The sequence below is a fragment of the Rutidosis leptorrhynchoides genome, chromosome 7 (genome assembly GCF_046630445.1).
Source record: "Rutidosis leptorrhynchoides isolate AG116_Rl617_1_P2 chromosome 7, CSIRO_AGI_Rlap_v1, whole genome shotgun sequence".
NCBI lineage: Eukaryota > Viridiplantae > Streptophyta > Magnoliopsida > Asterales > Asteraceae > Rutidosis > Rutidosis leptorrhynchoides.
Genome location: NC_092339.1, coordinates 25,613,036 through 25,685,124, shown reverse-complemented (window position 1 = coordinate 25,685,124; position 72,089 = coordinate 25,613,036). Strand labels below are relative to the sequence as shown.

The window sequence follows — 72,089 nt, the reverse complement described above, 5'->3', positions numbered from 1 at the left end:
GGGATATGGACGATGCGGTGACTGGCCACGAGCTAGTGGAGGCAGACTTGTCAAAGCTTCGCACCTCCCTTCCCGTCATCGCGCAGAAGGTAATGGACTCGGGGACCATCACCGAAAAGTTCAAAGCCTACGTCAATGCGGTGAAAGAGCATGAAAATAACAAGGTCATGTTTGAGGTGATCAAAGGCTGCAACCTACCGTACCCTGAAGTTGTGCGAAAATATTTGAAAGAGGGTACAGCTGATGTGCTCCTAGAAGCGGAGCAGGCCATCAAGTCCATCCCGATCCCCCTAATAGACGCATTCGCTGCGGATCCCAATATGCCAATTGATGGGTTTCTCAAGGAGGATTTTTAGATTTAGCTTGTAATCGTTCGCGCCGTAAGTCCTATGCTTAGGCAGGCAATTTGTAGAAACAATTTTTAGGCCCTAAGTCCCGTGTTGGGCAGGCGTTTGAAACAATTGTCATATGTAATAACTTAATTTTATGTATATATGATCGTGTTATCCATGTATAGCGTATTAGTTTGTTTATATATCGCGAATCAAAACAAAGGATGAACCGCATGCCCATGCGCATAGTTAACCAAAATTCATGCGTATGCGCAGGTACTGCGTAAAATAAACCAACAATTTAGACTCAAAAGCTACTGCGTTATCGCTTTGTCATGTACTAGAGGTGCACTTTAGCTGTATGGTAAGCAACGCAGCTAAAAACAAACCAATGCTTTTATGCTTAAGAGTTCCTCAAGCAAACCAATGCGAGAGTAATTACGCACAAGCAAACCAATGCTTGTATTTTTAAGTCGACTTGGCAGTCATCTAGTCTGCGTGGCGCTTGGCTAGGGGAAAACTAATTCCCTTCGCCTGCCGTTGATGTCTAGCCTTGTAACCAAACAGGCTTCTGCCGCACGGGGGCTATAGGACACCCCTTAAGTAGGCAGGAACCGCATACAAAAAAGTAAACAATAAACAACAAAAGTATGCGCGAGTAAATATTTAATTGGCATTAATCATGATTACAACCGCGACACATTCAAACGGACGAAAAATGCATAGAAAAAATAATGTGCTAAAATAAATAGGAGTGATCAGGTCTATCCAGCTACATATAACATTTTTTCAACAATGTCGCGTGCCAAGTGCGTTTCACAGGTTTTTCATCTAATGTCTCGAGATGGTATACCCCGGTGTTGCTTGCTTTTGCTACCCTGTATGGATCTTCCCAACGGGGGCCCAATTTCCCAGTATTCTTCGCATGACTTGCGTCATTCTGATGCCAAACTAAGTCCCCGCACTTATAAGAGTGCGAACGCACACGCTGATTATAGTACTTTGCGATTTTCTGTTTATTATTGGCTTCGTTTATCGCCGCAGAGAGTCTGCGTTCTTCTAGGAAGTTAAGATTTTCCTGCAAAGCTTCTGAGTTATTGTGATGCCCCGTACAAATCCATCGTGTACGAATCATCAACAACAGGATCATTACAAGGTCAAATACTATATGTTGTTTCAAAAGAGTTTGCATTCATGATAAAAGGTGACGTTTTAACCAACGTCAAATGTTAAACAACCAAAAGTATGCTTCTACGAATAGCAAGCAATAATAGTACGTGACCCATAGGTCGTTACAAATACATCGTTTCAAAAGTAATATTGTTTGAATGCAAATTAAACGTTTCTTGCGGTGACATCTCTAAGAAGCGTAGCGGGTGTCTACAAAGCATGACTAGTACAGCGGAAGCAAGCAACCTTAAGCACATGAGAAAAACATGCTTGAAAACGTCAACACAAAGGTTGGTGAGCTATAGTTTAAGTATAACAGTAATGTAAGGTAGGCTACAAGATTTCAGTGCTTCAACAGCGTTTCAAAACAGTATGTAAAGTATATGTTTAACCGTGGGCACTTGGTAACTAACTTAACATTTATAACCCCCTGAAAGTACACTTGGCGAGTGCGTATGTTTACGAAGTATTAAACACCAGTTAAATGCTAGCGCTACTAGCCTGAGTGGGGATGTCAAACCCTATGGATTCATATCTAAGATTCGCGTTCACCGGTTCAAAGACCGATGACTAAACGTTACCGAGCTAAGGGGAAAGTTTATGCCGTTGTATAACCCACACATATATAAAGTTTAAGTACTCGTGCCTAGTATGTAAAACGTAAAATGTGCATGTATTCTCAGTTCCCAAAATCGTTAAAGTAAAAAGGGATGCTATAACTCACAGTGGTTAAGTAGTAGTAAAGTTGACACGGGAAAGATAAGCAAGTATGTTTGTCCAAAAAAGGTCCTCAACCTAAGTCAAAAGTTACTAAGTTAGAAAATCGTCCCAATAGGTTTATAAGTATGTAAATTAGGTCTTAAGTATCATCATCATTCATCATCAAACAAAAAGTATAAAGTGAGTTTCATTCTAGAAAAGAGTTTAAAACAAAGGCTTACTTCGATCAGTCACCACGGCCTCTGTACAAACTTAATTGAGGTGAGACCAGTGGCCATGGCTCCGTATATAAGTCCTTTAGTTGCTATAAAATTTCCAGAACCAAACTCGTCTTCGTTTGACCGTGGAGACAGTTTAAGTGCGAGTAGGTCAGAATTTTCAGCACAACGTTAAAAGGACATAGTGACGTTCGGAGGGCCATAGATCCTAAACCGTAACTCGGATTAAGACGAGTCTTAAACGAAAAATTATCTACTCGAACAGAGATAACTGAAAATAAACTTTACAGTAGCCCAAGTATTCTGATCAGACCCAAAAAACAGTAGTTTTAGTGTTTCCGGTGGGTTCTTGGTGCTCGATGCTCATCACGGTTCTCATCCTTGATGCATATAGCTTCAAGTGTACAACTCGTTGATGTGTTTGCATCATCTTTACCAAGTTTTGACCATCATAACACAAGTGTAAGTCTAAGATAAGTAGCACAACTCAATTAAGTATTGCAAGTAGTTTGATGAACCAAAGTTACATCAAGATCTTAGATCCGACACATACATGAACTCTAAAAGTAATATTAAGCTACAAACTTGAAAGTAAACTAAATAATCAAGATCTTAAGTTGTAGAACATTGTTCTTAGTTAGATCTTGAAGATCCAAGATCTAAAAGTCTAGATCTAAAGTTACTTAGGAAAATCCTAAGTCATAACACTTGAATCTTTACTTTAATGAAACCATAAGTTATGAAACTTAGATTCTCATCTTGTAAAGTGTATGTAAGCTCATAAGCTCTTGTTTACAACAAAATTAGAAGACCATAAGCTATAGAAACTTAGATCCAATACAAGTGTATGAAGTTATAATTAGAAAGTTATACTTCCATGTTCTTGAATTTACAAAGTTAACTTTGGTTCAAGAAAAATGAGATCAAGATTAACTAGTAATACTTGACCAATTTAACAACATCACAACTTTAAATGTGATGCCCCGTACAAAACCATCGTGTACAAATCATAAACAACAGGATCATTACAATTATTTTGCTCGTCAAAATTCTGTATGCAGAACGTTGGTACCCCAATTTCTGCGTGCACAACAGCTTCTGACCCGTAGACCAAACTGAACGGAGTCTCACTAGTGCTTGCTTTTGGTGTTGTTCTATGCGCCATAAAACCTTTGGCAATTCGTCCACCCAACCAACCCTACTATGGCCCAATCTAGCTTTGATTCCAGCCACTATGTACCAGTTGGTGACTTCACACTGGCCATTCGCCTGTGGATGCGCGACAGATGTAAAAGTTTGCTTAATATTAAGCTCTGCGCACCAACTACGAAAAGGATCCCCCGCAAACTGCGTACCGTTATCACTGACGATTTTATTTGGTATGCCGAATCAACAGACAATGTCTTCCCATACAAAATTTCGCACCCTTTTTCCTGAAATTGTTGCCAGCGGTCTTGCTTCAACCCACTTCGTGAAATAGTCGATTAGAACAATTAAGAATTTGATATTTCCTGCATGCGCAGAGTATGCGTAAGATACTGATGTAAACATCATATGGTATAAAATAAATGATAATATTACCTCGGCCTTTTGGAAATGGTCCGACTATGTCAATTGCCCATTTGCAGAATGGCCATGGTGAGGAGACTGGTATCATTGGATGCTCAGGTGCCCTGCTGATAGGTGCATGTATTTGGCAAGATTCGCATTGTTTAACTATTTACGCGGTATCTGCGTACATAGTGGGCCAATAATCTAGCCACATAATTTTTGACACAATAGACCTGTGCCCCGAATGAAGAGTGCATGCACCTTCATGCACCTCGCGTATAACCTCCTCTGCCTCTTTCGGACCAATACACCTTAGGTGCGGCCCTAAATAATTTTTTCAATATAGGACGTCACCCTCAAGGGCGTACAGTGGTGCCTTAGTGCGGACTTTCTTTGCATCAACGGAATCTGCAGGTGAGGTACCGTCCCGCAGGAAAGCAATAATAGGTGTCATCCATGTTGAGCTGGATTCCTCAACGGGTGCCACTAACAGCATCATAACAATGGATTTCGCATGCAGTTCTTCTATAAGAACTTTCTTCCCTAGATGATCAAAGGCCAAAGCAGCCAATTTGCTAAGCGCATCCGCCTTCTTATTTTGCCCTCGCATGACGTGGGAGATTTGAAAAGCCTCAAACTGGTCAGCGAGGTTATGAACAAGCGATAAATACTGCTGCATAGCTATGTCATGCGCTTCGAAGTCTCCGCTGACTTGACTGCATACCAACTTTGAATCCACATAAGCGTGCAGAATTTTAACATTTAATTTATGCGCAATCCGCATACCTGCTAACAAAGCCTCGTATTCTGCTTCGTTGTTCGTAACAGCAAAATTAAACCGCAGCACATATGTATGCTCTTCGCCATCTGGGCCAGTTAAAATTACTCCTGCACCCGCACCAGCTGCGCTTCAGGCAGCATCGGTGTATAATTCCCATGTTGACAAAGATGGCACAGGCGTATCCTGATGCTCTGCCGATGCCTCAACATCCGCAGGTAACTCTGCTAGGTAATCCGCAAGTATTTGACCCTTAACCGCGCTTCGCGAAGAAAAATTTATTTCATGTTCTCCAAACTCAGCTGCCCATTTAGCCATTCGGCCAGAAATCTCAGGCTTGTATAATACCTGAAAGAAAAATGATTGCGTTAGTCAATGCGGTAGCCCTGGACATTGCCGCAAATTAGGCATTTACCAACCTGCTTGATCGGTTGATCAGTTAGAACCACAATTTGATGTGCTTGAAAGTATCGGCGCAAACGCCGCGCCGTGTGGACTAGCGCATATACTAGCTTTTCTATTGGTGAATAGTTTACTTTTCTTGATGTCAGCGTCTTGCTTACGAAGTAGACCGGCATTTGCGTCTGAGAAAACCTCAGCGTTAAATTTCTGCGAAATAAACAATGTATATAAATAAAAGTAGATTACCTTTCCGCGATCTACGATAAGAACTGAGCTGATAGCCTCTTTCGATGCCGCAAGGTACAGCGTAAGCGTTTATCCTGATACTGGCGCGGTGAGTGTTGGTAATTCAGCGAGCACCTTCTTCATCTCCTAAAAGGCTGATTTTGGTTCTTGAGTCCATACGAAGTCTTTTTTCTTTAAACAATTCTTCAAAGTATTGAAGAATGGCAATTGTCGCTCTGCGGCCTTCGACAAGAACCGCGTGATCGCCGCAAGCTTCCCGGTTAGACTCTGCACGTCTTTCTTTGTCTTCGGAGATGGCAAACTATCAATGGCTTCAATCTATTTGGGATTTGCCTTGATTCCCCGCGCTGTCACCACATGACCTAGAAACTTGCCTTCCTCTTCCCCAAAACTACATTTGAGTGAGTTAAGCTTCATGTTAATCCTGCATAGAGACGCAAACGTTTCTAGGATGTTTACAAGCATTTCTTCTTCGGTGTTACTTTTAATCACCAACTCTTCGACATATGCTTCAAGATTTCTGCCAATTTGGTGCTTGAAGGCTGCGTCGATTACACGCTGATAGGTTGCGCCTGCGTTCTTTAATCCAAAGGGCATCTTCGTATAACAATAGATACCCTGTGGTGTATGAAAAGCAGTTTTGTCTTCATCTTCCGCAGCCATTAAGATTTGGTGATAACCCTTGTATGCATCTAGAAAACACTTGTACCGAAAACCTGATAATGATTCCACCTTTCAGTCTATCTCCGGGAGAGGGTAGTTGTTCTTAGGACACGCTTTATTAATGTGTTTAAAATCAACGCACATCCGCCAATTACCGTCAGCCTTTTTGACTAACACAGGATTAGCAACCCATGTCTGATACCGCACTTCCCGCAGAATGTTTGCTTTGACAAGGTTATCTACTTCTGCGCACAACCAATCACTGCGCTCAAGAGCCATATGCCGCTTCTTTTGTCTAACGGGCGTGAGTGACAGATTAACATTCAATTTATGTTCTGCAATATCTCGCGGAACCCCAGTCATGCAATTTGGCCTTTGTGGATAATATTCCATGCAATTTGGCCTTTGTTTCGGCTGACAAGCTTGCGCCGATTTTAATTCGCTTATCCGGGTGTAAACGGTTTGCTATGACCGTACTGCTTACGAGTTGTTCTCCCATGCTGGGAATGTTTACAAGCACAACTTGAAATGTCCCGTTCTTATTGATTAAAAACGTTCCATATTAATTGATTTCGTTGCGAGGTTTTGACCTCTATATGAGACGTTTTTCAAAGACTGCATTCATTTTTAAAACAAACCATAACCTTTATTTCATAAATAAAGGTTTAAAAAACTTTACGTAGATTATCAAATAATGATAATCTAAAATATCCTGTTTACACACGACCATTACATAATGGTTTACAATACAAATATGTTACATCAAAATCAGTTTCTTGAATGCAGTTTTTACACAATATCATACAAACATGGACTCCAAATCTTGTCCTTATTTTAGTATGCAACAGCGGAAGCTCTTAGTATTCACCTGAGAATAAACATGCTTTAAACGTCAACAAAAATGTTGGTGAGTTATAGGTTTAACCTATATATATCAAATCGTAACAATAGACCACAAGATTTCATATTTCAATACACATCCCATACATAGAGATAAAAATCATTCATATGGTGAACACCTGGTAACCGACATTAACAAGATGCATATATAAGAATATCCCCATCATTCCGGGACACCCTTCGGATATGATATAAATTTCGAAGTACTAAAGCATCCGGTACTTTGGATGGGGCTTGTTAGGCCCAATAGATCTATCTTTAGGATTCGCGTCAATTAGGGTGTCTGTTCCCTAATTCTTAGATTACCAGACTTAATAAAAAGGGGCATATTCGATTTCGATAATTTAACCATAGAATGTAGTTTCACGTACTTGTGTCTATTTTGTAAATCATTTATAAAACCTGCATGTATTCTCATCCCAAAAATATTAGATTTTAAAAGTGGGACTATAACTCACTTTCACAGATTTTTACTTCGTCGGGAAGTAAGACTTGGCCACTGGTTGATTCACGAACCTATAACAATATATACATATATATTAAAGTATGTTCAAAATATATTTACAACACTTTTAATATATTTTGATGTTTTAAGTTTATTAAGTCAGCTGTCCTCGTTAGTAACCTACAACTAGTTGTCCACAGTTAGATGTACAGAAATATATCGATAAATATTATCTTGAATCAATCCACGACCCAGTGTATACGTATCTCAGTATTGATCACAACTCAAACTATATATATTTTAGAATCAACCTCAACCCTGTATAGCTAACTCCAACATTCACATATAGAGTGTCTATGGTTGTTCCGAAATATATATAGATGTGTCGACATGATAGGTCGAAACATTGTATACGTGTCTATGGTATCTCAAGATTACATAATATACAATACAAGTTGATTAAGTTATGGTTGGAATAGATTTTTTACCAATTTTCACGTAGCTAAAATGAGAAAAATTATCCAATCTTGTTTTACCCATAACTTCTTCATTTTAAATCCGTTTTGAGTGAATCAAATTGCTATGGTTTCATATTGAACTCTATTTTATGAATCTAAATAGAAAAAGTATAGGTTTATAGTCAGAAAAATAATTTACAAGTTATTTTTGTAAAGGTAGTCATTTCAGTCGAAAGAACGACGTCTAAATGACCATTTTAGAAAACATACTTCCACTTTGAGTTTAACCATAATTTTTGGATATAGTTTCATGTTAATAATAAAAATCATTTTCCCAAAATAACAACTTTTAAATCAAAGTTTATCATAGTTTTTAATTAACTAACCCAAAACAGCCCGCGGTGTTACTACGACGGCGTAAATCCGGTTTTACGGTGTTTTTTGTGTTTCCAGGTTTTAAATAATTAAGTTAGCATATCATATAGATATATAACATGTATTTAGTTGATTTTAAAAGTCAAGTTAGAAGGATTAACTTTTGTTTGCGAACAAGTTTAGAATTAACTAAACTATGTTCTAGTGATTACAAGTTTAAACCTTCGAATAAGATAGCTTTATATGTATGAATCGAATGATGTTATGAACATCATTACTACCTTAAGTTCCTTGGATAACCCTACTGAAAAAGAGAAAAATGGATCTAGCTTCAACGGATCCTTGGATGGCTCGAAGTTCTTGAAGCAGAATCATGACACGAAAACAAGTTCAAGTAAGATCATCACTTGAAATAAGATTGTTATAGTTATAGAAATTAAACCAAAGTTTGAATATGATTATTACCTTGTATTAGAATGATAACCTACTGTAAGAAACAAAGATTTCTTGAGGTTGGATGATCACCTTACAAGATTGGAAGTGAACTAGCAAACTTGAAAGTATTCTTGATTTTATGTAACTAGAACTTGTAGAATTTATGAAGAACACTTAGAACTTGAAGATAGAACTTGAGAGAGATCAATTAGATGAATAAAATTGAAGAATGAAAGTGTTTGTAGGTGTTTTTGGTCGTTGGTGTATGGATTAGATATAAAGGATATGTAATTTTGTTTTCATGTAAATAAGTCATGAATGATTACTCATATTTTTGTAATTTTATGAGATATTTCATGCTAGTTGCCAATTGATGGTTCCCACATGTGTTAGGTGACTCAAATGGGCTGCTAAGAGCTGATCATTGGAGTGTATATACCAATAGTACATACATCTAAAAGCTGTGTATTGTACGAGTACGAATACGGGTGCATACGAGTAGAATTGTTGATGAAACTGAACGAGGATGTAATTGTAAGCATTTTTGTTAAGTAGAAGTATTTTGATAAGTGTATTGAAGTCTTTCAAAAGTGTATAAATACATATTAAAACACTACATGTATATATATTTTAACTGAGTCGTTAAGTCATCGTTAGTCGTTACATGTAAGTGTTGTTTTGAAACCTTTAGGTTAACGATCTTGTTAAATGTTGTTAACCCAATGTTTATAATATCAAATGAGATTTTAAATTATTATATTATCATGATATTATCATGTATGAATATCTCTTAATATGATATATATACATTAAATGTCTTTACAACGATAATCGTTACATATATGTCTCGTTTAAAAATCATTAAGTTAGTAGTCTTGTTTTTACATATGTAGTTCATTGTTAATATACTTAATGATATGTTTACTTATCATAGTATCATGTTAACTATATATATATATATCTATATATATGTCATCATATAGTTTTTACAAGTTTTAACGTTCGTGAATCACCGGTCAACTTGGGTGGTCAATTGTCTATATGAAACATATTTCAATTAATCAAGTCTTAACAAGTTTGATTGCTTAACATGTTGGAAACATTTAATCATGTAAATATCAATCTCAATTAATATATATAAACATGGAAAAGTTCGGGTCACTACAGTACCTACCCGTTAAATAAATTTCGTCCCGAAATTTTAAGCTGTTGAAGGTGTTGACGAATCTTCTGGAAATAGATGCGGGTATTTCTTCTTCATCTGATCTTCACGCTCCCAGGTGAACTCGGGTCCTCTACGAGCATTTCATCGAACCTTAACAATTGGTATCTTGTTTTGCTTAAGTCTTTTAACCTCACGATCCATTATTTCGACGGGTTCTTCGATGAATTGGAGTTTTTCGTTGATTTGGATTTCATCTAACGGAATAGTGAGATCTTCTTTGGCAAAACATTTCTTCAAATTCGAGACGTGGAAAGTGTTATGTACAGCTGCGAGTTGTTGAGGTAACTCAAGTCGGTAAGCTACTGGTCCGACACGATCAATAATCTTGAATGGTCCAATATACCTTGGATTTAATTTCCCTCGTTTACCAAATCGAACAACGCCTTTCCAAGGTGCAACTTTAATCATGACCATCTCTCCAATTTCAAATTCTATATCTTTTCTTTTAATGTCAGCGTAGCTCTTTTGTCGACTTTGGGCGGTTTTCAACCGTTGTTGAATTTGGATGATCTTCTCGGTAGTTTCTTGTATAATCTCCGGACCCGTAATCTGTCTATCCCCCACTTCACTCCAACAAATCGGAGACCTGCACTTTCTACCATAAAGTGCTTCAAACGGTGCCATCTCAATGCTTGAATGGTAGCTGTTGTTGTAGGAAAATTCTGCTAATGGTAGATGTCGATCCCAACTGTTTCCGAAATCAATAACACATGCTCGTAGCATGTCTTCAAGCATTTGTATCGTCCTTTCGCTCTGCCCATCAGTTTGTGGATGATAGGCAATACTCATGTCTAGACGAGTTCCTAATGCTTGCTGTAATGTCTGCCAGAATCTTGAAATAAATCTGCCATCCCTATCAGAGATAATAGAGATTGGTATTCCATGTCTGGAGACGACTTCCTTCAAATACAGTCGTGCTAACTTCTCCATATTATCATCTTCTCTTATTGGCAGGAAATGTGCTGATTTGGTGAGACGATCAACTATTACCCAAATAGTATCAAAACCACTTGCAGTCCTTGGCAATTTAGTGATGAAATCCATGGTAATGTTTTCCCATTTCCATTCCGGGATTTCGGGTTGTTGAAGTAGACCTGATGGTTTCTGATGCTCAGCTTTGACCTTAGAACACGTCAAACATTCTCCTACGTATTTAGCAACATCGGCTTTCATACCCGGCCACCAAAAATGTTTCTTGAGATCCTTGTACATCTTCCCCGTTCCAGGATGTATTGAGTATCTGGTTTTATGAGCTTCTCTAAGTACCATTTCTCTCATATCTCCAAATTTTGGTACCCAAATCCTTTCAGCCCTATACCGGGTTCCGTCTTCTCGAATATTAAGATGCTTCTCTGATCCTTTGGGTATTTCATCCTTTAAATTTCCCTCTTTTAAAACTCCTTGTTGCGCCTCCTTTATTTGAGTAGTAAGGTTATTATGAATCATTATATTCATAGATTTTACTCGAATGGGTTCTCTGTCCTTCCTGCTCAAGGCATCGGCTACCACATTTGCCTTCCCCGGGTGGTAACGAATCTCAAAGTCATAATCATTCATCAATTCAATCCACCTACGCTGCCTCATTTTCAGTTGTTTCTGATTAAATATGTGTTGAAGACTTTTGTGGTCAGTATATATAATACTTTTGACCCCATATAAGTAGTGCCTCCAAGTCTTTAATGCAAAAACAACCGCGCCTAATTTCAAATCATGCGTCGTATAATTTTGTTCGTGAATCTTCAATTGTCTAGACGCATAAGCAATCACCTTCGTTCGTTGCATTAATACACAACCGAGACCTTGCTTTGATGCGTCACAATAAATCACAAAATCATCATTCCCTTCAGGCAATGACAATATAGGTGCCGTAGTTAGCTTTTTCTTCAATAACCGAAACGCTTTCTCTTGTTCATCATTCCATTCAAATTTTTTTCCTTTATGCGTTAATGCAGTCAAGGGTTTTGCTATTCTGGAAAAGTCTTGGATGAACCTTCTGTAGTAACCAGCTAGTCCTAAAAACTGGCGTATGTGTTTTGGAGTTTTCGGGGTTTCCCACTTTTCAACAGTTTCTATCTTTGCCGGATCCACCTTAATACCTTCTTTGTTCACTATGTGACCGAGGAATTGAACTTCTTCCAACCAAAATGCACACTTTGAAAACTTAACGTACAATTCTTCCTTCCTCAATACTTCTAACACCTTTCTCAAATGTTCACCGTGTTCTTGGTCATTCTTTGAGTAAATAAGTATGTCATCAATGAAAATAATGACAAACTTGTCAAGGTATGGTCCACACACTCGGTTCATAAGGTCCATGAACACAGCTGGTGCATTAGTTAAACCAAACGGCATGACCATAAACTCGTAATGACCGTAAAGTGTTCTGAAAGCAGTCTTTGGAATATCATCTTCTTTCACCCGCATTTGATGATACCCGGAACATAAGTCAATCTTTGAATAAACAGACGAGCCTTGTAGTTGATCAAATAAGTCGTCGATTCTCGGTAGTAGGTAGCGGTTCTTGATGGTAAGTTTGTTCAACTCTCGGTAGTCGATACACAACCTGAATGTACCATCTTTCTTCTTGACAAACAAAAAGGAGCTCCCCACGGTGATGTGCTTGGTCGAATGAAACCACGCTCTAAAAGTTCTTGTAATTGGCTTTGCAGTTCTTTCATCTCGCTGGGTGCGAGTCTGTAAGGAGCACGAGCTATTGGTGCAGCTCCCGGTACAAGATCTATTTGAAATTCAACGGATCGATGTGGGGGTAATCCCGGTAATTCTTTCGGAAATACATCGGTAAATTCTTTTGCAATGGGAACATCATTGATGCTCTTTTCTTCAGTTTGTACTTTCTCGACGTGTGCTAGAACAGCATAGCAACCTTTTCTTATTAGTTTTTGTGCCTTCAAATTACTAATAAGATGTAGCTTCGTGTTGCCCTTTTCTCCGTACACCATTAAGGGTTTTCCTTTTTCTCGTATAATGCGAATTGCATTTTTGTAACAAATGATCTCTGCTTTCACTTCTTTCAACCAGTCCATACCGATTATCACATCAAAACTCCCTAACTCTACTAGTATCAAATCAATCTTAAATGTTTCGCTACCCAGTTTAATTTCTCGATTCCGGCATATATTATCTGCTGAAATTAATTTACCGTTTGCTAATTCGAGTAAAAATTTACTATCCAACGGCGTCAATGGACAACTTAATTTAGCACAAAAATCTCTACTCATATAGCTTCTATCCGCACCCGAATCAAATAAAACGTAAGCAGATTTATTGTCAATAAGAAACGTACCGTAACTAGCTCCGGGTCTTCCTATACCTCTGCCGCATTAATATTGAAAACTCTTCCGCGGCCTTGTCCATTCGTGTTCTCCTGGTTCGGGCAATTTCTAATAATGTGGCCCTGTTTTCCACATTTATAACAAACTACATTGGCATAACTTGCTCCGACACTACTTGCTCCGACACTACTTGCTCCGCCATTACTCATTCCGACACCATTTGTTCCTTTCGTTCTGTTAACCCCTGATCCGTAGACCTCACACTTCGCCGCGCTATGACCATTTCTTTTACACTTGTTGCAAAATTTGGTGCAGAACCCCGAGTGATACTTTTCACACCTTTGGCATAGCTGCTTCTGATTGTTGTTGTTGTTGCGGTTATTATTGTTATTGGGATGATTGTTGTAGTTGCTGTTGTTGTTGTTGTTGTTGTTGTTGTTGTTGTTGGGCCGTTTGTTGTAGTTGCGATTGATGTTGCGATTGTTGGGATAATTGTTGCGATTATTGTTGTAATTGCTGTTGTTGTTGTATTGGTGATAAGTATCACCGTTTTCCTCCCACTTTCTTTTGACTTGCTTCACATTGGCCTCTTCAGCAGTCTGTTCTTTAATTCTTTCTTCAATCTGGTTCACTAGTTTGTGAGCCATTCTACATGCCTGTTGTATGGAGGCGGGGTCGTGTGAACTTATATCTTCTTGGATTCTTTCTGGTAATCCTTTCACAAACGCGTCGATCTTCTCTTCCTCATCTTCGAATGCTCCCGGACACAATAGGCACAATTCTGTGAATCGTCTTTCATACGTGGTAATATCAAATCCTTGGGTTCGTAACCCTCTAAGTTATGTCTTGAGCTTATTGACCTCGGTTCTGGGATGGTACTTCTCATTCATCAAGTGCTTGAATGCTGACCACGGTAGTGCGTACGCATCGTCTTGTCCCACTTGCTCTAGATAGGTATTCCACCATGTTAACGCAGAACCTGTGAAGGTATGCGTAGCGTACTTCACTTTGTCCTCTTCAGTACACTTACTTATGGCAAACACCGATTCGATCTTCTCGGCCCACCGTTTCAATCCGATCGGTCCTTCGGTTCCATCAAATTCCAAAGGTTTGCAGGCAGTGAATTCTTTGTAGGTACATCCTACACGATTTTCTGTACTGCTAGATCCAAGGTTATTGTTGGTATGTAGCGCAGCCTATACTGCAGCTTTGTTTGAAGCTAGAAAAGTACGGAATTCCTCTTCATTCATATTCACGGTGTGTCGAGTAGTCGGTGCCATTTCCTTCAAAATAGTCAAATGGAACAAGTTAATCATACAGAATATTAAGAGTAGTTAATAGTATTTCGTAGCATAATATGAACTCATTTATAAAAGCTTTTTCTTCATATTAGCGTTTTATAAGTTTAAATTCGGGTAGTACCTACCCGTTAAGTTCATACTTAGTAGCTAATATACAATTCAACTACTACAATTCTATATGAAAAACTGATTATAATAATATTTTGCGTTCAAACTTTTACACAATATTTTACAAACCTACAATACTGCTTATTTTACATATAGCATGAAATATAGCACACAATAAATTTGATACAAGATGGTTGTGAAGATAATTCTAGCTAGTACACAAGTCGTTCAGCAAAGGCAATAAAGACACGTAATTCATACGTCCAGAAACAAGTCATGCATTCTGGTTTTACTAGGATTACTTCCCATCCTTGGTCTTGTGGAACATAACCGTTATGGCCGTTGATAAGACAGCGTGTTGTAACGTCGTCAAAGGGACGAGGGTTACGTAATGTCCAATAGTCCTGTAACAATCTAAAAACCTCATTTCTTACCCCAATTACCGACTCCGTCACTTGTGGGAACGTTTTGTTTAATAGTTGTAGCCCGATGTTCTTGTTCTCACTTTGGTGAGAAGCGAACATTACTAATCCGTAAGCATAACATGCTTCTTTATGTTGCATGTTAGCCGCTTTTTCTAAATCACGAAGTCCAATATTCGGATATATTGAGTCAAAATAATTTCTTAACCCATTGCGTAAAATAGCATTTGGGTTCCCCGCAATATATGCGTCAAAGTAAACACATCGTAACTTATGGATTTCCCAATGTGATATCCCCCATCTTTCGAACGAAATCCTTTTATAAACCAAGGCATTCTTGGAACGTTCTTCGAATGTCTTACAAACTGATCTCGCCTTAAATAGTTGTGCCGAAGAATTCTGACCGACTCTAGACAAGATATCATCAATCATGTCTCCGGGTAGGTCTCTTAAAATATTGGGTTGTCTATCCATTTTGTGTTTTTATACTGTAAAATAGACAAGAGTTAGATTTATAAAAAAAAAAATACTTATTAATACAAGCAATTTTTACATATATCATAAAGCATAAACACACTATATTACATATATTACACCACACGAATACAACTATCTTATTCCGACTCGCTTGTTTCTTCTTCTTCGGTTTTGGTTCGTTTTGCCAATTTTCTAGGGTTATATGATGTTCCCCTAATACGAGCCGTCGTTTTCCACATTGGTTTAGAAAAACCTGGTGGTTTAGAGGTTCCCGGGTCATTGTTACAACTTATGGACTTCGGGGGTTGAAGATACATATAAAGTTCATCGGGGTTGGAATTAGATTTCTCTATTTTTATGCCCTTTCCCTTATTATTTTCTTTTGCCTTTTTATATTCAGTTGGGGTAATTTCTATAACATCATCCGAATTCTCGTCGGAATCCGATTCATCGGAGAATTGGTAATCCTCCTAATATTTTGCTTCCTTGGCGGAAACACCATTGACCATAATTAACCTTGGTCGGTTGGTTGAGGATTTTCTTTTACTTAACTGTTTTATTATTTCCCCCACCGGTTCTATTTCTTCATCCGGTTTCGATTCTTCTTCCGGTTCCGATTCTTCTTCCGGTTCTAACTCTTCTTCCGGTTCCTCTTCGGGAACTTGTGAATCAGTCCACGAATCATTCCAATTTACATTTGACTCTTCATTATTATTAGGTGAGTCAATGGGACTTGTTCTAGAGGTAGGCATCTATCACATAATATCAAACGCGTTAAGAGATTAATATATCACATAATATTCACATGTTAAAAATATATAGTTTCCAACAAAATTTGTTAAGCAATCATTTTTCAAGTAAACACGGTCGAAGTCCAGACTCACTAATGCATCCTAACAAACTCGATAAGACACACTAATGCAAAATTCTGGTTCTCTAAGACCAACGCTCGGATACCAACTGAAATGTCCCGTTCTTATTGATTAAAAACGTTCCATATTAATTGATTTCGTTGCGAGGTTTTGACCTCTATATGAGACGTTTTTCAAAGACTGCATTCATTTTTAAAACAAACCATAACCTTTATTTCATAAATAAAGGTTTAAAAAACTTTACGTAGATTATCAAATAATGATAATCTAAAATATCCTGTTTACACATGACCATTACATAATGGTTTACAATACAAATATGTTACATCAAAATCAGTTTCTTGAATGCAGTTTTTACACAATATCATACAAACATGGACTCCAAATCTTGTCCTTATTTTAGTATGCAACAGCGGAAGCTCTTAGTATTCACCTGAGAATAAACATGCTTTAAACGTCAACAAAAATGTTGGTGAGTTATAGGTTTAACCTATATATATCAAATCGTAACAATAGACCACAAGATTTCATATTTCAATACACATCCCATACATAGAGATAAAAATCATTCATATGGTGAACACCTGGTAACCGACATTAACAAGATGCATATATAAGAATATCCCCATCATTCCGGGACACCCTTCGGATATGATATAAATTTCGAAGTACTAAAGCATCCGGTACTTTGGATGGGGCTTGTTAGGCCCAATAGATCTATCTTTAGGATTCGCGTCAATTAGGGTGTCTGTTCCCTAATTCTTAGATTACCAGACTTAATAAAAAGGGGCATATTCGATTTCGATAATTCAACCATAGAATGTAGTTTCACGTACTTGTGTCTATTTTGTAAATCATTTATAAAACCTGCATGTATTCTCATCCCAAAAATATTAGATTTTAAAAGTGGGACTATAACTCACTTTCACATATTTTTACTTCGTCGGAAAGTAAGACTTGGCCACTGGTTGATTCACGAACCTATAACAATATATACATATATATCAAAGTATGTTCAAAATATATTTACAACACTTTTAATATATTTTGATGTTTTAAGTTTATTAAGTCAGCTGTCCTCGTTAGTAACCTACAACTAGTTGTCCACAATTAGATGTACAGAAATAAATCGATAAATATTATCTTGAATCAATCCACGACCCAGTGTATACGTATCTCAGTATTGATCACAACTCAAACTATATATATTTTAGAATCAACCTCAACCCTGTATAGCTAACTCCAACATTCACATATAGAGTGTCTATGGTTGTTCCGAAATATATATAGATGTGTCGACATGATAGGTCGAAACATTGTATACGTGTCTATGGTATCTCAAGATTACATAATATACAATACAAGTTGATTAAGTTATGGTTGGAATAGATTTGTTACCAATTTTCACGTAGCTAAAATGAGAAAAATTATCCAATCTTGTTTTACCCATAACTTCTTCATTTTAAATCCGTTTTGAGTGAATAAAATTGCTATGGTTTCATATTGAACTCTATTTTATGAATCTAAATAGAAAAAGTATAGGTTTATAGTCGGAAAAATAAGTTACAAGTCAGTTTTGTAAAGGTAGTCATTTCAGTCGAAAGAACGACGTCTAGATGACCATTTTAGAAAACATACTTCCACTTTGAGTTTAACCATAATTTTTGGATATAGTTTCATGTTAATAATAAAAATCATTTTCCCAGAATAACAACTTTTAAATCAAAGTTTATCATAGTTTTTAGTTAACTAACCCAAAACAGCCCGCGGTGTTACTACGACGGCGTAAATCCGATTTTACGGTGTTTTTCGTGTTTCCAGGTTTTAAATCATTAAGTTAGCATATCATATAGATATAGAACATGTGTTTAGTTGATTTTAAAAGTCAAGTTAGAAGGATTAACTTTTGTTTGCGAACAAGTTTAGAATTAACTAAACTATGTTCTAGTGATTACAAGTTTAAACCTTCGAATAAGATAGCTTTATATGTATGAATCGAATGATGTTATGAACATCATTACTACCTTAAGTTCCTTGGATAACCCTACTGAAAAAGAGAAAAATGGATCTAGCTTCAACGGATCCTTGGATGGCTCGAAGTTCTTGAAGCAGAATCATGACACGAAAATAAGTTCAAGTAAGATCATCACTTGAAATAAGATTGTTATAGTTATAGAAATTGAACCAAAGTTTGAATATGATTATTACCTTGTATTATAATGATAACCTACTGTAAGAAACAAAGATTTCTTGAGGTTGGATGATCACCTTACAAGATTGGAAGTGAACTAGCAAACTTGAAAGTATTCTTGATTTTATGTAACTAGAACTTGTAGAATTTATGAAGAACACTTAGAACTTGAAGATAGAACTTGAGAGAGATCAATTAGATGAAGAAAATTGAAGAATGAAAGTGTTTGTAGGTGTTTTTGGTCGTTGGTGTATGGATTAGATATAAAGGATATGTAATTTTGTTTTCATGTAAATAAGTCATGAATGATTACTCATATTTTTGTAATTTTATGAGATATTTCATGCTAGTTGCCAATTGATGGTTCCCACATGTGTTAGAAACATTTAATCATGTAAATATCAATCTCAATTAATATATATAAACATGGAAAAGTTCGGTTGCTTAACAAGTTTGAAACATATTTCAATTAATCAAGTCTTAACAAGTTTAATTGCTTAACATGTTGGAAACATTTATTCATGTAAATATCAATCTCAATTAATATATATAAACATGGAAAAGTTCAGGTCACTACACAACTGAACCACACAACTCGGTTGTTTGATGTGACGCAATTGTGGCAACCCCTCCCTTCGTAGGAAACTTAATCAAACCATGCACCACCGATGGTATAATGTTAAAACGTCGTATGAAATTTCTCCCAAGCAGCGCGTTGTACCGCGAAGTTGAACAAACCACATAAAAGTCAACTAACTCATGTCTGACCAACTGCGGATTCTTATCATCTACGAGCTTTATTATTAGCTCTATCCGGCCTAGCGGCCATGAGCTTTCTCCGGAGAACCCAGATAACGTAATATCAGACTGGCGTAGCTGCGTTTTAACTTTTGCAGGGAGGAAACGATAGTAATGCTCGTATATAATGTCGACGCCACTCCCGGTGTCAACATGCATGCGTTTAATTTGTACTCCGAGAGTAGGAATGCGACACTTGATGATAATGGGCTCGTTAACTGTGTCGATTGACATTACAGGAGGAAATGTGATTGGGAGAAGTTCCCAGTCATGGTGATCATTGTACTTTCTCCGCTGGCTAACTTTCTCTGCGTCGACCATATTAATGGTTAAGTCGGCATTTTTTGTTTTATCAACTTTTTGCCATGCGAAAGTTTTAGCCTTCGACCCTTCCTCTGCGGATTTTCCCTTGTCCTTCTTAGGTGGTTTTAGGTGATCCAATTTACCTGCGCGCAGTGCTTCAAGTACTCGTTCCATCAATTTTTTGCATCGATTAGTGTCATGACCGTAATCGTCATGGAATTCGCAATAGTTTGTTTTATCCCGCTTACCAAATTCTGTAAGCGGAGTTGGAACCGCAAAGGTCGCGCATACTGGTTCGGTTGCCAAAATTTCTTTTGGCGTTTTGGACAAACTTTTCAGCAGCGCATAGTTCTGATTATTGATGCCGCGCTGGTTACTGTTTCGATAATTGCCACTTGATTTCCCTTTATCATTTCTGATAGGACCACCGCTAGGATACCTTCCGCGAGAGTTGTTACCACGAGTTTGATCGCGTGAACGATCATCATCGTCTTTCCTCTCATTGCGTGAGCTAGCTGTTGGAATATCATTATCTTCGCCACTCCGCATTAGGTCACGGCATTCATTAAGCGCTTCAGCATAAGTTGTTGGGACTGTATGGCGCAGATGTCTTACCAGTGTTGGATGACGCTCTGTGCTTACACCATGTATCAACCCATAAATTTGTTGCTCTGGCTTAAGATCTGGTATCCGCAGACACTCATTAGTATATCTTGTGAGAAATTCACCCAAAGATTCCTTGGATTTCTGCACAATATCATGACATTCGATATGAGTGCGTTTGCGTGGCCTCTGATTCTGATATTGCAGCAAGAACTTCGTCCGCAGATCCATGAACCCGGATATGCTACCTGATGGGAGTTTATTAAACCATTTGCGAGCAATGCCCTGCAGCGTCATGGGAAATATCTGACATGCAACCGGATCCACCCAGCCTTGGGTGCGCATTGCGCCTTCGAAATGCTGCAGGAAGTCATCCGGATCAGTTAAACCATTATAAGTACCCAACGTGTGAGGTATCTTTGGCGCTGATGGAAACGGATATGCAGTTATATGCGGAGGAAACTTATCAAAACTGGTTGGTAGCTCAAAGGGTGGTTTAATAGGGTCCCCTTTCAATCCCGCAAAGAAACGCTTCATCATGTCCTGAACAAAGTCAGGCTGTGAAAATAAGTGAACCATGTCAGGAGGTGCGACCTGCATAAATTGACCTACAAGATTTGTCTGCCCCTGAATATTTTTCCAAGGTTGCCCCGGCGTTTGCGGATATAACCAAGGCTGATGCGTTGGAAACGAAGGCAGGCTTACCGGCGCAGAGTACACGGGTAGCTGAAAAGGTGCCGAAACCTGTGGCGCAGATGCCTGCGAGACCTGAGGATATGCCGTTATAAGTCCAACCGTATGCGCAGTGCTTTGCTGTTCTGCGGTTATCGGCGTCCAATGAGAATTGGCATCTGGAATGACACCGAACCCCCAGCTCTTAAGTAATGCATGCGCATCCGCAGGAGTCAAAAACTGCAAAATTGGACCCGGTGGTTGCCAAGGTTGCAACGGTGTAAACGATGAATTCTGCTGAACACGCTGCGTCTGGAGAGGGATTGAAACCGTGGTACTATAAATAGGTATTTGGCCCCAGCATACCACATGCGGGCCAACCGTGGTTTTAACTGGCGAGTTTGCCCTTGGCGGTGTAATCCCATCTAGATATATCGGCTTATACCTCTGAAAAGGCTCGCCGGATACAGGTGGAGGATATGGCGTGTATCCCGCCCCCGTAGTCATAGCTTGCGTCTGCTGATTACCAGACGACGTGCTTTGATTATCTGTTTGAGTACGCTCCGATGAGTTCCCGGAAGCCATGATACTGTTAAAGAAAAAATTCAAACAATTTTGTGAATAATAAGCCTTATAATTCAAAACTTTAAAAGAAAAAACAATTAAACACGTCTTGAATTAGTTCGACTCTCAATGAAAGCACCACTTGATCATGCATATTTTTACCACAGGGTTAATATGCTTGTTCAATGCGTAAAAGGGGGGGGGGGGTTTAAGGATCTTAGAACAAGACTCTCCGGTCCGGCTACCGTGAATAACCCTGGCCGACATGATGATGTCGGCGGGGTGGCCAAGTGATTAAGTCCACCTTCGATAACGTGCGTTGATCAGAAGGCCCCATATAAAGGCTGTAGGAGCTAGTCGACAAATAACTAACCTGTTAACCTTGAGAAGGCGAGAGATGATGTTGGTTACGTAAGATGTGTGATTGATGATCGTTACGTAACGTTGTTGTGTTGTTAGAATGATAATAAGGGTTTGTATATATAGGCAAACCCTAATTCTAGAACCATCCGAGATAATGGTAATCTTTTCCATAACCAACTCCCCCGAATCACGGATATAATTATGGAAAAGATACTTACTTGAGGACCAAGTAACCACCGTACCAGAAACATAGGCATTCGATACGAATACGCATGCCGCATACCGCATACAAAGTACACGCATACGTATGCCAGCGAGTGCCCGCATACGTATGCATTGCGCATGCGTGTTGCGGTATCATTACTAACTCATTACATTTCATTAATATCCAATATATACTCTTCACCATAAAATAAACCCACATAAATTAATTAATTAATACAATGTATAATTTTTAATTTTTAATGAATATGGTATATAAAAAAGCAAATGCTCCATTCTCAATTATGCTTTATAGCCGCTAGGAGCATCACAAAGATGGCAAAGTCTTAAAAGGGAGCGCCGATGACATTTGCTAGTATTGGTGTCCTTGAAGGGAGCTCTATTTCACGCTCCCAACGACTGATAACTATTAGTGGTCTTAGATTATTGAGAGTGGTGATCTATGTCACTTTCGTGTAATCGACTCATCGGTGACTGACTAAGTAAAAAAAAAAGTAGGGAGTGAAAGGTATGTTAGTTAATGTGTTAAAATAATATTTCATTATATTTAAAAGCATCATTTATTTGAAAAATGAAAAAAAAAAAAAATAAGAGAAAGAAAAAGTATCATGTTGTGTTGGCGACGAAAGTGGTCTGACATGAATATTGACTAAGGTGAAAACGGAATAGGGGTGTGGGTTTTTTGCGTTACCAAGGAAAACGGGAAGTGGACGAACCCCCTCTCATTTCTCTTAAGGATGTTTAAGTCTTTCTTTGATCTGATACTATTTAACGTATGCATATCAAATCTACACGTTGTAGTGTTGTAGAGAGTAACTTCAAATATGAATATATGATTGTCAGAACTAACACCCGAATGTTGTTAATCATGTAGATTTAATTATTCAAAATTCGAATAAAATGGTTAAATATAAGGTTTAACTGAATTAAAACCTTTTAAATTTTATAATTGACAAGGTTGTTAAATTAGATCGGTGATTTTGGCTTAACGGTAGTACCTTTCTTTTCTCTCCCTATTAACCCGAGTTCAAATCCCACATCCAACTTTGTTGGAATTAATCCTGCTAAATTTTTTTTTTTTGTTAACATACATTATTACGGACGATTTACAGAAAAAGTGGCACATAAAATCAACCGTACGGTTTTACTGTCCTTCATCTGTTGGGCCGTGAAGCCCATTTAGATTTTGGGTTTTTCGTTACAGCAACCTCCTGCAGCCGTTCTTGCATCCCTTATTCTTTACATCGCCATTTCTGAGCGATCTTTATGATCACTGATTGAATACTTACAATCTTATTCTACATCGTCCCCATCTGAATCCGGTAAAAATCTCTCTTTGAATTCGTTTATGTTCCTTTTTGATTCTTTTTTAATGCCCACCACCTGTTCGACGATATGCTTGTGAAAAATTTTCAGGAGGTGTTTTGTTGTATCATCTAATAGAATTATAACTATATGAAATCTTTATTAGTTCGTAATAAATTAGGTGTCTTTTACCTTGTAAGAAGCTTTATTTTTTTCACTGTGCAGCATTTTGGTGTAATCATGTTTTTGACAAGAGTTTTTGGAAGAAGATTGTTTGCAACAACAGCAAGATCAGAAACTAGTGCTGCTAGTACTGTTAGAACTGCGCATAATCCCCTTGAGGAGTTCTTTGAGGTGGACAGAAATCAAGAAGATGAGAAACCTGTTGTTTACGGTTCGTGTTTGCAAGTTTTATAGTTTTACATTAGATTCAGTATATGGTTAAGAGCTCTGTTATGTATGAATTTGTTTTTTTGTTTTGACCGTTCATATTACTCTTGTGTCTGGTTACCATCTAAGGCTATTGCAAATTTGCAATTGATTCCATAGTAGAATAATAAGTAACATTATGTTGGAGTGTAAAATAACACAGTTTCTGTTAGTAATTTCAGGAAATTGGTGCTTCTGTTAAAGACTTCTGCTTTGTAATGAAATTTTTTTCTGTTCCACTTTGATGAAATTTGTGTGTAGTTACCGTACAATATTATTACCAAGTGATACAATGTTAGAAGTATCAGTAAAGAAAACTCGTAGATAAATATTTACGTAGTAATTTCAGGCAGCTTGTAGTTGTTAGGATGAAGGGAAATTAGAATTGAAAGCTTAGGCTCCGTTTGGCTCACGGAATCAAGAATCCAGTGGGATTCCGTGAGCCAAACGGGGCCTTAATGAAGCAGAAAATGTTTCATATCTTTACTGTTCAATGTTATAAGCTTTTTTTTTTCCTTTTCTTTTTTAAAGATCTTCATATTCTTCACTCTTCAATGATATGCATATGGTTGGTAATCTTGGCTGCCTGTACAGATTAGTTGCAATGGAAGTAAAGTTACATAAGATTTGTGTCGTGTACTGTATCCTCAAAACTCTTGGTTTTTATTTATTTTAATATTATGTAATGATAAGTTGCACTTTTTTTTTGGCCAGGACGTAGTTGGAAGGCGTCCGAACTGCGTCTCAAGTCATGGGATGATCTACAGAAGCTATGGTATGTCCTGCTGAAGGAAAAGAATATGCTGATGACTCAACGCCAAATGCTTCATGCGCAAAACTTGCGGTTTCCTAATCCTGAGCGGCTACCTAAGGTTTATTTCATTTTATTTTATTTGATTTCTCAATTTCATACTTTCGTCCTCACATCATGGAAATTGGACCCAATTACAGAAACCAGAAAACTGAATGAAAGTTTATATTTATATATAAATAGAAAAAGTGAGTCTTGAAAGTTGAAAGAATAATTCGAATTATAAGATGTTTGTCTGTTCATGATTTTAATGTGCAGGTGAGGAAATCAATGTGCAGAATCAAACATGTACTCACCGAGAGAGCAATTGAAGATCCGGATCCTCGAAGGACTGCTGAGATGAAGCGAATGATAAATGCTCTTTAATAACCTCTTGGCTTAGACTGTTAGCATGTAGGTCATGTAGCAATAAATGTTTGTGAAATGGGAGCCTTTTACTTTTATAGCTTTACGTAGTACATTTACGCATCAGTAACTCTGATGTGATTATGTTTAGTTGTACGTTACAGTTGAGTTTTTAAGGAGTTGTTACCGTGTCCGTGTGGCATGCCAATTGAACGACGTATGCATATGAAGCCTTACATATATATGGTTAAGTCGTAAGCGTCATCATTCTACAAGCCAAAATTTTTAACCGTTGCCTTATAAGTTCTATGGCCAATTTATATCGCAGGTAGCGTTTAGGTTCATGTAATGGCCTTAGAGTGTAAGGTCCTAAGATCTAGTCCAGGTTTACTTAATTGTGTTTGGACTTTGGCCTCAAAATGTATGTTTATGTGACTTTGTGTTGTAGCTCATTTGATAGTGGTCTACATCTCTTAGCGAGAGATTAGGAGTTCGACTTCTGTGGGGTGCAACATTGCACACAAGGTTTCCCCTTTTACCCTTGAATTCCATCCAAGGATACCTTCCGCACATCGCGTTGCATGGGGAGGGGGTTTTACCGCTCAACCCACGAATATAAGTCACCCTCATTACTTGTAAAATTGGTGTTGGATTATTGTCATGTCATCAACCCACGGCGTGAGTGATGACCCGTTACAACTGATTTTATAACATTAACCTATTAATGAAATTAGTACTATTAATGAAATTAGTACGGAGTAATAAAATTGTAGTAAATGTGAGTATCTATCTATAGTTTCTATTAAAATTCTATAATAATGATGCCATTATTAGGTTAATTCCTTTGTTAAAAAAAATTCAAAAAGCAAAAGAAAAAAATCTAGACATTGTGAGTGATGTCATTAATATAAATAATTTTAAATTAAAATAAAATCTTATTAATTAATTATTATTATTAAATCTTATTAATAATTATTAAAATTAAATAATTTTAAATAATTTTAATTAATTATTTTGAATTTAGTACGAGAAGTTATAAAAGTTAGGTTGAAGGACCAATATTAAATTTATATTTTAATTTACACTTTTAAATAAAATGACAACCAATATTATCTCTTATGATTGGATGTGGATTGTTTAATATGCATTTTATGTGTTTGATGCAATGTTCAGCTGACGAGTTTCTTAGTCGGATTCTGTGGTTCCACGGGTCATTAAACTAAATGACTTTAGCATTTACGTTCACTTAATATGTGACAACCCGGAAATTTCCGACCAAATTTAAACTTAATCTTTATATGATCTCGACACGATAAGAAAAGTCTGTAATGTTGAGTCCAAAAATTTTGGAACAATTTATATGAATGCATTTGCCCTTTTGCTAATTCCGACGATTCACGAACAATTATTTGTAAATAAATATGTATATATTATATAAATATAAATATAAGAATATATAATATTTTGATTTAATAAAGTATATTTTAAATAATTGGAATTTAAAATAAAAAAATAACAATTAGAATAATTAAGTACTGTTAATATATATAAATAGGTATAAGTTGTTATAAATCTATGATTTCAAATTAAAAATATATATAAATATATAAATATTAATTATTCAGTAAATATCATCACATAACATAATATTACATAAATAATAAATAGTATTATATTAAATTTGATTGCAAGATTGGGTATAATTGCTACATTAATATTATCATCATTACTTTTATTATTGTTAATATTGATATTAATATTAGTATTATTAATATTATTTCAAATATAATATATATATATATATATATATATATATATATATATATATATATATATATATATATATATATATATATATATATATATATATATATATATATATATATATATATATAATTTGATATGTATAAGTTATTATATTATTATCATTAATAATATTAATATTATTATAACTAATAAGATTACTATTATCATTTAGAAATTAAATGTAATAAAATTATCATTTTTGTTAATAATATTATTATTTATCATTTATTATTATTAGCCACATTATTAATAATAATATCATTAAAATATTATTATTAGTATTATTAATAATACTAATATGTTTATACTTGTTAAATATCAAAATTTAAGAAATTGATATATATACATACATATATAACAAGATATATAAATACAGATTTATACATAAATACATATAACTGATTGAGGATAACTGTTTCAAATTGGTGAGATTAACAACAAAACATTCCAAATTCTGTTGCCCATCGTTCTCTTTTATTAATTTAATTTTTTTCTTTTCCATGAATGAATATATATGTACCTCCTGTCAACCATTTGTAGATGACAATACAAAACTGTGATTTACTAGTGTTTCTATTTCAATTATCAGTACATTTCATAAAAGATATCATCTGCAAATGGGTTTTGAAAAAAACATAAATTTTAAAAAGAACCGTCAGTCCCCTGTAAGTTCACTTTTTGGTCATAATTCAAATTTGAATCATTTATCAAAATCCTTAAATGCAGAGTTGTTAGGAATCCTTCGTGTAAACTATCTGCAAAATTTGAAGTTCCAAATTTCTATATCGAATTCGAATTTCGAAGTCAAAGTTTTGTTTTTTAAAAGTCAACTAATGTTCTTCACTCAAATTAGTGTTATATGTTATGATTAAGGAAAAATTTATGATTCCATTAGTTTATATAAGCAATTTACAAACTATTTTGTGTTATACATTTTTGCTATAATGCAATAAAAATCGAAATTCAAAAATTCTTTTTTTGTTTTATACCGACGAACAGCAGCAATGCTGCTTCTTTTTTATATATATATATATTTTTTTCTTTTTCCAAATCAATTAATCACAAGTAGATTTTTATATGTTGGATATTAAGTTCCAAACTCGATTACGTAATAGTTATTAAGATTAGAAAGGATTTTGGGATGAATTGAGTCGATGATGAAGAAGAAGTTGTAAGAACACAGAAAAATTCGGTTAAATAAAAATAGTATGGCTTTGTAATCAGAAAAACAAGGATGGTGAAATGGTTTGAGGGTGTTAGGAGGGAACGAGAGGTCTCGAGTTCGAACCCGGGCAGCGACATTATTTTTTTTTTAAAGACCCTTGGAGGTAGTTTTCAAATACCAAAATTATTATTATCATTATTATTGTTATTATTATTAGAATTATAATTAGAATTATAATTATAATTATTGTCATTATTATTATTATTATGATTTTCATTATTATTATTAATTATAGTTATTATTAATAAGTAAATTATTATTATTATTATTAACATTAATACAGGTTATATCATTATCATTATTATGTCAGTTATTATTAATAATTATATTAGTATTATCATTTAGTATTATCATTACTAAAATTATTATTTATAGTATTATTATTATGTTATTTTTGCTAGTAATATCATTATGTTTACAAGAATACTAAACATGTTAATTTATAATAAAAGGTGTTATGATAAAGATTAGGAAATTAATTATAACTATATGAATACATGTAGAAAATGATTATGAACACAAAATTAATATTAAAAGAAACTATAGTCATTAGTTTATAAATTAAACACGAAGGTTATGATTATTACAATTATGAATATACAGGTTTAATAATATTGTAAAGATTAAAAATATAGAAATTTTGAATATAAATATTATTAAGAACATTATTAAAATCTTAACTAAAGTATGTTTTAAAAGAATTATTATAATTAATATTATCATAGTTATTATTTTAATACAAACTTAGTATTATTATCATTATTAAAATCATTATTAACATTATTACCACTTTTATCATTATTATATCGTATCAATATTACATAGTATTACTAATATTATTATTATCATAATTATTAATTTCAAACAAGTGATCCCCATATAAAAATATATTTAACTTAACTATATTAACAATTATATATAAAATAAAAATATATAAATAATGAAACTTATAAATTATTAAATATATAAATTATATCACTAATAATAATATATATTTATTCGATTACGATATATGTATTAATGAATATATAACTGATATAGGTTCGTGAATCCGAGGCCAACCCTGCATTGTTCAGTTTCGTCGTATGCATATTTTTACTACAAAATATCGTATCGTGAGTTTCATTTGCTCCCTTTTTAAATGCTTTTGCAATATATATTTTTGAGACTGAAAATACATGCGCTGCTTTTATAACTGTTTTACGAAATAGACACAAGTAATCGAAACTACATTCTATGGTTGAATTGTTATACCGGATATCGCCCTTGTTGAACTTGGTAGCCTAAGAATTGGTGTTTATTATAATTGCCATCAATTGACGCGAATCCTAAAGATAGATCTATGGGCTTTGACACGCCCCAGTCAGAGAATTTGAACTGCTTTAGTACTTCGATGTTTATTTGTTTGGGGATATTCTAGATGCATTTTGTTAATGTCGGTTACCAGGTGTTCAATCCATATGAATGAATTTTAAACACTTACGAGTGTATGATTATTGATTAAATGAAATCTTGTGGTCTATTAAAATTATGGAAATGATTGATTACGATAAACTAATGAACTCACCAACCTTTTGGTTGACACTTTAAAGCATGTTTATTCTCAGGTATTAAAGAAATCTTTCGCTGTGCATTTGCTCATGTTAGAGATATTACTTGGAGTCATTCATGATATATTTCAAAAGACGTTGCATTCGAGTCGTTGAGTTCATCAAGATTATTATTAAGTCAATTATAGTTGAATATATTATGAAATGGTATGCATGACGTCAACTTTCGATGTAATGAAAGTTTGTCTTTTAAAAACGAATGCAATGTTTGTAAAATGTATCATATAGAGGTCAAGTACCTCGCGATGTAACCAAATGTAATGTATTCGTCCAGATGGATTAGGACGGGTCGTTAAATAATACCTAAAACATATCGTTAAACTGTTTCGTTTAAACAAACCCGTAGTTCCATGAGTCATTTCACTAGTTGTACGATAATTCTAAAACGACCTCAAAGGGATTGAATGTTCAAGTTGAATTAATCTTTAATCTTTTGCGAAAAAGAAAAAAAAAGTTTGCAATGTGAATATATTCTTCACGTAAATGAAAATTATACTTGGCTTTACTTTCAAGATTGAACGTGTATTCTACGTACGTTGTAAGTAACCTTATTATGTACAGTAATAAATAAATAATTACTCCGTAAGTAATACTAGTAATTATTAATTATGGGAATTTTTTTTAATTATTACTACGTAATTAGTAATTATTTACTTATTATATATAGATATTTTCAGTTTCCACATAGCTTTACCACTGGACTTTCACCCTTCCACATATAAAGCGACGCCGTTTCACCAGTCTAAAACCTTTGTAACAACGTCACGTCTTAGCCCCATTGTTCCATCCACCCTACGTCACCGGTGCCACTGCCGTTAACCGGAGTTTTAATCACTCTCACATATCACAAATTCAAACGTTTGTACCTAAAATTTCCACTCAACCAACTATAATAACAACCCTAAGATGGTGGATAACAAGCGAAAACGAGGTCGGAAACCTAAATCTCAAACACCCGAAACCCTAGATCACCAAATCACAAATTCAACCTCTAATTCCCCATCAATCGACGACGTTGATCTAACTGTCAATAACAATACACCCAAATCTAATCACAACCACCACCTCCGCCGCCGGCGTAATCCCGCCGTCGAAAAACCTGAAAAACCCCTAATTTCTGCATCACCGTCTAGGTGTATTGAAGCCAATGGAAACGGAATTGTTACCGGTTCGGTTATTGAGAATGTTATGGCAATGGCTAGAGTTGTGCCGGCGATGGATGCCGTTGTGAAGGTGTTCTGTACGCACACTGAACCTAATTTTTCATTACCATGGCAGAGGAAGAGACAGTTTAGCTCTAGCAGTAGTGGTTTTGTGATTAGTGGGAGAAGAGTTTTAACTAATGCGCATTCGGTTGAACATTATACTCAAGTTAAGCTAAAAAAGCGTGGCTCTGATACCAAATACGTTGCCACGGTTCTTGCTATCGGGACAGAATGCGATATAGGTACGGTTACATCCTTATATTTATTGTTTGATGATAACGTTATATACATTTGCAGTGTAATGGTTGTTATTTGTGATAATGTGCATCAAGTAGCTGGTTAGCATGAGTTTGTAGTGTTGCATATGATTATGTGCATTAAGTTGTATTATAACTTAATTATGAAATTGTTGATGCAAATATGCAGCTTTGCTTGCGGTGGAGGATGATGAGTTTTGGCAGGGTGTATCACCTGTTGAATTTGGCGATTTGCCTGCACTTCAAGATGCAGTTACAGTTGTCGGTTATCCAATCGGAGGAGATACAATATCTGTTACTAGTGGGGTCGTTTCACGTATTGAAATACTATCTTATGTTCATGGGTCAACTGAACTGTTGGGATTGCAGGTTAATTATGTCTTTTTAACCACCCTTGAGGATTTTGTTTATTTACTAATTATTAATGAATTATTATCCGAATCAAATGTAGATCGATGCGGCAATTAACTCGGGGAATTCTGGTGGGCCCGCGTTCAATGATAGGGGAAATTGTGTTGGTATTGCATTTCAGTCTCTTAAACATGATGACGCCGAAAACATTGGATATGTCATACCAACACCTGTAATAATGCACTTTATTCAAGATTATGAGAAAAATGGATCTTACACTGGTACTTATATATCTATAATTTTGTATTTTATGCATAAAGTTTGTCAATTTTATATGACAATGGTTATGGTTATCTCATGTGTGTCAGGATTTCCTATTCTTGGAGTTGAGTGGCAGAAAATGGAAAATCCCGATTTGCGTAAGTCAATGGGGATGAAAGATAACCAGAAAGGCGTCCGGATTCGACGAATCGACCCCACAGCCCCTGAACATAAAGTTTTAAAACCATCCGATATTATACTCAGTTTTGATGGGGTTGATATTGCCAATGATGGGACAGGTAATAATAGTTCGTTAAGTTCTCGTTAAGTTTGTGGTGTTGATTCTAACGTTCGTTACTGATATGAGTTGCAGTTCCGTTTAGGCATGGAGAGAGGATAGGTTTTAGTTATCTTGTGTCTCATAAATATACTGGAGATACAGCACAAATCAAAGTGCTTCGTGATTCTAAAATCCTGAAGTATAACATCAAGTTTGAGAGTCATAAAAAGCTAATTCCTGCACACAATAAGGGTAGACCTCCATCATATTATATCATTGCAGGATTAGTGTTTACAACTGTGTCTGTTCCTTATCTCAAATCAGAGGTGTGTAATTTACTCTTTAACCCTTGTGAATCTATGATTATATGTCTTTTATAGTTTTATTAAAATGTGGATCAACTGTGTGTGTGTTTCAGTATGGAAAAGACTATGGGTATGATGCACCAGTTAAGCTGTTGGATAAACTTCTGCATGAAATGCCGAAATCACCAGATGAACAGATTGTAGTCGTTTCACAGGTTCCTAAACGCACTTCGTAATTTTCTATTTACTGTTTTTCTTGTCAATTTTCTTGACAATTTGTTGTTCTTTATTATTATTAGGATTTTGCTAACCACAGCCCTTAGGGTTGTTGTTAACATGCATTAAGTCATTGTACATGGCGGTTACTAGTCAATTTAATTATGGCGGTTATCAAAATGTATAGTATCTTAAAACGTGTTAACGACAGCCCTGTTAGCAAAATCCTTATTATTATGTTTTTTTTTTTTCTTTTCACGTGAAAATAGTAAATTCTTTTGTGAAACGCTAATTGAAGGTACTGGTGGCGGATATCAACATAGGATACGAGGAGATCGTCAACACCCAGGTTAGTCATGTGTGGGCGGGTTGGTTTTTAGTTGTATGTTTTTAATTGATGTACTTGGGAAATATTAAGTACAATGAACCCCGTTCTCTGTAAACTACCGTCTTTGCTAACAATAAGAGTTTTTTAGGGTGTTAATCTTCTTTTTTCCTTTGTTTATGTGAATTTTGATAGTTGAGCTCTGCTGTAAGTTTGTTAGTTGTTTTTTTTGGACCATCTAATGCACGTAACTATAGATTTAGACAATTAACGTGTTGTCAGACGTTTAGAGAATAAGATAACACGAAAAAAGGGTATCCTTGTATACTGGACGGAAATCATAACACATCAAAATGTTGAGAAAAATTTTCTCAATTCTTTTGTTGATAAAATAAAACACAAGTTAAAACTGAAAAATGAAGCCCTATTTAATTATACAAGATACTAGATAAATGATAAACTAGTGTTGTGCTTTAATCTGTGCCACTTCTTATTTGTTTTTTTTTTTTTTTTTCATTTCATATATTCTTAGGTTATTGCTTTCAATGGACAGCCAGTGAAGAATCTGAAGAGCTTGGCTAACATGGTAGAAAGTTGCACTGATGATTACTTAAAATTCGAATTAGATTATCAGCAGGTTTGCTCCTTTTCTGTCTTTTGTCATTTTTGCAAGGATGATGGTTCATTTTTAATTTAGGTGGCAATTTCTGCCCATTTACATGATGAATGGGCCTGGTTTATCTTCCCTCCCTAACGGGTTAAGTTAGAAAAACAATTGTAGAAGGCATGGATGAAATGATTTACAATATTATTCCAACAATGTAGTTTTCATAATCAAATTTGGCTACACGTTTATTATTAAAAAGTTGACACAAGAACTCTGGGTTGACTCAATTCTATCTGTATCTAAATGTCAAATAAGTTGACCCATTACCCACCTAACTTGACCTCTCCACTTCGCCATTACGAGACCTTTCCTTTTGTAAGGCAAAATATAAGTGAAGTGTTTATAAAAGCTGTAATCCTATTCAATCAACTATTGATTGCGCAGATAATGGTACTCGAGACAAAAACTGCGAAAGCTGCAACTGTGGACATCCTCTCAACACACTGTATACCGTCTGCCATGTCTGATGATCTCAAGACCTGAGAAACAATCAGCAAGATGGTGTAGTATTTTTTGTTATAGTTGTCTTTATCAGTTTATTGTTTGGCTCAATGTTATTTTCTGAGAGCCAAAAGTTTTGGGCCTTGGCGAACTTGGACGCCTTCCGAGAGAGGATATGTATACAATCATATTTGTTGTCCTGATTGTAGTTAGATGTTATTCATATTTTACAAACTTTCAGTCTTTTGAATTCATAAATTACATATTTTGTTGACTTTTTTGCTTAGTTGGTCCCTCTATTATACCCCAAATCGCTGGTTTGGTCCCTCAGTTTTTAATTTGGCAATCAGAGTCCCTTTATTATTTTAATTTTGCAATTGGAGTCCCTCCGTCAACTGGACATCCAAATCGAACGTTAACTCTCATCACGTGAGTTACACGTGATGGGTAATATCGGAATTAATTTTAATTCTTGGTACTGAATAAACCCAAACGGGTATGGTCCCCCACTTTTATCCACCGATTTTCACACTCATCCCTCCAAATAGTGTTAACCACGAAGTAAAACCTAAAAGCAAAATTGATTATCAATGGATGATTCAATGGATGATTCATGGACTATTCGTACATCAGAAACTGATCAAAAGGCTATCGACCAATTATACGGTATGTTTTATGCACCCAAAGCTCATAATTCTGTGGAACCCTAAATATTATTAGGTAATTGTTTTGTTAACTTTAATTTTTTACACATTTTTCAGATGTATACCCTGATTTGTTCACGATTGTGTTACATCATGGTGGATATTTTAGAATGGGTAGTGAAGTTGTGTACACAGAAGGTAAAACTGATTACATTGATTGTTTTGACATTGAAAAGTTTTGTTTAGGACAACTGGATTCAGTCATGCAAGAATTAGGTTATGATCCCACCAGGTCTGTGGTATATCGTTTTCTTAAACCCAATACAAACATGGATACTGGGTTAAATCTTTTAAATGATAATGAACATAGGGACTATTTGCTTAGTTGTCTAGAAGATGGTGATGTGATTTATAGGCAAATTGATGTGTATGCTGAACATGAGGATATTAAAGGGAAGAGGTTATGGTCAGAACAAATTAATAATGATAACTTAGTAGTTGGTGGTGTTCACAGTGATGGGAGCTTAGTAGAGGGTGATAACAGTGAAGGTAGTGACTCTGAGGATAGTGATTACATTGTTGATGATGAAAATGAGATTTTGGATGTTCATGTAGAGATGAAAGATTTTAATTTTAACATTGATAAGAATGTAGAGTTTATGGGAAATGGCTGTAACTCATTTGAAGATGATGAGGTCAATATTGAGGGTACAGAATTGGAAGTGTTGAACAATGATGGTTTTGAAAGCTATGATTCTCAAAGTGATGAAGAAGGGGTAAGGAAGAAGAGAATTCGTAATCATAAAAAGGAGGTTGAAGGTAGTGTTCAAGTGGGAAAAACTTTCTTCTATCTTGGACAAAAGTTTGAAAGTAAATCAGAGGTTAGGGAAGCTGTGAGAATGCATGCTATTGAAACTAGGAGAAAGCTAGTTATTGTTAAGAATGACAAAAGAGGAATTAGGGTTAAATGTGAAGGGTTGTGTATAAATTCAAAAGGTGGTGAGATAGTTAGTCAAAGTGATTTGTCAAAGAAGACAAAATGTGATGTGGGGCCCAGTAACTTAAGAGTTAAAGGTGGTGTAGTTGGGAAGAGTAAAGACAAAGTGACTAGTCAAATTAAAAAAGCAGGGGAATCTTGTAGTGGGAAGACTAACAAATGGGCAAAAAGGGAATTACACATTGTTTGTGAGTGGGTGTTGTTGGTATCCAAAGAAAAAGATAGTGAAGAATGGGAGGTTAGAACCTACAGACACCAACATGAATGTCAACCTGCAAGGATACTAAAATTCTGCACTTACCAATTTTTATCAAATCGGTTGGTACCTCAAATTCAAAAGAATCCAAAGATACCAATTAAAGCTGTCAGATCATATTTGGAAACAGAAACTGAATTAATCATCAGTGAGCATAAAGCATATCGTGCTGTGAGAAAGGCAACAAAGATGATTCAAGGGGATTATAAATCTCAGTATGCTGAGCTCAGAGATTATGTTTGTGAATTAAAGAGAGGTAATGTTGATACTACTGTTAAGTTTGAGGTTGAGCCAGGAACCCTAAAGTCTGAAACTAGGGTTTTCAAGAGAATTTACATTTGTTTGGGACCATTGAAGAAGGGTTTTAAAGCAATAGGTAGAGATCTACTTGGGTTGGATGGTGCTTTTATGAAACAACCTGCAACTGGTTGTATTTTGAGTGCTGTAGGGGTTGATTCAAACAATGGCATATATCCTGTAGCATATGCCATTGTTGAACAAGAGTGTGGTTCATCCTGGACTTGGTTCTTAGAGTGCTTGGGTCAAGATCTTGACTTGTCTACCAATTCTAACTTTACTTTTATCAGTGACAGGCAAAAGGTAAAAATTACTTGTTTAATTCATATTTAATTTAATTACATTACATTTGTTAATGGTTAGTTACTTTAACTTTTATTGTTTTATGCTGTTAGGGTTTAATACAAGCTGTTACAAATGTGTTTCCTTGTGCTGAGCATAGACATTGCCTTAGACATATTCATGGGAATATGAAAGGGGATTTCAGGGGTGTTGCTTATAAGAATCACTTGTGGAGATGTGCTAGTGTAACAACAGTTCCTGAGTTTGAGCAGGCTATGCAACAATTGAAGGAGTTTGATAATGAAGCTTTTGTTTGGTTAGCTAAAATTCCTGCCCATCAGTGGGCAAGGAGTCATTTTACAGGAAGGGCTGTATCAGATGTGTTGCTCAGTAACATGTGTGAGTGTTTCAACAGATGGTTAGTTGATGCACGTGACAAACCCATTTTACAGCTTTAGAATACATCCGAGAGTATTGCATGAAGAGAATTGTTAATGTAAAGAAAAACATTTCCAAGACTAATGGCCCTTTAACACCTGCAGCCACCAAATTGTTTGAGAAAATCAAATCTGAGGCTCACCAGTGTACTGTCTTATGGGGTGGAGATCAAAGGTACCAAGTGAGTGGAAAAGTTAATCAATATGTTGTGGATAGGGAGACTAGATCATGTGCTTGTAGAAAGTGGGAACTAACAGGGATACCTTGTAAGCATGCAATTGCAGTGTTTTATAACATGAGTGAAAATGGTTTGGAAACTGGTGAACCAGAAACATGGGTTCATCCAGTGTATTTGTTAGATACATGGATCAAAACTTACCAATACACCATTGAGCCATTGAATGGGAGAAGCTTATGGCCAAAGGCAGAAGGCATGTTCACTCTGGTATCACCAAAGACTATTTCCACACCTGGTCGTCCAAAAAAGAAAAGAAGGTTGTCCAAAAATGAAGTTGATGTCATTGGTGATAGTGGTAAACTTAGCTCAAAAGGTATGCTCATTTTATTTATTAATTACATCTAGTACCATTTCAATTAATATGGTATTTATTTTGTTAATATTTATAGGCAAGCTAAAGAAGTGTGGCACATGTGATACTTATGGACACAATAAGAGTACTTGTACAGGTGAGAAGAAAAGAAGTGGGAATGTGGATAACAAGTGGACAAAAAAGACAGTGAAAGTTAAGCTATCTCCTTCAAAGAAGACAATGGTAGTTGGAAAAGGGAAGAAGAAGAAGTGAATGTTGGTGGTGGTTTGTGTTTTAATCATGTGTTTTATGTCTACTTAAAACTTGTTATGTGACTTGGTACAATGTTTGTATTTTATTAAGGTGTGTTGTTGTCTTTTGGTAAGTTTAAGCACATTTGGTAACTGGTACTACGTACTTATGTTGACTTTTGGAATCTATGACATTTGGTAATGCTTGTATGTTTGTCATTTCACTTTAGTTACAATGTATTGTCTGTATGTTTGTCATTTCACTTTAGTTACAATGTATTGTCTTGTGTTTTTGGTTACACTGTATGACTTTGGTTACAATTTATTGTCTACACTTGGAGTCATTGTCTTGTGTTGTAAGGTTACTGATACAGATATAAAACAGATGCAAAATTTAACAAAACAAGCTTCATTCCATTACCATTACCATTTTACAAAGTACATCATACATACACCACAATTTCAATGACTAAAAAAATAAATACCAAACACAATCCAGCTAAATATACACATCATCTTCCAATTCGTCTCTCTTTTTTCTGCATCTTTGAGCTTTTCATCCACTTCCATTTTGGCATTCATAAGTGTAGCTAGGGCATTGATTGTATTTGGAGGATCATACCAAGCAAAGAAGTTGCACCTAGTGATCTGAGCAACAACATAAACAGGAAATGCTAACATCTTGTTAATTATTTCATAAAATTCGAAACAACATAAACAATCTTACCTTTTTTTCACATGTATAGAATCGACGTCCAGGGTTAGATTCAGTGCCAGATATTCGAATTACACAAGGTCGACCACACCAGCATTCCATTGTTATCGATTTGTAGCTCCAATTTCTGATTAATACGTTATGTAAATGAATTAGGGTTTCAAGTGAGAAGAGAGTGAAAAGCGGAGGATGAAAGTGGGGACCTTACCCGTTGGCGTTATTAAATACCAAAAAAAAAAAAAATTAATTCCGATAATACCCATCACGTGTAACTCACATGATGAGAGTTAACGTTCGATTTGGATGTCCAGTTGACGGAGGGACTCCAATTGCAAAATTAAAATAATAAAGGGACTCTGATTGCCAAATTAAAAACTGAGGGACCAAACCAGCGATTTGGGGTATAATAGAGGGACCAACTGAGCAAAAAAGTCTATTTTGTTTGATATTCGTCTTCCCGATAAAGGTGATGTTCTGCCTTCTTCGTTTGACCAATACGACATTTTTCTGTTTGAACTAATTATTTTGCTGTACGTATCGGGTCGGGTTTGGGCCAAGTCTAGGTAATTCCGGCGTTGAACGCGATTAAGAAATTTCATCCCAAACTCGGATCCATACCCGACAGGTCCCCAGTCTAACTATCAGGTAAATAGGTTCCCCACCGAGTTCCCATTTACTTACTAATTATCGGGTCAACGGGTTTCTCCACATGTGTTTGTGTCTCTATTTATAATAAACCAGTTACGTATACGGATTCGTATCTTTATTTGAGTATACGGACTGGGTAATAAGGTTTGTATCTAAAACCGTCGTCGGACTCAAACCCACATAAAATATTAAAACCATTCCCATATCTCATACCCGGCCCGCAGTTCTGGTCCTTACCCGGTCTAATGGGTTTTGGGTTTCTCATCGGGCACGAATATTTTTTCCATCCCTACTGTACTCGTTTTACCCATTTAATATTAAACATAATCTTGAATCTTGATTGTTACAGTAATAGGTAATGTTGGAGTATGATACAAATTCAAAGCGAGCGGAAGCATTTTTAAAACTTTACAAAATCATACTCTTCCACGGATCATTGTACAAAACTTTAGCAAACAAAACAAAATTAAACAAGAGAAGATTAGAATACAACCTTTGTAGCCTTTTGAAGATCGAATCTGAAAAACCCAAAGAAGAGTTCCTCTAAACGGTAGACACCCAAAGTTCCAACCTTGTTCCAATCTATACCTTCTACTTAACGGATCTTTTCTTTTTCCTTATTTTCACCAAAACCGAACTCAATTATAGATCTCAAGTATTTTGGTTACTTGAAAAAGAGAAAGAGAAATATCATTTTGTATGTGTCTTTTTGTATCTCAAGTTTCTATATATTTTCAATACCAAGACTTGGTATTATATAGAATAAAATTGATACATATAATACAAATATAAAGATTTTAAAAGATTTGCAAAATCAAATCTTTATATAAAATAAGATTTACAAATCAAATCAAATCTTATTTATATCAAATCAAATCTTATATATTATATAAAATATGATTATAGTACAAATCTTTATATAAAATAAGATTTACAAATCAAATCAAATCTTATTTATATCAAATCAAATCTTATATATTTAGATTTGTAAGTATATGTACACACATAAAAAAAACTTACTTAATTTATTAAACCATTAACTAATGATTAATAAATTAATTTCCGATTAGAAGGTATATCAAACAATTTACGATTGGCCTTTGTGTGTGACCGAATAGGATAAATGGACTTTTATTATTTAATGTCATGGGCATATCTTCGGAATATATGTACCACGGTCAAACCACGATCGAACCGTAGCCAACCCGAGAACATATTTCTAACAGACTCCCACTTGCACTGACATTAATAATATTGGCCTGTCTTAAAAGACACACCGTGTGTAACAACTAATCTGCTACGTTACACTCCTATATTTTGATTTATATCAGTCATCCTTTTGTTCAAGATATCTATATGAACGTGTGACATGGTTAAGTGTCAATCATCATCATTCAAAATTATGTTTCCCGATAGAGATTTGTGGTGATCAAATAGACTGCTATTGCATCAATTCAGTCGTAGCATGGCCATGCATTTAATGCAGCACAAATCAACGAGGGGCCCAGAGATATGGCTTCAACTTGCTATGAGAAGAAGGAACAAATTGCTTCAACTGTATAGACATCCACCACATCCCATATTGTACCTGATCTGCACCCTTATGACTGGCATTTACGCACAACGTTAAATACAGGTCAAAGTAGAATATAGTTTGTGTCAGGATTCCTCATACATATCCACTCTAGGATAAATGATATTGCCATCTTAGAGCTTACTTGTGACTTAAAACCATGAAGTAGCATCTAAGTGTGGTCATTCCAGAACCTTGAATCAATTATCAAGTTCCTCATGAATGTAGTTTCATATAAGCCTATATTACTACACTTCATAGCAGCCTTAATTCAATTCTCTCTTCCTTAGAGAATGACCGACTGTGGAAGTTTATGAAATAGTATTCATTGGAAGTTAAAACATGCAAAATGAAACATGGCAATATACAATGAAATGATCGCATCGTGCGTATAATATAATCTCAATATATTAATCATCAGATCAATTGCAACATATATTATTGCCCAATGTTTAAAGTTTCAAACTTAACATAATAAATACAATCAAACTTTATCATCAATGACACGAATGCCAATAGACATGCTATGAGCATCATGCTTAGTCTGTGGCAAAGGCTTGGTGAAAGGATCAGCCAAGTTCTTAGTCGTGTCTACTCTACTTAATAATATGTCATTTTCTGCTACAAGTTGACGGATGTAATGGTACTTTCTGAGTATATGCCGTGTGCGCTTTTGTGACCTCGGTTCTTGAGCCAAGACAACCGCACTCACATTGTCGCAGAAAATCTCAATAGGATCATGGATTGTAGGAACCACTCCTAGATCCCTGATGTATTTCTTTATCCACATGGCCTCTTTAGCAGCTTCATTTACCGCTATATACTCGGCTTCTGTCGTAGAATCAGCAATAGTACTTTGCTTGCCACTTCTCCATGTGACGGCTCCACCGTTCAACATAAATACAAATCCTGATTGTGAAGAGCAATCATCTCTATCTGATTGGAAACTAGCGTCTGAGTATCCTTTGACGCTCAGCTCGTCATTCCCACCATAGACCAAGAACATCTCTTTGGTCCTCCTAAGATACTTTAGAATGTTCTTGACTGCTATCCAATGAGCTTCACCAGGATTGGCCTGATAACGACTAGTCATGCTTAGTGCATACGACACGTCAGGCCTAGTGCATATCATCGCATACATGATCGATCCTATAGCTGAAGCATATGGAGTACGACTCATGGTAGCTGACTCCAAGTCAGAATTAGGACATTGAGACTTGCTCAATATCATTCCAGGGTTCATAGGAACGCACCCTTTCTTAGAGTTATGCATACCGAATTTCTTCAGTATCTTATCTATATATGCACTTTGGTTTAGCCCAATTAATCTCCTTGACCTATCTCGATAAATCTTTATTCCCAAAATATATGATGCATCTCCTATGTCTTTCATGGAGAAACATTTCCCTAGCCAAGCTTTGACATCTTTCAGTGTCGGGATATCGTTTCCCATGAGTAATATGTCATCGACATATAGTACAAGGAAGACTACAACACTCCCACTAGACCTAACATAGACACATGGCTCATCTTCGCCTCTAATAAAACCAAATTTTTGATCTTCTCATTAAAGCAAAGATTCCAGGTACGAGAAGCTTGTTTAAGTCCATAAATGGACCTTTGAAGCTTGCACACACTATTAGGATACTTAGGATGTACATAACCCTCAGGTTGTGTCATAAACACATCCTCTGTTAGTTTACCATTAAGGAAAGCTGTTTTTACATCCATTTGCCATATCTCATAGTCATAAAATGCAGCTATGGCAAGAAGTATTCTAATGGATTTCAACATAGCTACTGGTGAAAAAGTTTCATCATAGTCTACACCATATTGTTGCGTGTAACCCTTAGCCACCAGTCTGGCTTTGAATGTGTGTACATTTCCATCCATATCGGTCTTCTTCTTGAAGACCCACTTACACCCAATGGTTTTAATACCTGGTATATGATCAATCAAGGTCCAGACTTGATTATCATGCATGGATTGGATCTCGTTGTCCATAGCCTCCTTCCATTTGGCAGACTCAGGGCCTGTTATCGCTTCCTGATAGGTAATAGGTTCATCAGAATCTATATTTTCATCATCACCCTCAAATATGTGTAAACTATATTTCTTTGGTGTTTGACGAACTCTATCAGATCTACGTATGGGTGGTGGCTGTAGGTCAGTTTCTCTCTCAACGGCAGGTTCGTCGACCTCTTGAGGAGAATCGGTTCCAATATCGGTTTTCATGTCGGTTGATTCTTGAATTTCTTCAAGGTCAATTTTTGCTCCCACTGGTTCCTTTCGATATGAGATCCTTTTCAAGGAAGACTCCCCTTCGAGACACAAAGACTTTGTTCTCAGTAGGGTTATAAAACAAATATCCAGAAGAATCAGTCGGGTAACCAACAAATAAACACTTTTCAGATTTGGGTTCAAGTTTATCTTGAGCTTCACGACGAACGTAAGCCTCACAACCCCAGATTCTTAGATATGAGAGAGACACAGTTTTATCATGCCATATCTCATAAGGTGTTTTGGAACCTTTCTTGGTTGGGATGCGGTTAAGGATCCTTGCGGCAGTTTGTAGGGCGTAACCCCAAAAACTGATTGGAAGCATTGTGCGGCTCATCATGGATCGAACCATATCAAGTAATGTTCGATTCCTCCTTTCAGCCACACCATTATGTTGTGGTGTTCTAGGAGGAGCTAATTGTGAGATTATCCCACAACCCCGTAGATGATCACGAAATTCATCATTAAGATATTCACCACCTCTATCAGATCGGAGAATCTTAATTCTTTTGTTCAGTTGATTTTATACTTCGTTTTGGTATGCCTTGAACACTCCAAAAGTTTCAGACTTTTGTTTAATTAAATAAACATATCCATATCTACTGAAGTCATCAGTAAATGTAACGAAGTATCGTTCCTTGTGTCTAGTAGGCGATCTGAACGGACCGCACATATCAGTGTGTACCAACCCCAACAGATCCTTTGCCCATTCACAGCTTCCTGTGAAAGGTGCCTTTGTCATTTTTCCTGATAAGCAAGATTCGCATTCATCATACGATATTATATCAAATGATTCTAGAATTCCACCTGACTGGAGTTTGGCTATGCGTTTCTTGTTTATGTGGCCTAAACGACAATGCCATATATACGTTTTATCCAAAACATCTTTGGATGAATCAACATTGTAGATTGAACTATCATTTAGCTTTGCTGTGGTTTCTAAGATGCCTTTACAAGGACTAGCCTTGAAATAAAACATACCATTTTTGTGAACAAGTATTGATCCATTATCAAAACTAAAATTAAAACCATCATTAAATAAAGCATCAAAAGATATAATGTTTCTTGCCATTTCGGCACTGTAGCAAACATTAGATAAAACAATACATAAACCAGAATCAAAAGAAAGCTTGTATTCTCCAATCATGTCAACAGAGGCAACATTCTTATTCCCCATGATTAGATTAAGCTCCTCGGTCTTCAGCTTCCTACTTCTTGTGAGTCCCTGCACATTTGTATAAATGTGAGTACCACATCCCGTGTCCAATACCCAGAAATTAGAAATAGTAGTATTGTTTAGTTCAATCATGAACAAACCTGAAGGTACGGCGACTCCCTTAGCCCGTAGTTCATTAAGTTCCTTCAAGTACTTAGTACAATTGCGCCTCCAATGTCCTTTATCCCCACAATGAAAGCATATTGCTTCTTCAGGAGACTTGGTTTGCGGGATCTTTGAAGTAGAAGAGTTAGCAATGCCCTTAGGTTTAGGTTTGAAGTTGGACGTGCCAGCCTTACCCTTGCCCTTGTTCTTGCCCTTTGCTTTGTTTTTCTTCTTCTTAATCTCACCTTCACGAATGGCTAGAACGGTAGTTGCGGGTTTAGCTTTGGCCATGTTAGCCTCAGCGGTTTTTAACATGCCATGGAGCTCCATATTGTTCATATTATAGTTCATAATGAATCCTTCATATGCACTAGTCAGCGAGTTCAGGATAAAATCTGTTGCAAGCTCCTGACTTATGGAAAAACCAAGGCGCTCCAACCGGTCTATGTACCCTTTCATTTGTAGTACATGGACACTAACACTACTTCCCGTTGCCATTTTGCAAGATACGAGAGCTTTCACGGTGTCAAACCTTTCTTGCTTTGCTTGTTGTTGGAACATGTCCTTGAGTTGGTTAAGCATGTCATATGACCCTAAGCTCTCCATGCCCTTTTGGAGCTCTGGAGACATGGTCGCCAACATCAAGCATGCTACCTCATTAGACTCGGAACGCCGTTTTTCAAACTCGTCCCTAGCCGCTTGAGTAGCTCTCGATCCGGGTTCTGCCGGTAAGGGTTCCTCAATTGCCCTGATCTTTCCTTCCATCCTAAGAGCAATTCTTAGGTTGCGAAGCCAGTCCATGTAGTTCAAGTCCGTAAGCTTGTCCTTTTCGAGGAGCCCTTTAAGGCAGAAATTAGTGATTGATGACGGAGTAGGATTTGTGTTTGTTGCAGACATCTGTCATATTTTATTTTTAAAGTAAGTTGTATTAGTTAGTTTGATATGTTTAAACCTTGTTAAGATAATTACCCAAGTGTGTTTAATATTCAAACAATTATAATTAACAAGGCTAAGATCCATATTTCACTTATGTTAACGACGGGTTCGCCGCGGATCGCCAACCATAAGCTATTTAGGTAGGTAACTATATTACCAATTTCATCCATTATGAAATTCTTAGGTTCTGCGGGATTTAGTGATAATCAATTATTTCACTTGGCATGTTTAATCCCTTCTACGCTAATCCTTCCTCGTGGCGGGTTTGCCGCAAACCACGATTTCATATTGTAAACCGTCCGTGATAGATACACGTGAAATCCGGCCCAAGACTCTCGGGTGTCGCGAAATTCACCTCACCCTTCCCAACACCCAATTAAAGTCCGGCCCAAGACTCTCGGGTATCGCGAACTCTAACAGGTAGAAGGTTCGGATGTGTGTACTACTCATGGATAGCGTAAAGTTTACATTTAAAACGGGTTTTTGTTTTCTTTTAGCAAAAGTAGTTTACACCATTTTAAAATATTTGCTAATTATGTATTGCGTGTTGCGTTTCTTAAACTAATTTTAACCAAACCGTTTTATATGATTATTGTCCCTTTTGTTTTTGTTTTAAAACATTTTATAGCTAGCATGGCATAGACAAATAATAAAACAATAATAATCATGACACGCAATTATCGGTAGTATGCCTCGAGTCCTATGCGTTTTTTCGGTGAGCCAACACACGGAAAAACATGGTCAAATAGGGACATAACCTTGTGTGAGAATTGGCTACCACTAAAACCGCCATCTCCATTATATGCTCGGATGGGCCGCCTTGTGAACATCGTCTTCTTGATTTCAATCTTGGTTGCATTATTTTACAAAATAACTATTCTATTTTCTATACTATTACAAATACAATATAAATAGAAAGACGACATGCAAGTCGTTTAATAAATTATTACATTCATCCCGAATAAATAATAAATTAAATCATACAACCAAACATCCACACAAGGGTCTTATTGAGGCAAATACTGCCGATTTCATACAACAATCACATACATAACAAATGGAGTGCCAACCGTCCATTTTCATATAACATGTTTCGATAAGGATTGATTTAAACAACACTTAATGGCACTTATAATATTCAATCCTTGTTTACATAACATATGTATGTAAACCCACTTCATATTTTGTAAGTATGGTTTTCATGCCAAAACCATCCAAATAAACATATTAAGTGAATCAAAACATGTTGGAGATTTATTCACCTTACCAAAGCATAAAGTCTAAAATTAATAATTTTAATTTTCTCATTTCATGTAAAACATGAAAAGAATTCATGTACTTTATTTTCCTATACATTGAATCTTTAATAGTCAACATGCAAGTTACCATTAAAATTTTCGGATTTTAGCAGATTCATACATGTAACTTTAAATGGTCATATCTTACTCATTTCTAATCCTTTTTCGATGAATTTTTTTTTCAAATTTAAGTTCTTTCAGTTAGCTTTCAAATGCAATTGGTCTCATACAATAATATTGAGTTTAAAGCCCCGAAACAGTCCATCAAATACGGACTGTCCAGGCTGAAAAAAATTTCTTAAATGAAAAAAATGAATTTAACCCATTTTACATTTTGCCAAATCCAATATTCAAATTAGTATTTAGGAAACATAAAACATAAATTATGATACTTGTGTTGCATGTTTGTTATGCATGATCATCTCCAAGAATCATGCACAACGCATCCATCAAAACTAAATATCATAAGAAAAGTTTGTTTAAACTTGTACAAGATGGCTCGGATACCACTGTTGGAGTATGATACAAATTCAAAGCGAGCGGAAACATTTTTAAAACTTTACAAAATCATACTCTTCCACGGATCATTGTACAAAACTTTAGCAAACAAAACAAAATTAACGAAATTAAACAAGAGAAGATTAGAATACAACCTTTGTAGCCTTTTGAAGATCGAATCTGAAAAACCCAAAGAAGAGTTCCTCTAAACGGTAGACACCCAAAGTTCCAACCTTGTTTCAATCTATACCTTCTACTTAACGGATCTTTTCTTTTTCCTTATTTCCACCAAAACCGAACTCAATTATAGATCTCAAGTATTTTGGTTACTTGAAAAAGAGAAAGAGAAATATCATTTTGTATGTATGTTTTTGTATCTCAAGTTTCTATATATTTTCAATACCAAGACTTGGTATTATATAGAATAAAATTGATACATATAATACAAATATAAAGATTTGAAAGATTTTAAAAGATTTGCAAAATCAAATCTTTATATAAAATAAGATTTACAAATCAAATCAAATCTTATTTATATCAAATCAAATCTTATATATTATATAAAATATGATTATAGTAAAAATCTTTATATAAAATAAAATTTACAAATCAAATCAAATCTTATTTATATCAAATCAAATCTTATATATTTAGATTTGTAAGTATATGTACACACATAAAAAAAACTTAATTTATTAAACAATTAACTAATGATTAATAAATTAATTTACGATTAGAAGATATATCAAACAATTTACGATTGACCTTTGTGTGTGACCGAATAGGATAAATGAACTTTTATTATTTAATGTCATGAGCATATCTTCGGAATATATGTACCACGGTCAAACCACGATCGAACCATAGCTAACCCGAGAACATATTTCTAACAGGTAAATGAGTCGACATAAAGGTATGATTAGTAATAATGATCACCAGATTGAGTGGCCATTGATGTCTAGCATGCCAAAAAAGGTAAAGCTGCAAGATCCCCTCACATGCTTTTTGTCCACCATTAACTTGTTTCTACTCCACTTTTATGGAAACAGGCCAAGTGTTTAACTAGTAATGTTTCCGTTATTGGGAACCTAAACCTTTAAAACGATTTATGCGTAACGTCTCTTTCATTCCTTTTTACATTTACCACTTTCATTCATATAACATTTGGTTCTGGTAGTTTAGTTCTATACCACAACTTTTAATGGGTAGAATTCTCAGTGAAAACAGTCAAGAAAATGGCCCATCTGAGATCACAATTAGTCCAGTTCTTCTTTGGTTCATAGTCTCTGTAGCTGCCATTTTTTTCATATTTGGAATCCTTCATGTTTTCCTTAAATTATTTACAGAAAATCAATCTTATCATCCATCAACCTCTCAATCCAACCGAGACAGTGAACTATCTCGACCTCAGTCTCTCGGAAGACAACTTCAACAGCTTTTTCGTCAACAAGATTCGGGTTTGGACCAGGCCACAATCGATAGGTTACCTGTTTTCGAATACAAACAAATCACAAGTTTAAAATTTCCATTTGATTGTGCTGTGTGTTTGTGTGAGTTTTTACCGCATGATCAGCTTAGATTGATTCCAATTTGCAGACATGCTCTTCACACTCAATGTATAGACACATGGCTTTTATCAAATTCTACATGTTCACTTTGTCGGGTCAATGTCGGCATTGAGAGCCCGTCATGTAACGGGCCAAGTGAAAACGCGATAAATGTCACGACAAATAGCGCCGATAGGGTGTTTTCTGTGAGGTTAGGGAAGTTTAAGAGCTTTAACGAGGGAGAAAGATCGAATGCGGCAGGGGAGATCGGTAGTAGGTGTTACTTGGATGCAAGGAGATGCTTTTCAATGGGCTCATTTCAGTATGTGGTTGATAATAATATAGATTTGCAAGTAGCATTGTCTAACACTAGTAGTAGTAGTATTAAAGAAAATGTGGAATGTGAAGATAATAATAATAATAATAAGGATGAAAGGAAGATTAAATATGAGAGTTTTTCTGTTTCCAAGATTTGGTTGTGGTCCAAGAAAACCAGATTTCAATCTTCTTTATCAGAAGCTGAAGTTGGTTGTGTTTCTTCTTCTCAAAACACTGTACTTGCTACCTTGTGATTTATTCTTACTTTTATATTATATTTATATTTATATTTATATTTATATGAATATGAATATGAATATGAATATGAATGAAATGAAATGAAATATGAAATATGATATGAATATGAACTAGGGATTTTAGATTGATATGTGATATCTTTTAAAAGCTCATTCTTGAGTTATGTTTAGGATTGGACTCAAATTTAATTTTGGGGGAAGCCCACAATTTTCATACTAAAAAGTCTCCAAATCCAATTAGTCTTTAGTTATCTCAGATCATACGCTATCCACACATTCGGTTGAAGTCAGTCTTACCAACACCGGCAATGTGAACACCACCCCACCGTCGATTTTACTTTTGTTCGCCGACGGTTTTCCAGGTCGGGAGGTCGACGGTGTAATTGATTATATATATATATATATATATATATATATATATATATATATATATATATATATATATATATAGATATATATATATATATATATATATATATATATATATATATATATATATATATATATATAGGGGCATGATCAATGGGGAAAAACCAATCGGGGGGAAGCGGGGGAAAGCAAAAAAAAATCATTTTTTGAAAAAACTTTGTTCACGAACATTATAGATTGGATGAAAATATGAACATTTAGAAAAGACATTTCGTGATGAATGTTATTATTTTAGCTGAAAAACGATCGACAAAAATAACATTCAAGATAATATTATTCGTGAAGAGTGTTAACGTTTTTTTTTTCTTCATGTTTTGTGAAGTAAAATTTAGCCCGATTTAGGGTTTAGGGTTTGGTGTTTTGGGTTTATTCCATAAACTCAAAACACCAAACCCTAAACCCTAAACCCTAAACTCTAAACCGTTCGTGTTAAAAACTCAATCTAAATCCTAAATCTAAACCCTAAATTTAAACCCTAAACCCTAATATCTAAACTCTATAAACCCTAATATCTAAACCCTAATATTCAAACCCTAATATCTAAAACCTCAAAATACGCTCGAAAAACACGATAATTGTTATATATTACTTCTTCGAGCGTTTTCCCGCCAAAATAAAAACATTTATCACAAAGTGTCTCTATTAAATGTTCATATTTTCATCCAATCTATAATGTTCGTGAACAAAACGGAAAAAAAAAAAAAATTTCCGTCCCCTCGCTTCCTCCCGAATGGTTACTTCCCTCTTGATCCTATATATATATATATATATATATATATATATATATATATATATATATATAAGTGTTTTAATCAAGAGGAAAATATTTTTTTAGAGGAAGTAAATTTTTTCCTTTTGTTTTTAATTTTTTTACAAACATCAATATCACGTGAAAATATAAACATTTGAATAAGACACTTTTTGATGAATGTTAGTATTATTTTTGGCGGAAAAACACTCGAATAAATAAATGATAACATGTATCATGAGTATTACTCATGTTTTAATTAGAGTTTTTTTTAATGGTTTAGAAATCATGGTTTAGAAATTAGGGTTCAGAAATCAGGGTTTATAAATTAGGGTTTAGAGATTACAAATTAGAGTTTATATTGAATTTTTAACACCAGAGGTTTAGAATTTAGGGTTTAGGGTTTAGAGACTAAACTCAAAACACTTAAATCTAAACCTTAAAATCTAAATCGGGCTAAAATTTGAAAAAAAAAATAAAAAATAAAAAAATCTTCACATAAGATGAAAAAAAATATATATAATGAAAAAAAAAAAAAACTATAATTAAAACATTACTCATGATGCATGTTATCATTTATTTCTTCGAGCGTTTTTCCGTCAAAATAATATGGAGTAACATTCATCACAAAGTGTCTTTTTAAAATGTTCATATTTCTTTGTGATCTTAATGTTTGAAAAAAAAATTCAAAAAAAAATAAAAAAAAAACGAAAAAATAAATATAAAAATTTTCTTTCCCATTCCTCACAAAAAAGTACTTTTCACTTGATTAGTCCGTTCTAATTACTTTACAAATCATTAGAACAATAATCCAGTGATTGTGTCCCAATATGTTCACAAGAGTTTCGTGTTCAAATCTCTATTTCTAGAGAAATAGTCGAAATGACTATGAAATAATCACTTAGATCACGTACAAATGCTCAAACTCAAACTGTATGAAAGTGAAGGCTTAACATATAGAAAAATGATAATCATAGTTTCAAGAGTTATGATTAAACATTAATTGGAAAGATAATATTTATAATATAAAATAACATATTTATATGAATAAATTGATCTTCTAAATTTAAGTATTGAAATACGTTTATAATTTAAAAAATTAATGTTTTACAATAAATATTTACATGTAGCCATTCTTCATAACTATATACTCCCTCCGTTTCATATATATTGTCCATTATTCATTTTTTCATATATTCCAAATTAATTATCTACTTCCATAACTGAAAAAGAATAATGTGATAAATTTCTTTTTTGCTCCTACTTTATACATGTAAGATAAAAAGATTGTTAAAAAGTAAGAAGTAAAACTGAAAAGTTAACAGAAAAGTACATGTATTATGTATTTTTTCTTAAACTTTGTGTTTTTTGTTAGAGACAATAGATTTGAGACAGATGGAGTAATAATTAACTTTATGTTGTTTATCAACCTAAGAATATAATTTAATGATCTTCACAACAAATTGCCACATATGTCATTGATTTCATCTTTAGTTACGCAATTAGTTGAGGATTACATTTATTTAGTTGATCAATATTAATTCAATATTAGTTATATCTCATTAATAAAAGTGCCAACATAATAACTAGTGTCTCAATGCACATCTTTTCAATTTTCTACTTTTAGAGATAATATAAAAGAATAAAAGATATTCCAGTAAATTCAATGTATTCAAATATCTTATTAATACCTATCAATTTTTTTTAATAGCGGTTAGGATTCATTGAGGAGATCCGAACGTGATGTTAGAACCCACCCACCGTTCATTTTCTGAAATGAACATTACAGTCTCACGTTCCTCAGGAGAAAATCCCCACGGCGAATTTATTCGGACATTGTGGGTGGTAAAACCCCTCCGGTGGCTCGAACGCAGAAGTTCGAAATCTTCGAGGTCCATTATTGACGGATAATATAAAGATAAATATTTTACGGCTCATGAGGATCGAACTGCCGACCTCATTTACGAGAAGTCATGTCACCAATTCAACAAGACATTATCAATTACAATAATGAAGACCAGGAAAGTCAATGGCGAGGATTATGAGTTAACCACGTGGGGATGATTGATTGGTGGATATGCTACGTACTTGTTGAGCGTAAAATTAACATTCTTTCAGAAGATGAAGGTTCGAGAATATTTACTGAAATTTTGAACGTAGCTGTTGAAATAATAATTTCAATGATAATATTGGAAGGTAACACATCACTACCTTAATTTTCAAATTTAGAGAGAAGTCTCTACATTAAACTTCAATTTCTCTCATTTTGAAGTTTATTGTAGATATTTCTTTTCATTTCTAATTAGATAGATAAACATAACAGTGTAACATTTCAATTTCTCACAAGAGTATATTTTTGATTTTTGATTCATTTCATCTTTATCTTATTTTATATCAATTTATTCAATTAATTAATGGCAGATAGCCAGAGCAATACTACCTTTCATGGAGTCACATGACGCAAATTAGTTTTATGCAGTGGCGGATAAAAAAAAATTTCATCGCTAGGGGCGTAAAAATTATGCATAGTATAAAATATACGATCCAACAAAAAATAAAAACAACTAAAAAAAATTAAGCTACATGCTACAAAGAAACATTTTTTATTTTTAATATTAAAATAATCTAAGATATGTACGGAGTAGATTTTTTTTAATATACGGAGTAATAAATTTTTGTTTTTCAATAAGCATAAAAGTACTCCATTAAGGATATTACTAAAGTTTGTGATTAAAGTGCATATTGAACTGAAAATGAATGGCCATATATGAATTTTTTTAATAGAGATACCTACTTTTTGAATTAAGGTAAGTGATACCTACTTTTGTGTTTATATTTAACAAATTACATAATAGCTATTGATTATATACACACACACACACACATATATATATATATATATATATATATATATATGAAAACGCACTCTTGCTTAAATGTAAAAAGAATATTTTGTATTACATTATTATCTTTTTTTTTTAAGACAAAATATTATTAAAACCTGAAAACGAACAAAGGATGGGATTCTTACATACACATGAATCTCTCATCAAGGCATGAACATACTAGTCTTACGCAAACACAACATGATTACAACGCCAAAACATACTAGTATTACATGATTATCTAATTAAATAGACAAAATGAAGGACTTTATTTTTAAGGGACATTATCAATTACATAACTATTTATTTTCAAATATAATTAGGCTCAAAGCTAGACATCATGGGTCACTATGATGTAGTCCTTAGAGCTACGTTTACGCATATTATAATAAATTTATAAACTCTAATTAATTACTACGTATAAAATAATTGACCTCTTCATTATTAATGTATTTATAACTTAGTAGGTATTATAAATAAACTTAAACCATTCCAAATTTGTTTATGCTTAAAGTTTTTCTCATAAAATACGTTGCCACATTGGCTCAAGTGACAATTCCTGATTCTTTTTGTGTAATATGTGAACTTGAGAAGATTCTGTGCGGTGGATAAGTTGAATAACCAAAATTCCAAGTGTCAGATGACGAGTTTTATAACATGCTTTTACTAATAAAACCTTAAATGACACCTTATCTTGACATTATTAATTATTAAATCAATTCAATTTAATTATTAAAAGCTAAATTACACGTAATCAAAAAGACTCTAGTTGTACTATTTGTTTCTTGGAATTTGTGTCACACTTTCTCCACTCGCGAAGCAACATGTCGACTTCCATTCTTCCACGTGTCCCTTGAAAGTCGGTAAACCCATTACCCCACCTAAATACAAAACAAAAAAGAAAAAAAAAAAAAAAAAAAAAAAAAAAAAAACCACAACCCAAACCAATGAATCTATTCAACATGCCAAATCTTGACCTAAATGAAATTAAAATAAATACGCTTCATGGCTGTATTGTACGGTGTACTTTGAAAACACTATCAATAATAGTATAGTGTAAGATCTGCCACAGAAAACACCATCAGCAATAATTTGTATATCGCGTTTGTTTAGATATTTTCTGTCTACTTCTTCTTACTTATAGTTATATTATTATATACATACTATACGGTACTCGACTACTACGGTGTAAATCAACACGGCTATGTATTAATTCAATTTAACATTTAGCCTGAATTATGGTATTAAAGAAAAAATAGTTAAATACCTTACATAATAGAACAAATAAAATGTATATAGCTCGCCAGCTCGGCTTACGCAACTAATGTGCGCATACTCGCACACTCTATATATGCGCAACACACGTGATTGGAACGTGCCTAACACTACATAATCAACAAGTTGCTATGTACTTATGTAGTATCTTATAGCATTGCAATGCGCCACAAGTACAACGCTCTCATGATCCATCAAGCGCCATCATCATGTGCGTGTCCAAAACTGACATTACATGCACTAAACCAGAATTATCGACAATACTGAATCAAGGACTATCGCGTACAGTTGCAGTGAACGCCACCTGTAAGCTAGGTTATGCGCTATCCGATTTAAGGTGCCATCACGATTTTATGGCTTTTAATCACGTTTATAGTGATCAGTTTTACTCTTAGAGGTTTATTTGATGGATTTGCATACATTGAGCGAACATCGTATCATTAATTTTCTTTCTCATTTGAGTTCAGTCGAGCATTTCATGTTGGGTAATGTTTTGTATACCAGAAAATCGTCGGTAAGCGGTTTTTATCGCCAAAGGAAGGGCTACACCCTTTGGTTTTATTGACCGAATTAAAACTGATTTTCCTTTCGGAAAATCAATCACTTTCTTATCACATCAAAAAACACCGAAAATAAATTCTTTTTAATACCTTAGATTCGTACTTTTTCTTGCATGCAATCGAATTGCGTTCTTGTCTTATTTCAATTTGAATTTTGTAATACTCGAAGCTTGTTGAGTCGAAATACTAACTTGGAAAAATGATTTCACACTTCAAGAAACAATCGAATTATCAATTACAACTCTAATTTCTAACATTTCCTGGTCCATTGTCCCATGATTGGTTTGGGACAATTCGTTCAGTTCAGTTAAAGGATTTGGGGTTTGGTGGAAGCTGCTAAAGTGTTTGAAGGTTCGTTACATACATTACATGTGACAAAGTTATGATGTAAAAGCTGTGAACAGTTTGCATCTAATCTAATCTATAATCATTCAATAATCAATTTTATCCCATAACTAAAATTTATTCTTAAAACTTAAAGCTCTTAGTCAAAAATTAGCCGTCCAATATAATTTTGGCGCGTGACCCAAACACGTGTCTCAATGAAGCGTCACTTATAATATTTTACGAAGTCCACGAATCATATCTCCAAACGCGCATAAATTCTCGCCACGTTTACACAAAAAATCTTTATCTTCTATAAAACCCTCTAACTGAAATAACAACATTCCGCACACACACAAAAAAAGTTTCCACTATTTTCGGGAATACTAAAAAAAAAAAAACTTTCTTCATGCTCAAAAAATACGATCAAAACGCTCGCCGGATTCTCAAGTTTCCGGCGGTACATCCATGTCAAGACGTTAATCCGGCCACCTTGCTTCGGTCACTGATCACTCTCTCAAACTCTATCACAAACTATCAATCGAAATACTTCGCAACACAACGAAAAAACGCGCGAGAATCAATCCGTCAAATCACAATTCTTAATATATTATTCGTTGCAATTATGGAGAACGACGACGTTTCCGGTTTACCGGATACTGCCTTGCTCTGTTTCTCGGAACTTCATCATACGTTACAGAAGATTTTATTTCTAATTGAAGATTGTACACGTGATGGAGCTAGGGTTTGGTTGTTGATGAAATCGCACTTTGTAGCGACGCAGTTTATGACGTTGATTCGATCTGTTGCTACTGCGCTTGATATTCTACCGTTGAATTTGATTAAAGTGAGTTTAGAGATCAAAGAATTAGTCGAGTTGGTTGCGAAACAAGCGGGAAAAGCGAAAATTGAGGTTGATCATGATGATGATCACGCGATGAAACGAGTTTTGTTGATACTGAATCAATTTGAAAACAGGTTTGAGCCTGATTCGATTATGATTAAACGAGTACTATATTATCTTCGAATTAATAGCTGGAGTGATTGTCATAATGAAATTAGGTTTTTAGATGATGAAATTTGTTCTGAATCGCTAGATAATAATGAAAGAGATTTGTGTTTGTTAAGTACTTTAGCTGGTTTCATGAGGTATTGTAGAGGAGTTTTGTTTGAAAACTGTGTGATTGAACATAGTGATAATCCAATTACTGAAAGACCTAATCTCGAAATCCTTAGTTGTTTAAACCCAGAGGATTTTAGATGCCCGATTTCGTTAGAACTTATGACTGATCCGGTGACCGTTTCCACTGGTCAGACGTACGACCGTGTTTCGATTCAGAAATGGTTGAAATCGGGCAATTTGATCTGCCCGAAAACAGGGGAGAAGTTGGCTACCACAGAACTTGTTCCAAACATAAACCTAAGGAAAGTTATTCATCAGTACTGTATCGATCATGGAATTACGATGTCGAAGTTTCAAAAGCAGAGTCGCGATATTTCATCGACGATTCTTCCTGGTAGTCCAGCCTCTGCTGCAGCAATCAAGTTCTTAAGTGATTATCTTGTGAGACGATTGCGTAACGGGACCGAAAAACAGAAGAGTAGAGCAGCTTATGAGATCAGATTGCTTGCCAAATCGAATATTTACAATCGATTTTGTTTGATTGGAGCTGGAGCAATTCCTCCATTGTTATCCCTACTTTCGTCTTCTGATTCGACAATTCAAGAAAACGCAATTGCAGGTTTACTCAAGCTTTCAAAGCATTCGAATGGGAAGAAGATGATCATCAATTACAATGGATTAAATTCGATAGTGAATGTAGTGAAAAACGGACTGAAACAAGAAGCAAAACAGATTGCAGCTGCAACAGTCTTTTACTTATCATCTGTACAAACGAATCAGAAGCTCATCGGTGAAATCCCTGACGCGATTCCAGCATTAATCGAACTGATTAAAACAGGAACTTCATGTGGTAAAAAGAATTCATTAGCTGCTTTATTCGGGATTTTAGTCTACCCTAGAAACCACGAAACCGCAATCTCATCAGGCATCATTCCATTGCTATCTAATCTCATTTCTACATCAGAAAGGCCTGAAATTGTGACAGATTCATTAGGAGTTTTGGCTACATTAGCCGAAAGCTTTGATGGGTCTAACAATATCTTCAACAATTCATGTTTACCACTTGTTATCAAGACTCTTCAAACATCACCTTCACGAGCTGCGAAAGAGTATTCTGTTTCGATCTTGTTGGCATTATGCAACAACTTGGGGAACGAGGTGGTAGCGGCTTTAGCGAATAACGCTAATTTGATTGGTTTCTTGTACACGTTATCGACAAGTGGAGGAACACAAGCAGGCAAGAAAGCTCGAACATTGATCCGAATCATGCACAGGTACCACGAAACGAGCAGTTCGGGTTTGAGGGCTAATTGGGATTCATCAAGAACTGCAACAGTTCATTCTTGTTAGGTTAGAATTAAAATTTTTGTGTTATAATTCTTTTACATTTAAGCTCTGATTTTTAATGGAGCTAAGAATGATATAGATATACTTGTAAGATACACACTTGTATTATAATACACCTATAGACTTTTTTTGATAGCAAAGATGATACAAATTTTTATAAATAAATATATTCAAGCATACAATGAGTGATTGAATTTTGAGTACGAAATAAACCGGTAAAATTTATGAGTAAGAAAAATTGATTTCCTCCTAAAAATAGGAAACGTTGTTTATTTTTTTAATTTGAGTTGGCTGAAACTAAAGATGTAAATATCCTAAGTGGTAAATTTTGGATATTTTATGTTATCGTTGAATGTTAATCATGAAGGTGAGTGTTATATAAGTTAAAAAAAAAAAAAAAGTTGCTTGTGAAGTCGAACTTACAAATCGACAAATTAAATTATTAAATTAACTATTGAAACTTATATTTTATAATCGTTGGGTCTCTATGATAGGTATGTGTTTATTATTGACTTTTCTAATCAAAGATAATCGAATACGTGTCATGGTTCGGACGAGAAACTAACGGTAGAAGCGTATAGGTCAAGGTTGAGATGACAAGAAAATTGGTTAGATTTAGGAAGGATCATACGTCAATATCACATTTATATTTTTGATTAAGAAATTTCATACATTCATAATATTGAATTGAAGGGACATTAACATATTTCTGATTCAATCGTAATTCTTTTGTTATGAAAAGAAACCTTTGGTCATAAAAATGTGATGTTTTCTCAAGGTTTCTCAAATTAATTAATGAACCAGTGGCGGAGACAAAGAGGGACTAGGTGGTGCTCAGCCACTCTCAACAATTTAACCATTGTTATTTAATAAATTTAGTACAAGTTACATTAGTTTAATATAATTTAATGTTAGAGATATCATTGTTATTATTGAAAACTTGTAGAAATAAAAGAAACGGGTTAAATGCCAAAAAGAAATTGGTACTATCGTTCAAAATATGTAACCACAACGTTCATTTGTTATAATTTTACAGTTTAAAAACAGTTGAGCTCCCCTTAACTTTAATTTCTGGCTTCGCCTTTGTAATGAACAAAGTTGATAGTTTACACTGTGAGATTATAATTAAGTAATAAAGGTGGTGTACAAACTTTGAAGTTAATGTCATGATATTAATAATATTACAATATCAATTGAGCAAATCTCATTTACTGTTCACCAACAGTAACGGTATTTTCGTCACAACATTATTTTATTACTTAAGGGTATTTTCGTTATTTCACACCTTCAAAATACTATGGGCAATTTGTCTGACTGTTCACAAGGGCACTTCACCTTTGAATCTCACAGGTCATTTTCGTCTTTTCACTTCAAGCATTTACTAATCATTATTTCACCGGACTACACCACCTAGTACCTAGCACCACATCCACCTTCAGTGGCGGATCCAGAATTTCTTTTCACTGGGGGCAACATTTTTGTAACAAAATGGTGTTGGAGTGAAAATGATAATTGTCAACATGTTAGTAACATTAATAATATAATAAAAAAACTACATAATAGCTCAAAACACCTAATTCAAAATTTTTTTCTCTTATTATTTATCAAATATATTATTGTTGGTGTAATTAGAACTTTAAATTTTCAAGCTATGGAACATTAATCAAAACGATATTATGTATAAATCGATTGAAACAGTACGTAGTAGTTTAGTTCTATAGTTAGCAGATTAACATTAGTTGAAAAATGTTGAAAGCTAAGTTAATTATTCCTTGTTGTTTGATACTCTGTATAAAATAACTCTTTTTTATGTTATTAAAAATAAAAATAACTCAGAGTTATACCTTAGATCAAAAGTGATGTTACAATGCATGAAGTCATAGATAATATACTAGCCAGCACTTTAGTATTCTTTTAGTACGTACAACAACAACAGAGCCCAATCTCTCGTGTCTTTTAGTACGTAGTAATACTTAATAGAAACAAATAGGGGTTAAAATGGTAAGTAGTAAATTGTTAGAGGTTAACTTTGTTTTTCTATTACAAAATGACGGACTAAAATATATACGGGGTACTACAAAGTAATACGAGTACTTGATAAAAGAGTACAAGTGGGCCAGGTTTCCATCTTCTTCACTTGTTTTTTCCTCTTCAAACCACATTATTTCAGTAAAACGGAGCAATGGATTTCAAAACTTATAATTTTCACATCTAATAGCACAAACTTAAGCATAAATACATAATAAGAAAAATTGAGTCACTGGGGGCAGCTGCCCCCGGCTGCCCCAAGGTGGCTCCGCCCGTGTCCACCTTACCTCCTGCTACCAACACCAACACCAACCCCACCACTCTACCACCACTAACCACCTGCCACCTCCACCATTAGTCAACTAACACCGCCAACTTCACCAACAACGAACGCCGAAACTACCACCACCAAAAATATAAAAAAATAAACATAAAAACAGATTTAAAAAGTACATATGATATTAACAAGGATCTAAAAAATCATGACAAACTCGGATCTGAAAAACATAAACTTAATCATCAACAACTTCTATTTTTTTACCTAATATATACATTTTTATAGACTACTACAAAACATGACCGCCAACCACCAACGATAGTCAAATCCGCTAACTACAACCGTGGGTTGCTACTATCTTCACCCAGATCTGAAAAAAGAAGCAACAAAATCAAATCTGAAGAAAAAAACCAGATCCACACATGATGAACTCTCTGAACAAATTGCGGTTTAGTGTTTGATGATATATATACGCATAGAAAATCTTAAAAGTTAACATTATGGCAATTTGAAAAGTGTTAATGTTTCTCTAGAAAATAGTAGAGATGTGTACAACAGCGGATCAAGGTGGACAACGGCGGAGCAAGGTAGAATGCGGTTTTTAGATTGGGGTATTCAAATAGTGAAAGTTTAGTTTTAAAGAAAGAAAGTATAAGTGGCTTTAGTTTAGAGAGAGAGAGAGAGAGAGAGTAGATGATAGAATAAAAAAAAAAAGTTTGAGAATAGTAGTAGCACACGTTTTTGGTTAAGTGAAAGAGATTAGGTTTAGATAATAGTGTGGCTAAATTGTTGGCGTCTTTTACTAACAATTTTTTTGCTTTTTTTTTTTTTTTTTTTTTTTTGTTAAAATAAATGGACCGGCCCAACATGTCAAATACCCCACAAGCCCACCACATGATTTAAGAGGAACCTTACAATTGAGATGACAATAATATTTTTTACTCTGTAATTTTAAATTTATTATGTAGTAGTAGTATATACTTTTGTAAAAATAGTAGTGGCAATAAATAAATGGGAGTGATATGTACACAATTCTTTTTTGTTATGTACACAACCAACATGTTTTATAATATTGTACAATACAATACTGTAAAGCATGTTGGTTGTGTACATAACAAAAAAGATTGTGTACATATCATCACCCATAAATAAATTATATTAAATTTGATTTTAAGTTGTAGATATTAAAAGGAGAAGGTATTATCATAAGTATCGATCACTTTGAACAATGTAGTTTATAGGAGTAACAATTTTGAACCATGTAATTTATAAAAATACTTTTTTTTAAGTATTTTATTATTACATTTGATGATTAATATGGATTTAAATTATGAAATTTTACTTTTCTTAACGCATAAAAAAAATTATTATCCTGCCGCAACTCGCATGTACTTCACTATATATTCTAAATCATGGTGAGCTATTACTGTTTATACTAACAGCCTATCACATATAACCTCAACATCAAGGGTAAAATAGCAATTTGCTTCTTTTAAAAAACAACTTTTAATAAAGAAATTTTACAGATTTCTTTTCTTCCTTTTCATTCCCTTATTTTTTTACGTTACTGTTATGAAATAAAAGGGCAACCCTTATCCCAATTCCCTCCTAGCGTCGAGAAAATGTCGGGTTGTTTTAACAGTACTGTTTTGATTATCACTATTTCGGTGAAAAAACGAGAAACAAGAGTTCGTTGTTTCCAATTCAACCTGTTCCACTCAGGTATGGTGAGCGTCGCCATGTCTGATGAAAGAGCCACCAATTTTTTTACTACTATTTATTTTTATCTTCTATACAAACTTTTTTATTATAATGCATTTTACTATAACAAAAGTATTCAAATTGCGTGGTTTTTTATTAGTTTAGTATAACGTAATATTGTTCTTTTGGTTATGTTAGAGTTATCAACGGAAAAATGTTTTAATTTGAAACATATAAGTGTGTACAACGAAAAGCTTCCCGCCAAACCCGTAAACCCATTCGACAACGAAAACAACCGCAACAACGCTCGATCGACCAACCGCTGTTTTCAGAAAAGGTTGCAGATTTAAGTCTCGATAAACAGTAGCATATATTACTATTACTATTACGAATTACTAATTACTAATATAAATAATAAATAATAGCAAAAGGTGCCAACGTCGTTTTTACTTTAAAAGTGTGGTTTTAATAGTAAAAATTAAGGGTGCGTTTGTTTACCTCTTAATAGAATGGTTCAGCACTGAATGCTGAACCATTCAGCACTGAATGCTGAACCATTCAGCATTCAGTGCGTTTGTTTCTGACCTCTGAATGACATATGGTACTGAATGGTTCAGAATTAAGCTCTGAACCATTCAGAGTAGAAACACTCTCTTAACCATTAAGAGCCTAAATTTTCTGTAATATTGTCCTGAAATCATATCCTGATCACTTAACTAACAAGTATATTAGATTTTTTTATTAATGTGACACGTTAATAAGGTAGTTTTACTCAGTTCATATCGTTCATTTTAAATGATTATCAAACAGCTTATTTTCATTCAGAGCAAACTTTATTCAGAGGCTTTGAACCATTCAGATTCTGAACCATTCAGCACTAAATCATTCAATTTTATCAAACACACCTTAAGTCAACAAAAATAAGTGGGTCATTCATATTAAGTTGGGCCTTCGCCAGAGTAAATGGAGAAATTGTCCTAAGCGCTAAAAATAATCCAAAATGTGTACATGTGAATAATAAATACATGTTCTATCTAAATAATCTGAAATATATTCTCCCTTTGGTTACCTACCATCTAAAGTTATATGAATCAACCAAGTTGGTTTATAAATTTATCTTATGGTGTATATATACATCATAGTGTTAAGTTGATTTCCTTAAAGAAGCAAAGTTTCTTGCCCAACTATTATGTTTCCTTTCAAATATTTTACCAAGTGTTAGACCGGTTGTAACGGTGTATGTGTGACGCCGTGGGGGAGGTGGCAACCGGCCACGCCCCTTTCCTCCCGTATCAAGGCGTGGGGAAAGGTGTGGTGGGTGGGTGTGTGCGTGGGTCTGCAACGCATGAGGCCACAGGTGTCAATCAATTTTCTTGATTTTTTATTAATTTAAAATATTATTTTATGCCCCTTTTTAATACTTAACTCAATTATATTTTAACACATCATCACAATACTCGCAACCCACACTAAAAACTCATACAACCACTACTCCACAAAAACAACTCACACGTCCTGATCATCAAAAAAGTACAAAAAGCAACTCACGCTCCCAACCCACGCCCCCAACCATTACGAGTGGTCTTAGAGTTGTATTTATTTTTGAAAAAGACATTGATATTTGTTACATATGCCTTATAGTGATAACCACAAGTCATGCATGAAAATTTGTGGTGATAAGAAGCTAAATTAAACGTATCGAGGTTGGCTAGACATTAATTGTGTGGATTGATATTGATATATCAAAGGATCATTGTTGTCTGATTACCATATATCTCTAACATTACACACCTTACCCTATTTTTATATAAGCATTAGACCACACGGACTCTTACCTTATTATAATTATATAAACATTTGATCACACGGACTCGAACATTTTCTTGGCGTTTTCATCATTCGACGACGAGATTCCATCGTCGCCGACCCCTTGTCAGCATCAACACAACGTTAAGCACCGGTGTCGGGCTCCAACATCTGCAAGACTTTGAAAAGCAATAGTTTTGTTGAGAAATTACGAAATTTATCCCTTGCCAAAGGATATATTTCATTAAAATTATATTATTATTTTTTTTTTTTAAAAAATATCATATTTCATCTATATAGATATATATACAGCATATACAATTCAATTCACACTTCACACTACTTTCTCTATACAAATGTCGAACAAATGAAAAAATGTCTTCGACATCTTCGTCTAACGATACGTATATGATGCAGTTCTTAATACACTAGACGGAGTTGAAAGTTTAAGCGAAAATAAGGCGAAAAGTTTATACACAACGACTATTTTGTTGAAGATTGCAAATATTTCGAAGAAAATTTAAAAAATAAAAATAAAATCAAAAGACGATTTTATGAGACGACGCGTATTTATGAGAATTATGGGAGATACTCTTAGTTACTCTGCACAACCACTACCTAATTATTGTAGGTACTTTCATCAAAAAGTTGATGCACAAGGCGAATTGAGTATTAATTCACAATTAAAAATTATTGGCGCACTACGTCAATTGGCATATTGTGATACACAGGAACTTTCTGACGAGCATTTGCAAATGTCAGGACGAACATGTCGTAAATCACTTATAAATTTAACAAAGTATATTATTGATTTATACAAAATGATTATTTACGAGAGCCTACAATGGATGATATGTTACTATTGTATGAGGCTCATAAACAAATTTCATGATTTTTCGAAAATGCTCGGCATCATAGATTGTATGCACTGGGATGGGGAAAAATGTCCCGTTGCATGGAAAAGCCTATTTACTCGAGGTGATCACGAATTTTCAAATATAATGCTTGAAGTCGTAGCCTCATGTGAAAACTGGATTTGACATGTTTTTTTGGGCGTACGAGGTTAAATAACGACTTAAACGTGTTGAACGCTAGTGATCTATTCAACTCAATACTTAATGAGGAAAGGAAAGACATACCATTACATATAAACAGTGTAGGGTACAAAAGAGGATATTATCTAGCTAACGGAATTTACCCCGGATGGTCATCATTTGTTAAGGCGTTTTCAAGTGCAAATGATGCAAAACGTACTTATTTTCGAAGAAACAAGCAGGTGCTCTGTGATGACCCGTCCAAATCCACTTGGACGAATACATCATTCATTGATTTCATAGTGAGGTTTTGACCTCTATATGATACGTTTTGTAAACATTGCTTTCTTTTGAAAAGGCACACCATAAATGAATATATAAATTCAAGGTTTTCGACGTCTGATGATTTCTACGTATAGACAATCACCGTATATAATAGTTTACAATACTACATCCGTTGACAACACAGTCAAAATAAGATACATGGTGATGATTTTGTGAATGCAAATTTTTCTTGAATAAAGCATGTATGACTCCATGCACATAGCTTGTATAACGTATAAGCAAACAGCGGAAGACTTCTAGTAACCTGAGAATAAACATGCTTAAAAGTGTCAACACAAAGGTTGGTGAGTTCATAGTTTTAATATTGCACATATTCTGTATATAAAGGTGGATCACAAGATTTCAGTTGTTTCATCCAGAAACGTTTATCAAAATATTCTACAAGATTGAGCACCATGGTAACTAAGCTTTAACGTTATAATAAGTGCCCATGTTTTAACATACATGCAACCAACATGTACAATACACGCAATCCAACGTGTACTAAACTCAAATAGTATACATCTGTTTTATAGTTCAGGCTAGGGTTTCTATACCTGGAACAGAAGCCCTATGGATCCATATACAACTATTCGCCCCCACCAGTTCTTATAACTGGCAGTTACTAGTTACCAAAGCTAAGGGATTTTCGGTTCAAACTCGGTGTAGAATTTAGTATGTACTTAAAGTGCATGTATTCTCAACCCAAAAATATATATTGCAAAAGCAATTAAAAAGGGAGCAAATGAAACTCACCTTAGCAGCACATAAGGTCATTCACCGAAATGTGACCGAAACTCGAAATGCAAAATAACCATATATCTTAACCTAGAGAACATATGTTGGTCAATAAATGTCTAAAAAGCTTGGTCAGGTCATAGTGTATCACAATTCTAATGCTCGAGACCGACATGCAAAAGATAACAAAAGTCATCTCAGAAGTCAACCTGACCCAATATGATCTTTAAATCTATACATGTTTATTAACATAGTATAAGTCTTGATAATTGAATGAATTAATAGTTTATCAAACTCAAAATATTATTTATTTCAGGAGCTATATTATATTTGAATTATCATGGCAATCGAAAATATTTTATTATTTCACATAGTTTTCCAATACTTGTAGAATCAGATTATAGTGTTTATAAAGCTTTAAAACATGATACGACAGTCAACTTTGACAATTGTCCAACAAAACTAGCCGTGCCTGTAACGACCCGTCAAAATCGCTATTGATGCAGCACGTTAATCATTGATTCCACAGTGAGGTTTTGACCTCTATATGATACGTTTTGATAAAATATCGTATTCATTAAAATAAGTGACTTTCTAAACATAGAAAGTTATAAACATGTGGGCGAGTGCTTAGGTATAAGCAAAACCCCAAAATACATAAGTCTTAAATTTACAGGTTGACATCACAGTCTAATTATTTATTACACAACGCAGTTTTATTTTGAATGCAATAAACTTTGTACAAAGCATGAGAGACTCCATGCAGGCAACAAGCACATCACAGCGGAAGCAGTCTAAGGACTTGAGAATAAAACATGCTAAAAAGTCAACACGAATGTTGGTGAGTTATAGGTTTAATTGCTCGAGTCATAAACATATATAAAGATAGACCACAAGATTTCATCAAAAATTTATCAATAGATTCTACGTAACAGAGCACCCTAGTAACTAAACTTAACGCTATAGTGATAATTACCCCTTTTGTTTTAATACACGCAAACCAACGTGTCTTAAACTCAAATAACATACGTCCGTTAAAAGGCTAGCGCTCTAGCTCAAACGGGGATGTCAAGCCCTATGGATCCATATACAATTATTCGCGCCCACCAGTCCATATCCTATGTACTGGCAGCTACTAGTTACCAAAGCTAAGGAATTTTCGGTTTAACTCAGTGTAAAATTTAGTATGTACTTGTGTCTTATCGCGTTTAAAATAAATTGCATGTATTCTCAGCCCAAAAATATTTAAAGTATTTAAAAAGGGATCTATAACTCACAGTTCAATATTGAGAGATAATTAAGTGTGAAAAAACTTCGTCGAGCAAACTGCGTATTTATATTACTTTTCCAGTTACTGTAGCTCATGCGATCACATGAGTTTTCAGTGTTTTTGCCATGCGATCGCATGGCGCCTTTTCCATTTTTGTTTGCTAGTTCGTCGACATCAAATAGCGTTTACTGTAGCAAATAGTGTTACTGTAGCAAACAGTGTTTACTGTAGTAAATCACTGTAGCAAAGTCGTTTTCACTGTAGCAAAATACGTTTTCACTGTAGCAAATAGTGTTTACTGTAGCAAATGGTGTTTTACTGTAGCAAATAGTATTTTACTGTAGCAAAGTCGTTTTTACTGTAGCAATTTGTGTTTTACTTGTACATCTTATAATATATATATATATATATATATATATATATATATATATATATATACATAATATTAAATCATATAGAGAATTGGTTTAAATTAGTCGAAATTTTCCGGGTCATCACATAACCTCCCCGTTAAAGAAAATTTCGTCCCGAAATTTTGAGTAGTTCCTGTTTTATGAGCGATATCAGTGAACAAATGTGGATACTTTTGCTTCATTTGATCCTCACGTTCCCAAGTAAACTCGGGTCCTCGTCTAGCGTTCCAACGAACCCTAACTATCGGTATTTTACTTTGTTTTAATTGTTTGACCTCACGGTTCATGATTTCAACAGGTTCTTCGACAAAATGGAGTTTATCATTAATTCGTATTTCGTCAAGAGGAATTACAATATCCTCTTCAGCTAAACATTTCTTCAAATTTGACACGTGAAATGTGTCGTGAACACTACTAAGTTCTTGCGGTAGCTTTAATCGATAAGCAACTGCTCCAATTCTTTCGGTGATTTCAAAGGGTCCTACGTACCTAGGACTTAGCTTTCCTCGTTTACCGAATCGTACAACGCCTTTCCAGGGTGACACTTTCAACATGACTTTGTCACCCACTTGAAATTCTAGCGGTTTTCTTCTTACATCAGCATAACTCTTTTGGCGACTCATGGCCGTTTTCAATCGCTGTTGTATTTGAATGATCTTTTCGGTGGTTTCATGAATAATTTCTGGTCCAGCAAGTTGTCTTTCTCCTACTTCACTCCAACAGATAGGAGATCTGCACTTTCTACCGTAAAGTGCTTCAAATGGCGCTGCGTTGATGCTCGTATGATAGCTGTTATTGTATGAAAATTCTGCCAACGGTAAGTGTCGATCCCAAATGGTTCCAAAGTCAATCACGCATGCCCGTAACATGTCTTCCAATGTTTGTATTGTTCTTTCACTTTGACCATCTGTATGTGGGTGATAAGCGGTGCTCATATCTAATCGAGTTCCCAATACTTTTTGTAATGACTGCCAGAAACGTGATGTGAATCGGGTGTCGCGATCAGATATTATAGAGATGGGTACACCATGCCTGGAAAATATTTCCTTCAAATATAGGCGTGCTAATTTCTCCATACTGTCTGTCTCCTTTATTGGTAGAAAGTGAGCTGATTTAGTTAGACGATCAACTATCACCCAAATAGTATCATGACTACTTGCAGTCCTTGGCAATTTCGTAATGAAATCCATGGTTATTCTTTCCCATTTCCACTGCAGAATTTCTGGTTGTTGCAGTAATCCTGATAGCTTTTGAAGCTCAGCTTTGACCTTTGCACACGTCAAACATTTGCTTACATAAGTAGCAATTTCTGTCTTCATATTAGGCCACCAATAAAACTTCTTGAGATCGTGGTACATTTTCCCATTTCCTGGATGAATTGAGTACCTCGTTTTGTGTGCTTCATCCAGTACTAGTTGCCTTAGATTACCATGTTTTGGTACCCATATCCTATCAGCAAAATACAGGGTTCCATCGGCTTTTACTTCAAGTTGTTTTTCTAATCCTTTGCTCATTTCACCTTTTTTGTTTTCTTCTTTTAAAGCCTCTAACTGTGCTGCTTGAATTTGCTTTGTGAGATCAGTACGAATTGTAATATTCAAAACTTGGACCCTAAGAGGTTTTACTCTTTCTTTCCGACTTAGGGCATCAGCTACAACATTAGCCTTTCCGGGGTGGTAACGGATTTCACAATCGTAATCGTTTAACAACTCTACCCAGCGACGTTGCCTCATATTGAGTTGTTTTTGATCAAAAATATGCTGAAGACTCTTATGGTCGGTGTACACTGTACACTTGGTGCCATATAGATAGTGTCTCCATATTTTGAGTGCAAAAACTACTGCTCCAAGTTCCAAATCGTGCGTCGTATAGTTCTTTTCATGAATTTTTAGTTGTCGTGAGGCATATGCGATAACTTTTGTGCGTTGCATTAATACACATCCTAAACCTTGGCGCGAAGCGTTACAATAGATCACGAAATCATCATTTCCTTCTGGTAATGACAAAATGGGTGCAGACGTTAACTTCTTCTTTAATAACTGGAATGAGGATTCCTGTTCCGTGGACCAATCATACTTCTTTCCCTTTTGAGTCAATGCAGTTAAGGGTTTGGCAATTCTAGAGAAATCTTGAATGAATCTTCGGTAGTAACCAGCAAGACCTAAGAATTGGCAGATTTGTGTTGGAGTCTTCGGTGTTTTCCATTTACTAATGGCTTCGATCTTGGCAGGGTCAACTTTAATTCCATGTTTACTGACAACATGGCCCAAAAATTGTACTTCTTGTAACCAGAAATCACACTTCAAAAATTTTGCGTACAATTCTTCTTTCTTGAGTATCTCTAGTACCAGTCTTAAGTGTTGCTCATGTTCTTCCTTGTTCTTCGAGTAAATCAATATGTCGTCGATAAAAACAATGACAAATTTGTCTAAATACGGTCTACAGATGTGATTCATTAGATCCATGAATACTGCTGGAGCATTAGTCAATCCAAAAGGCATGACTAAAAATTCATAGTGACCGTAACGGGTTCTGAACGCGGTTTTAGGAACATCTTCTTCCTTCACTCTCAGCTGATGATATCCGAAGCGTAGATCAATCTTGGAATAAACACTTGATCCTTGCAATTGATCCAACAAATCATCAATCATCGGTAATGGGTGCCGATTCTTGATCGTTAATTTGTTTAATTCTCGGTAATCTGTGCACATTCTCATAGATCCATCCTTCTTCTTGACGAATAGAATAGGAGCACCCCAAGGTGAAAAACTGGGACGAATAAATCCATGGTCCGATAATTCTTGCAACTGCTCTTGTAATTCTTGCATTTCTGAAGGTGCAAGTCTATATGGGGATCGGGCTACAGGTGCAGCTCCTGGTATGAGATCAATCTGGAATTCTACACATCTGTGTGGAGGTAGCCCCGGTAATTCTTCTGGAAATACTCCGGGATATTCTCTTACAACCGGCATGTCATCAATGCTTCTTTCATCAGTATCGATCTTCTTTACGTGTGCCAGAATAGCATAACAACCTTTTCTTATAAGTTTCTGAGCCTTCATACAGCTGATAAGGTTCAGCTTCGAGTTGCTCTTCTCCCCAACGATTACGTCAAAACTTCCTAATTCTACGGGTATCAAATCGATTTTGAAGGTTTCACCAGCGAGATTTATTTCGCAACCATGGAAAATTTTATCGGCTTTTATCAGTTTACCATTAGCTAATTCAATAGTATATTTATTGTCTAGAGGCAATGATGCACATTTTAGTTTAGAACTAAAGTCTTTACACATATAACTTCTATCAGCACCTGTATCAAACATAATAGAAGCTAGTTGATTATTAACAGTAAACGTACCCGTGACAAGATTAGGATCCTCACGTGCTTCACTGGTACTAACATTAAATGCCCTCCCACGTGCGGGTTCTTTGTTCTTCTCCTTATCAGGGCATTGATTTATAAAGTGACCAGGCTTCCCGCATCGAAAACATTTCTTGACATCGGTCGGTTTTGTCTTTACTTCAGAAACGGTGGCATAACAATCTTTCGCCACATGTCCTTTCTTGTTGCACTTATCATAGACCACTTGGCAATAACCTGCATGATGTGTGTAACATCTTTTGTAGAACGGATGGGGTCCCTTATAGTTTGGACTAGCAGTTGTCCCATTTTTTTTACCTTTAAAAGTTTCTTGTTTCTTCAGTTGAGTACTTTTGCCCTTATAGTCTTCCCATTTCCTCTTTCCTTCAGTTGTCTTGACTTCGGTAATTGGTGCCTTAATCGAACTCTCTGTGATCTAGTCCATGAGTTGGTGTGCCATTGTCATGGCTTCCTGCATCGTATTCGGTTTGGACGATGTAACATTTCCTTTGATATTGATCGATAAACCGTCAATATACATTTCTATCTTTCGTTTCTCGTTTGGCACCAATTCGGGACACAACAAGGATAGTTCCATGAAACGCTTTTCATAGTTATTGAGATTCGCACCGATAACCTTCAGATTACGTAACTCAGATTCCATTTTTCTGATCTCGTTTCGAGGACAGTACTCCTCGATTAGCATCTTTTTCAGTTCTTCCCAAGAGATATCATATGCTGTATCTATTCCTTCTGCTTTAGCATAATTGTTCCACCAAGTAAGTGCACCGTCTTGCAATGTGCACGAAGTATACTTTGACTTGTCTCCGTTCGCACAATTACTTATTTTGAAAACGGACTCCATCTTTTCAAACCATCGGGTTAGACCGACTGGTCCCTCGGTTCCACTAAACGTCTGTGGTTTGCATCCTTGAAAAGTTTTGTATGAGCATCCATTTCGTGAGTTTGTGTTTACGGCTGCTGCTTCGGCTGTTGCTTTTGCTGCCTCAGCTGCAGCAATTCTTTCATTCACACGTTTCTCGACTAGTTGCTCAAACTCAGCATCCGACATTTGAGACATGTTTCTTCAATAAACACAACAGAGATAATTTAATCATATAGAATATTATAGGTAAAATGAGTTGTCAATAGTTAATCGTAGCATATTAATAATATGAACCAATTATTATAAAAGCCTTTTCTTCTTATTAGCATTTTATAATTATTTCTAGGGTATTACCTACCCGTTAAGTTCATACATAATAGCTAGTACAAGGAATTAACTACTAAAATCCTAATAATATTTCACTATGAAAAAATTATAGCGAGTTACTACGTTATTATGTAATAATAATAATAAGAAGTAGTAATAATACAAATAATCATTCCATGCATTTATTATTAATAAACCAAA

The 72,089-nt window shown here is 35.0% G+C and overlaps 5 protein-coding genes across 5 annotated transcripts; all 5 read left to right on the top strand.

Annotated features, from left to right (window-relative positions):
- The first annotated feature begins 23,629 nt into the window (after positions 1–23,629).
- On the top strand, positions 23,630–25,224 carry LOC139860588 (uncharacterized). Its single transcript, XM_071849334.1, has 3 exons — positions 23,630–23,806; positions 24,556–24,713; positions 24,911–25,224. Exons 1-3 carry the CDS (start codon positions 23,653–23,655, stop codon positions 25,016–25,018), a joined length of 420 nt encoding a protein of 139 aa, XP_071705435.1. The 5' UTR covers positions 23,630–23,652; the 3' UTR covers positions 25,019–25,224.
- Positions 25,225–30,375: 5,151 nt separating this feature from the next.
- On the top strand, positions 30,376–34,152 carry LOC139857148 (protease Do-like 9). Its single transcript, XM_071845875.1, has 9 exons — positions 30,376–31,085; positions 31,270–31,469; positions 31,552–31,732; positions 31,820–32,011; positions 32,086–32,318; positions 32,411–32,512; positions 32,812–32,862; positions 33,371–33,475; positions 33,890–34,152. Exons 1-9 carry the CDS (start codon positions 30,545–30,547, stop codon positions 33,986–33,988), a joined length of 1,704 nt encoding a protein of 567 aa, XP_071701976.1. The 5' UTR covers positions 30,376–30,544; the 3' UTR covers positions 33,989–34,152.
- A 228-nt stretch (positions 34,153–34,380) lies between these two features.
- LOC139859046 (uncharacterized) lies at positions 34,381–36,880 on the top strand. The gene is made up of 3 exons (XM_071847864.1): positions 34,381–34,612; positions 34,708–36,443; positions 36,536–36,880. The coding sequence occupies exons 1-3, from the start codon at positions 34,537–34,539 to the stop codon at positions 36,878–36,880; spliced, it is 2,157 nt and encodes a 718-aa protein (XP_071703965.1). The 5' UTR covers positions 34,381–34,536.
- Positions 36,881–48,111: 11,231 nt separating this feature from the next.
- Positions 48,112–49,029, top strand: LOC139859045 (RING-H2 finger protein ATL46-like). The gene has a single exon (XM_071847863.1). The coding sequence runs from the start codon at positions 48,112–48,114 to the stop codon at positions 49,027–49,029; it is 918 nt and encodes a 305-aa protein (XP_071703964.1).
- A 6,588-nt stretch (positions 49,030–55,617) lies between these two features.
- LOC139857077 (U-box domain-containing protein 19-like) lies at positions 55,618–57,917 on the top strand. Its single transcript, XM_071845794.1, has one exon. The coding sequence runs from the start codon at positions 55,663–55,665 to the stop codon at positions 57,724–57,726; it is 2,064 nt and encodes a 687-aa protein (XP_071701895.1). The 5' UTR covers positions 55,618–55,662; the 3' UTR covers positions 57,727–57,917.
- The last annotated feature ends 14,172 nt before the right edge of the window (positions 57,918–72,089 follow it).

Excerpts from the sequence above, each read along its gene's own strand:
- LOC139857077 (XM_071845794.1), top strand. The coding sequence starts at position 55,663 with ATGCTCAAAAAATACGATCAAAACGCTCGCCGGATTCTCAAGTTTCCG.
- LOC139857148 (XM_071845875.1), top strand. The coding sequence starts at position 30,545 with ATGGTGGATAACAAGCGAAAACGAGGTCGGAAACCTAAATCTCAAACA. Across the intron at positions 32,513-32,811 it reads AGATTGTAGTCGTTTCACAG|GTACTGGTGGCGGATATCAA; the intron begins GTTCCTAAACGC and ends CGCTAATTGAAG. Across the intron at positions 32,863-33,370 it reads AGGAGATCGTCAACACCCAG|GTTATTGCTTTCAATGGACA; the intron begins GTTAGTCATGTG and ends ATATATTCTTAG.
- LOC139860588 (XM_071849334.1), top strand. The coding sequence starts at position 23,653 with ATGTTTTTGACAAGAGTTTTTGGAAGAAGATTGTTTGCAACAACAGCA. Across the intron at positions 23,807-24,555 it reads TGAGAAACCTGTTGTTTACG|GACGTAGTTGGAAGGCGTCC; the intron begins GTTCGTGTTTGC and ends TTTTTTGGCCAG. Across the intron at positions 24,714-24,910 it reads ATCCTGAGCGGCTACCTAAG|GTGAGGAAATCAATGTGCAG; the intron begins GTTTATTTCATT and ends TTTAATGTGCAG.
- LOC139859045 (XM_071847863.1), top strand. The coding sequence starts at position 48,112 with ATGGGTAGAATTCTCAGTGAAAACAGTCAAGAAAATGGCCCATCTGAG.
- LOC139859046 (XM_071847864.1), top strand. The coding sequence starts at position 34,537 with ATGGATGATTCAATGGATGATTCATGGACTATTCGTACATCAGAAACT. Across the intron at positions 34,613-34,707 it reads GGCTATCGACCAATTATACG|ATGTATACCCTGATTTGTTC; the intron begins GTATGTTTTATG and ends CACATTTTTCAG. Across the intron at positions 36,444-36,535 it reads TTATCAGTGACAGGCAAAAG|GGTTTAATACAAGCTGTTAC; the intron begins GTAAAAATTACT and ends TTATGCTGTTAG.